Here is a 72,089-nt window from a genome sequence, read left to right on the forward strand (position 1 = left end):
AACCCGAATAACCATCCAAGAAACAATAGAAATTCTTACCGACCAACCTTTCCAACATTTGATCCATGAAAGGTAGTGGGAAGTGATCTTTCCTTGTAGCTTGATTTAGCCTCATATAGTCAATGCACATCCTCCATCCGGTTACTGTTCTAGTTAGAATCAACTCATTTTTATCATTTTTGACAACTGTCATACCACCCTTCTTTGGAAGTACTTGCACCAGACTCACCCATTCACTATCGGAGATAGGATAAATCCTTCCGGCCTCCAAGAGTTTGACAACTTCTTTTCTCACAACTTCTTTCATCTATGGATTTAAGCGCCTTTGAGGTTGTGCAACGGGTTTGAAATTTTCTTCCATCATGATCTTATGCATACAATAGGCCGGACTAATACCCTTTAAATCGGATAATACCCACCCTATTGCACCTTCATTCTTTTTCAGCACTTGTATCAATTTATGCTCCTCTTTTGTGGACAAGACATTACTAATGATCACTGGTTTAGTACAATCATCACCAAGGAACACATATTTCAAGTGTGTCGGTAGCATTTTCAACTCTAGCTTTGACTCTTCCACTTTCTTTTTCACATCCAAGTCCTCATTTTTCTCCTCATGAGAAGCAATCTCTCCACAAGATTCCAATTCATGCAAAATTTCTTCAATTTCTTTTTCTTCATTTTCGGTTAAAACATTATAAGCTCCGATAAGAGATCTCTATAATGGATTAGAAAAATGAACTTGGTTTGCAACCTCCACGATTTCCTCCTTGGTGGCATCGATTCGGAAAGAATCATGCTTGTCATTAGGATGCTTCATGGCTTCAAAAAGATTGAAAGTTACCTCTTCATCTTGCACTCTTACTTTCATGAGTCCATCATCAATGTCAATCATCATTCGGGCTGTTTTCATGAATTGTCTTCCAAGAATTAGAGAAACATCGCGATCCTCATCCATGTCCACTATCACAAAATCTACCGGAAACAAGAATTTGTCCACCTTCACTAGCATATCTTGAGCAACTCCATATGATGAAGTGGTAGACTTATCGGCTAGTTGTAAAGTCATCCTTGTAGATTTAATCTCAAAATTCCCCAATCTTTTAACAATGGATAAGGGAATTAAATTGATGCTAGATCCCAAGTCTATCAAACCATTGCTAATGTAAGTGCCTCTAATGGTTACTGGTAAAACAACTCGGCCCGGATCGGATTCCTTCCTTGGGAGAGTCTTTTGGATTATGGCGCTACAACGTGCATCAAGCAAGATTGTCTCGTCTTCCACACATCTCCTCTTCTTTGTGAGAATATCCTTCATGAACTTTGCATACCTTGGCATTTTCTCTAATACGTGTGTATACAGAATATTTATTTGAAGTTGCTTAAATATATCCATAAACCGTTCATAGTGTCTAGCATTATCCTTCTTTGATGGTGCATGCGGGTAAGGTAGATGTTGAGCTGGAATGGCACTCACTCCTTTGTCTCCTTTCTTCTTTTTTCTTGGCTCTGTTTCTTTCTTCTCACCCACTTCAACCTGCTGTTCTGCTGAGCTATTCTGTTCCTGCTCATTTCGCGGCGCCAAAGGAGATCGCGGCGCGAACTGAACAGTTTCTGCCTCTTTTTTCTTTTCACACTCCACGTCCTCATTTTCAGGTACAACATTCATATCATTCTCTATTGTAATCTCCTCACTTATTCCACTTGTCAACTTTTTACTGCTTCTAGTAACAACTGCTTTACAATGCTCCTTTGGATTGGTTTGAGTGTTGGCGGAGAACGAAGAACCCGCGTGTTGTTCCGACAATTGCTTCGCAAGTTGGCCTACTTGATTCTCCAAATTTTTGATAGCTGCCTCATTGCTCTTCTGGTTTGCCATGGAGGCTTGCGTGAATTGTGTGAGAGTATCTTCTAGATTTGAATTTCCGCCTTGCGATTGTTGTCCTTGAGAATTTGGATTTTGATATGGACTTTGTTGCTGAAAATTTTGGTTGTTGAATCTTGATGGTTGGTAGCCTTGGTTGTTCCTTTGATATGAGTTGTTGTGGGGTGGAGGTTGCCTTTGATAACCTTGATTTTGGTTTTTCACATAACTCACTTCTTCCAATGGAGGACAATAACCGGTTGGATGATCTCCTTGACATAGTTCACAACATGCTACTTGATGTCTAGCTTGAGATCCTTAAATTTCCTTCATTTGTTGTGAAAGTTTGGACATTTGTTGAGTCAGAAACTCCAATTGTTGATAAAGTAGCTTGTTTTGGGCAAGAATAGCATCATTGGTATTTAATTCAAGAACTCCCGGTTTCCTTTGTGAAGGACTAAGATCATGTTGATTTTGACGATCATTGAGTGCCATCCGGTCAATAACAACTTTCGCCTCTTCCGCATTCTTTGCATTAAGAGAACCACCCGCGATAGCATCCAAAAGTGTCTTGTGAGTCGATTGGAGCCCATTTAGAAAAATGTGGATTTGAGTGAGTTCATCAAAACCATGGCCTTTGCATTTTCTCAACATTGACTTGAATCTTTCCCAAGCCTCATTTAGAGACTCATTGCTCCCTTGAGTGAATACCGCAATAGCCGTTTTGGCTTCCATGAATCGAGATTGAGGAAAATATCTTTCTAGAAACTTTTCTTCTAACAAATTCCAATCCGTCATCACTCTTGGTGCTTGATCAAGATACCACTCTTTTGCTTTCCCCACTAAGGAATGTGGGAACATTCTCTTGAATAATGCTTCTTCACCTGCTTCCTTTATTCCCGTAGAACCCACAATCTCATAGAATTTGATGAGATAGGTATACGGATCTTCATGGTCCATTCCGGTGAATGGATTTACATAAAGGAGTTGGAGGATTCCGGTCTTCATTTCCGTGTTCCTTCCACCACGAGCAAATTGGGCATTTCGCCTTGGACTATTAGCGGACATTTCGGTAGGAGTTTCATCCGCCATGTTTCCTTCACAAGTTTCTACACCCACTTCTTTGATTTGAACAAGTGAAGAAGTAGATACTTCTTCTCTCCGGTTCCTCTCTTCGGCTAGTTTCCTTCTTCTTCGTGTTTTTCTATTGAGCTTTCGAAGTATTCTTTCAATTTCTGGATCGAATTGAAATTGCTCCTCGGTAGCCTTTCCTCGCATGCACTAGAATCTACAAAACTAACAAACCAAGTGACACACAAGAGTGATAGTAGTAAAAATAAAAAACTTAGAACAATGAATTATTGCAATGCTTGTAATATCGAACACCAATCCCCGGCAACGACGCCAATTTGTTGAAAAGTATTTTTCCGGCAAATATTTTTATATCGTATCCACAGAGATTGGTTGATATTACCGTCGTTCTATAATTCCAATTGTTATAAGTTTGAAATGTAACCAAGTTGTTTTGATCGAATAGTTACCTTTTGAGTAAAATACACTAAGACAATGAAAATAGTTTTAATCAAATATAAAAGGCTTGGCAAGATTGGAGTTCACTACCAAAATTTCTTATGTTTACTTAATGACAACTATATAGACTTAAAATTATTGATGATATTCAAGTATCCTCTCAATAACATTTATTTCTAAATGAGATTGTGATAATCACTATATTAATCGTTAAATGATTTCTCTACCTAACTATTAATATAGCAATCTTTAATGTTTGATACAAAAGAAGAGTAGTGGATAAATCTATCTCTACAACTTATTCACTACTTGAAAGCATATTTTAAGTCAAGACTTGAATAATCTTTCTCAACAATAACTCAAATCTGAATATTCAACATAGGGCAAAAATATCAATCTTTACATCAATAATCTTTTGTCATATACAAGAGTCACTAGGAATACATAAACAATAAGGAATAGCTACTACCTCCAATCTTGACAAAGTGGGGTTTAGCTCCTCATCATCATATTTGATAGCAAAATGAAATACAAAAGTAAGCTTTGTTTTTCTTCTCCAACTTGTGAATGATAATCCTTCCTTTTCTCCCATTATGTGTTTAAAGAGTTCATCCTTTCCTTAAATGTCTCATTTTGGTCTAAAACTGAAAAGTACTCTAAAAATGATCTAAAACTATCACACTTAAGTTGGGTGCAAAACATACAAAGTGGCCCAAACCAAATAACAAGCTTGCTGTTTTCGCAAGGTTCGTGATCGGTCACCATTTCCATTGAATTCCCACCTTTTATCCAGCATATTTTCATCACTTTGGTAAGATTTGTGGTTGTTTTTAGTTTTTTTAAAGTCATTTAACATGTTTCATTAGTTTATTATTGCATTGCATTTTGTTACATGTTTGTGGCAAAAAGTATCTTTTATGCTTCGATTTGGTAGTGTTAGTGTTGCAGGTTGTTACATAGGTTCAAAAGGACTAATAGCTGAGTGTTGGATGCTCCGGAAGGCCAAAATATGAAGATGTAGAAGGTCAACACGGGCTCCCGTGTACATCAACACGGCCCGTGTTGTTTTCCAGGAAGGAGCACTCAAAGAGGGGAGTCAGAGGGTTAACACGGGCACCCGTGTACATCAACACGGCCCATGTTGATGCCTCTGTAGCTTGCTTTAAAAACAAAACTTTTGGAGAGCAATACTGGCACCCGTGTGAATCCACACGGCCCATGTTGATAGGCGCGGCTGAGAAATTTTACTTTATGTTATGTGGATCTGCCCTGTTCATTAAGGGTATTTTAGACTTCTTGCTGGGAGAAAAAACCATCTGAGGCTATTAGAAGACTTTGGAGAGAATGAGAAGAGGGACTTTTTGGCGGACGAGAGAAAAACATTGCACTGGAGAATATAGCTACTACGGAGGATTTGAAGACGACGAGATTCAAGGGCATCAACCATTGAAGATCAAAATCTCCTCATTCTTTGTAATGTTTAATTTCCACACTATGATTTCTTTGAATACTATGAGAGGCTAAACCCCCCAATGCTAGGGGGGTGGTCCTGATTTGATCTTATGTTATGTATTCGAACCATGAATTTTCTTATTACTATGTTACGTATTTCAATTCAATTGTGTGATGTTATTATGCTTTTGTATCGGATAAATACAATTAGATCTATGACTATCAATAATAGGATTGTGATTATTAGGGTTTTCACACAATTGAGTTTATAATTGCATCACCTAGGACTAGGAACTTTTGTAAATCACCATAAACCTTGATATTGTTTATGATTAAAACCAATGATTAGTTGAATGGACATTTGAGTAAGAATTGGTAGTTTAATAGTTTCTTCATTAAGGACTTAAGGAAGAACATTTTGAGGTTAGGTAATTGAATGTTTCATGTGTATTGAGGAAATCTTGACTTGAATTCATAACTAGTTAAATCAACCACTCACCCTAGCATGTTTCATCTTAATCAATTATTCTTTACTATCTTTTTGTGTTTGTTGTTATAAATTCCCAAAACCAACCAAACCATTGTGTTTTTGTTCAAATAGAATCAGAAGTAAAATAAGTATTTCCTACGCAATCCCTGAGATCGATACTTGGGAATAAAACTCCTTATTACTACATCGGTAAAAATAGTACACTTGCTATTTTTCCGATCAAGTTTTTGGCGCCGTTGCCGGGGATTGCCAAAATACCTATTTTAATTTTTATTCTATTGAATTTTGTTGCTCATCAACCAAAATTTTATCTGTGACAATCTTGTTATTCAATTCTAATATTTGTCTAACTTGTTTATGCGAGGTAAGGCCTCAGTGGATTTTTCTTTTGACGTAGAACCAGAAAGAACTCTTCACGCTAGACTGAGACAAGCTAAGCGAGAAAAACTGGAAATAGCAGCAAAAATGGAGGAGGAAGTTGTTTCAGTGCATTCAGAGAATTCAGATTCAGACGCAGAAACAATTCCTGAGGTCATGGCTGCAGATCCACCACCACCAGAGAGACTTTTCGGTGACTATGGTGGAAACAACACTCCGGGTGGTCGTATGACAATTGTAAACCAACTGGTAAATGTAGAACAATTTCAGCTGCATCCCAGCACAATTAATCAACTCGAAAGGCGGTCCTTTTTTGGAAGAGTGAATGGAGATGCCAACAAGCATCTCCAAAGGTTTTTAACTATGAGCACAACACTTAAAATTCCTAGACATAACAAAGAAGCAATAAGGCTTTGTATGTTCCCATTCACTTTAGCAGATGAAGCCGAAAAGTGGTTATATTCCTTACCTGCTGGTAGTATCACTACATGGGAGGAGATGGAAACAACATTCTTGCACAAATATTTTCCTGCATCAGTGTCACTGAGAAAAAGATACGAGATCCTAAATTTCAAGCAGAAGGAGGGTGAGTCACTAGGAGATGCCTATAAAAGATTCAAGAGAATTCTAGTGGCTTGTCCTACTCACAACATGGATGAAATTGAGCAGATGCAAATGTTTGTTAATGGTCTTCGAATTCAAACGAGACAAATCCTTGACTCAGCAGCTGATGGCTCAGCTAACTTTGCAACAACCACCGGTATGAAGAAGATAATTGAAGAAATTGCCTCAAATGAGCATCTGGATTTGTATGATAGGGTGTCAAGCAAATCTGCAGTAATTGATTTGAAGCTTGAAACAAACAAACAGGTAAAAATTAAAGAAGCAGTTGCTGCAGAGGTGGAGAAAAGGTTGAAGGCACTAACCATAGGTGCTCAGAAAGTGGCTCAAGTGCAACAGGCACCAAACGATGTGTGTGACATTTGTAATGGACCACACAATACTGTTCATTGCTTTGCAACATCACAGCAGATAGAAGATATCAAGTTTTTAAAGCAAAACAATCCATACTCCAACACATACAATCCGGGGTGGAAGAATCATCCCAACTTTGCATGGAGAGATCAGAAAGGGAATGTGAAACAATAAGTACAAGGCCAATATCAAAACCAATATCAGCAACATCAACAACAAGTCCCAAAGAAGGCAGATTGGGAGATTGCAATTGAAAAGATGGCAACTCACAACATCCAGTTCCAAGAGGAGACTCAAAATAATCAGAAGAACACTACATCATCCATAAAAAATCTTGAAATTCAGATGGGTCAAATAGCTCAATAGTTAGCTTCCAGTTCCCAGGTACCTGGCACGATTCCTAGTGGAACAGTTGTGAATCCACATGATCAAAGTCACATCAAAGCAGTGGTCACAAGAAAAGGAAAAGCTAATGAAAAACAAGTTGACGAACAAGTCGAAGAAGATGGGTTGGTGGAAGTTAATTTAGAGATTAGAGAAGAGCCAAAACAAGCTGAAGAAGTGGTGGTGAAACCGGCAAGCCAGCAAGAGAAACAAAAACCAAAGATCATTCTTCCTTTCCATACGAGAACAAAGAAGAAAGATCTCAATGAATTTTTTTTGAGAAGTTCTTAGAGTTATTCAAGAAGCTCGAGATCAACATACCTTTTGCTGAAGCTTTAGAACAAATGCCGATATATGCCAAATTCATGAAAGACATCATATCGAAGAAGAGGTCGATTGAGACCGAGCCGGTTATGCTAACTGAAACTTGTAGTGCTATTTTGCAGGGCGTAAAAATTCTGGTGAAGAAAAAAGATAGAGGTGTTGTCACTATTCCTTGCACCATTGGAGATAGATCATTCAAGAAGGAACTAATCGATTTGGGAGCAAGTGTTAGTCTAATGCCCCTTTCGATTTACAAAAAACTGGAGTTAGGAGAAGTGCAAGACACTCGCATGACACTGCAGTTTGCTAATCATTCAATGAAGAGACCCTATGGTATAACAACAGATGTTCTGGTGAAGATTGATAAGTTTGTTTTCCCGGTGGATTTTGTGGTACTCGAGATGCCGGAAGACGAGGAAATCCCTCTCATTTTGGGAAGACCTTTTCTTGAAACTGGAAGATGCATGATAGATATCGAGGAAGGAACTATGACCCTCAAAGTCTATGATGAAAAGCTAAAAATTGATGTGAGAAATACTATGAAATTCAAGGATGACGAAGGTGCAAGTAAAAATATTGAAGTTCTGGATACAGTGTTTGCTCAATCTATGCAGATCACAACACCCAAGCTTCCCTTAGAAAGAGTTTTAAGCTTATCTATCATTGAGGATACTGAAGGAATAGATGAGAAAGAATCTGAAGTGGTGTCTATGTTGAAGGCACAACCTCCTTTGATTCATTCTCGACCACAACGGTGGGAAGAGCTTCGACCTAAAGTATCTCTAGAAGAAAAGCAAGATATAAAAAAGGGGATTGAGTTGAAACAATTACCAGAACAACTCAAATATGTCTTTTTAGACAATGAAGAGAAATGTCCAGCAATCATCAATTCAGGTTTGAGAGAGATTCAAGAAGAAGAGCTAATCAAAGTACTCAAGAAATACAAGGGTGCTATTGGTTGAGTGATGGAAGATTTGAAAGGAATCAGCCCAACACTGTGTATGCACAACATATTGATGGAGGATGATCAGAAACCAGTTGTTCAACCTCAACGGAGACTTAACCCAAATTTGAAAGAAGTCGTTCGCAAGGAGGTTGTTAAACTTTTAGATGCGGGATTGATTTACCCAATATCTGATAGTTCATGGGTGAGTCCAGTTCATGTGGTACCGAAGAAGGGAGGAACAACTGTGATAAAAAATGAGAAAAATGAGTTGATCCTGTCATACCCCAAAATTTGCCCGTTAATCTTGCAAGACATTTTTCAAGGCACTCCAACTCATTTTTCAAGACATTGATCTTCAAGGAACAAAGATCCAGCACACAGGTGGCCAAATCCAGAAAATGACTTAAACTGGCTTGCTCGCTAGGCGAGCAAAATCCTTCGCCTAGCGAACTCTTCGCTGCACCACTCGCCTAGCGAAACTTGCGAATACCAGAAATTTTGGGCTTCATTCTGAGCCCATTAGGTCACAAAAACTATTATAAATACCAAGACCTCATTCAGAAAAAGGACACAGAGGGAGAGAAACACAAACCCACACAGACAACAAACCCTAGAGGCTAACCAAGAGAATTCAGAGCAACCCTAAAGGAAACCCTGAAGGAAACTCATCTGCACAAAGGTTACCTCCGCCCAACTCAATCCGGTACCAACCCTAAGAGTGATCTGCCAATTCAACGTCGCAATTCAATTACAAACAGGTTTGCACTATCACTACCGTTTTATGCTCCCAATTTACATGTGACATAATGATCGAATTTATAAATATATCTTAGGTTTTGCATGTGGATCTAAGTATGCATGGATGTCTTGAATGTTTAACCATGTAATTTTTGTAAGGGATGCCATAGGGTTTGGAGCTTGCTGAAATCATACTGTTATTAAAATCAAAACCCGCAGCCGTTCGCTAGCACATCGCTAAGAGAACATGTAGCGAGTGTTCGCCAAGCCTTCGCTAGGCGAGGCAGTAGCGAACATGACAGTCGCTGATTTTTTTTCTGTTCCGTTCTGTGTTTATCTGACATGTCCTATCATAGCTGTGTATTATTTGCCTGACATTATTACTGCTGCGATTCCTTTGTTCGGTGCAACTATTTACCGCACCCCATTTGGTATTCTGACCTGTTTGCTGAATTTTGTGAGGGCTCACATACTCCCGGAGAAGGTAGCTTACTAGGTATTCCACTTTATTTGTGGGATACCCTTGTGGAGATTCATCCTAATTACCTAACTGATTATAAATTGTTGCCTTTGAATATATGATCTTGGCCCTCTCAATGTTGCCTTACGGTGTTATGGTCATGTCCCGTGAATGTGGGGATACACTTAGCCAAGACCCTTCGGTTAAATCATCATGTCCCTATAAGATAAATCATAGTCCCTCGGATGTTGCCTGCGAATATATGGTTTTGTCCCTCGATGGCCCGTAGTTATAGCCTACGGTTAAATGATGGTCGTCCCTTCGAATGCTAAGGTATCCTTACAAATGTTGCCTTCAATGACCAATCGATGACCCTACGATGTCCCTTACATCCAAAGGACAAGACTACTTACTTCTCAATAGTAAGGACAGTTTTACCTTCATAAGGATAAAATACCCATAAAGACCTTGGATAGGTATAACTCTTAAATGCTTGCTCACAACTTAAAACACTTTTCACACCTCACACTTGTCAAAACATCTATTAGAAAATCACCACTTGGTATACATTCGTACTAGAATCATTGCCAAGTTATATTTTTCTAAACAACTTTCAAAATTAAACGAGATAAATACTTTGTATACATTCATACAAGAATCATTACAAAGTTAAACTCTCTTTTTCAAAACATTTTCTAAACAGTTCTCAAACACTTTCTTGGACAAGAAAAACATAAGTGATTAAGCAATTAAGAGCCCATGGATAACCATGGATACAAAGGGTGCTAACACCTTCCCTTTGTATAATGTACCTCCCGAACCCAAAATCTAATCAAGGTTTTTCCTGTTCTTTTCCGCCTTTCCTTATTGGATAAAAGAAAAGTCGGTGGCGACTCTTGCTATCCGCGACACTTGCTTTCCAAAGCAAAAACACACCAAGTCAGTTCACCGTATGACAGAACTTGCGACTCTGCTGGGGACAAACTTAAAAAGAGAGGTTGCCTTAAAAAAAAAAAGATCGCTTATTTGAATTGTCTGATTTACTTTTAAGGGATTGCTTGGGTATTTTATGTTTGAGTGAAAGATCCTACACCCGGATCTAGTGTACCTTAGGTAAGTAGCAAGAGATCATCGCGACTATCCGGCGTATACTGGAATGGTTAAAATGATGGCTACGGTTAATGTGACACTTTGGATGTCCTGATGTTCATCATGTTTACTTGAGGAAAAATTTGGCGTCCGCGTGGTGTCATCAAAGCGTTAACCAGACCTTTAGAACCCTAATTGACTCATCCTAGCCATTAGAAAGTAGTGAGATAACTGACTTCGGTTCCGACTGGGGTTGGTTGAGACTCGATACTACACTCTTTGAGATTGGACTTTAGGGAAGCTTTGGTCAACCACTTGGTGTTGCACTGAAGTGGACTTAAGGAAAGGTCAATGATTTGAGATCCTTCTAGAACCCGGTTATTATTCTAGGACAGGTTGAACCCACCAAACATCAGTGGGGAGGGTACTTACCTATGGAACTCATGCAAGCCTTAAAACCTAGGAATTATTGCAGTGTGACTTGTTTATGTCTGTTGCCTACATAACTTACATAACATCATAACATCATGACATCATGACATCATAACATCATGACATCATGGCATTTTACTAACCATTTCAAGGACTTAGGGATTTAACTTTGCTCTGTTAAACAGGCTATGGCTTCCAGGAAGACCATCCGGATCAATCTTGTAGCGATCTCTCCTCAACTCAAGGATTTAGTGTCAGAACTGCCCGATCATGCTCAGTTCATCAAGAAACATGGTTCTCTCCTCAATTTAGTTACCACCGGTTTCAAAGAAGATATAATGAGAGTTCTATTCCAGTTCTTCGATCCTAAACATCATTGTTTCACCTTCCCAGATTATCAGTTGGTACCCACATTAGAAGAATTTTCCAGGCTGCTTGGGATACCTATCCTTGATCAAACACCTTTCAGTGGTTTAGAAAAGATTCCGAAATCTGAAGAAGTTGTCGCGGCTTTACACATGACAAAGTCCGACATTGAAACTAATTGGGTAACAAGAAGTGGAGTTAAGGGTTTACTTGCCAAATTCCTGATAAATAAGGCCCGAGAATTCCTAAAAGTTATGAATATCCATGCTTTCGAAGATGTTCTAGCACTACTAATCTATGGTTTGGTGCTATTTCCTAATCCGGATCAATTCATAGACATGAATGCCGTTAAGATATTTCTCACTCATAACCTTGTGCCCACCTTGCTTGGAGACATTTTGCATTCCCTTCACACTCGTACTATGAAAAGGCAAGGGACTCTCATGTGCTGCGTACCTTTATTATCTAGGTGGTTTATTTCGCACCTTCCTCAATCAGTCTTGAAGAATGAGCAAAATTTGAAATGGTCTCAAAGGATAATGTCGCTCTCCCATTCAGACATCCATTGGTGTCCTCAACCCAAAGGAAATGTTATCATCATTGACCGTTGTGGAGAATTCTCTAACGTACCACTCCTGGGGATAAGAGGAGGTATTACTTATAACCCAGCTTTAGCCCTACGCCAGTTTGGTTATGCTCGAAGAGATGGTCCACATGAAATAATTATTCAAGGCACTGTGTTTGACTATGACAACGACTCTCAAGGTCTCCGTCAAAGGTTTGTACGAGCTTGGGGCATGGTGAAAAGAAGTACTTTAGGATAGAAGAACTCTATTCCTATGGAACCTTATCTCAGATAGGTACGCGCCAGAGCTCGTGAGCTTACCATGCCATATCTTGCAATCGGACCTCTGATTGTTGAACCAAAAGTTGAATGAGGTACCCCTCAGATCATTCCTTATCCAGATATGCCTACCAATGTTGAAGAATTGAAGAAATCCTGGATCCAGTTGAGAGAGGAAAGGGATACTTTTGAAACTCAGTTCGGTGTAGACAGGAAGAAAGTATTAGAGCTCACCAGCCAGCTTAATGAGGAACGAAGACTCAACGCATATCTCCGCCCAAAAAGAAGCCGTCCCTGGGAGACTTGATCTTTCATTGTATTTATTTTATTTATTTTTTGTAATAAACATTGATTAAAGAAAATATTAATAAAAGTTCCCCTCTTTTGGTGGTTTACGCAAAGTTAAATTCCAAAAGTCCTTGAAAACATTTCATGCATTGCATAGCATAACATAACATTGCATAACAGGTACTCTAAAAGATCAATGTTCTCACGGTCTTCCTTCTAAATAGAACAGATGGCTCTCGAACAAACTGTCAAAGATCTCCAGGAGATGATCTTGAACTTATCCAAGGGGCAGGATGAGCTGAAGGCTCTCTTGCTCGAGAAGAAGAAAGACAAGAAAGATGTGAGTTACATCAACCCGGGAAGAAGGCTTAAAGGACAGGCCGCAGGAGTCAAGATTAGAATTCCGAAAGATCAAGAAGAGGAGACAGAAAATGATTCGGAAGAGGAAAATGCTGACCCCTTCAACCCTGAGGACGACGACGAAGATTATGAAAATGAACAGTACTCCCCAAAAGATGATAAGTATAAGTTGCTGGAAGAACGCATGCTAGCTATGGAGGGTCAGAAGGCGCCCGGTCTGGATTTCGAAGGCTTAGGTCTGGTCTCTGATATGGTCATTCCCCGCAAATTCAAGGTCCCCGCTTTCAATAAGTATGATGGTGCGTCTTGTCCTCAGATGCATCTGAGAGCTTATGTGAGAAAGATTCAGCCGTATACCACTGATAGGAAGCTATGGATCCATTTCTTCCAAGAGAGTCTGTCTGGCACACAGTTAGAGTGGTATTATCAGCTCGAGAGCTCTAACATCCGCACCTGGACTGATTTAGCGACAACTTTCTACAAGCACTACCAGTATAATTATGAATTGGCGCCTACTCGGCTACAATTGCAGAATATGACTATGGGCTCTAAAGAAAGCTTCAAAGAATATGCTCAAAAATGGAGAGACTTGGCTGGCAGAGTCAAACCCCCTATGACTGATCGAGAATTAGTGGACATGTTCATGGGTACATTGACTGACCCATTCTACAGCCATCTATTGGGAAGTTCCTCATCGGGTTTCACTGAACTTATATTAACAGGTGAACGTGTCGAAAGTGGCATTCGAAGTGGAAAGATACAGGTGGCTACCTCTGCAAGCACCAAAAAGTCCTATCAGGGGAGGAACGAATCAAATGCTGTGTACGGTCAAAGGGGTCATAACAAGAAAAATCGTGACCATACTGTTGGAGCAGTTACGATTGCAGCACCGCCATCTCAAAACTTCCAACGCAGACAAGACAGGCCCAGAAGACAGTTTACGATGATCAATATCACTTTAGCACAGGCACTGCAAGGTATGCTAAAGGCAAGTTTAATCACCCTCAGAGATCCTCCCGCAAATCCCAACACTACTTCTCCTCGTTATAATCCCAATGCCAGGTGTGCATATCACTCCGATAGCCCCGGGCATGATACAAACGATTGTTGGTTGTTGAAGAATAAGATTCAGGATATGATCAACGCTGGAGAAATTGAATTTGATCCTCCGGAGACTCCTAATGTCATCACGGCTCCTATGCCTAACCATGACAAGACTGTTAACGCTGTGGATGACAATTCTCACATTTCTAATGTAGCTGACTTAGCATCTCCTCTCCTGATCATCAAGAAGGATTTATCACAAGCTGGTTTATTTCCAGGTTGTGCTGAAAATTGCGATCTCTGTATACTCCGACCCAATGATTGCTTGAAGTTGAGGAAGGGTATTCAAAGGCTGATGGATGATCGTACAATTCTCTTTGAAAAGATTCCTAAGGTGGAAAACTCTATTGAAGAAATATCTGTGATTGCCAGATCCAGAGTTCCAGTGAAGATTATCGCTACTAGAGTGCCTGTGAAGATTACTGCTGAGCCCAAGGTAGCTCCCCTAATTATTACTGCACCTGGCCCTGTACCGTATTCCTCAAGCAAAGCCATTCCGTGGAATTATGGAGGTGATGTTTACATCCACGGCATAAAGCAAGATGATAATTCTGCTGATCCTAATGACGTTGACATTGTGGGGACTAGTAAAATTACTCGAAGCGGAAGGATCTTTTCTCCAGAAATCTCACCTCCTGTCCCTGAAACTCGAGGAAAGGAACCGGAAATCAATCCTTCTCAGTCAAGGACACCCGTCGAAGTTACTGCCGAAGATGTTGCCAAACAGGAAATGGAAGAAATGCTGAAAATCATCCGCAAGAGTGATTTTGATGTGGTAGAACAGTTGGGGCATACTCCGTCTAAAATTTCGATGTTATCCTTGTTGTTATCTTCTGAATCTCATGCCAATGCATTGATAAAATTCCTGAAGACCACTCATGTACCTCATGAGACATCTGTCGATCAGTTCGAAAACTATGTTGCTAACCTGACTGTTGACAATGGCCTAGGCTTTTCCGATGCTGACCTGACACCAGCAGGAAAGAATCATAACAAAGCTCTGCACATCTCCATTGAGTGTAAGGGGATTACCTTGGCTCATGTGTTGATCGATAATGGCTCTTCTTTGAATGTGCTACCGAAAGCTGTACTCAATAAGCTTGACTGTAAAAGCATTGAACTGAAGCCTAGTGACGTTGTGGTGCGTGCTTACGATGGTGCGAAGAGTGTTGTCCATGGTGAAGTGGTTCTCCCTATCAAGATAGGACCTCAAGTCTTCAACACTACCTTTCACGTAATGAACATTCATCCTGCCTATTCCTGCTTGCTGGGACGCCCTTGGATTCATGGGGCTAGTGCTGTAGCTTCGTCTCTCCATCAAAAGCTGAGGTATCCAATAGAGGGTAAGATCGTCACTGTGTGTGGGGAAGAAGAGTATACTGTCAGTAGTGTGCATACCTTCAGATACGTCGAGATGGATGGTGAATTCTTTGAGACTCCTTCTCAGTCATTCGAAGTAGTTCCTCCGACCAGTCCTGTCCTTAAGCCAACTTCTCGTGTGCCCAAGGTTATTCGTGCTCCTCCTACTATGATTTCTCTGAAAGATGCTCAAGCCGTGGTTGAAGATGGTGGTCGTACTGGCTGGGGTCAACTGATCAATGTACCGTACAAGTCTGATAGATTTGGCCTGGGGTTTCGCTCTGAAAAGATGGTCAAAGATCAGATTAATGCTGTAGAAGATGCTGATAGCGATTGCGACCTGGATAGCTGGATTTTCCCAACAATTGGTGATGGACTCAATAATTGGAAGGCTGAAGACACTATCCCGATTTCCTTTAGTCAGGAGTAATTGTTATTGTCTATTTTAGTGTTGCAAATTTTTTAATTTTTACGATTGAACTTCTTAAAGCATTGTGTCTATGCCCGGGGCACAATAGCTAATTTGTTAAGGGTTTTGTCATTTTCATAAGCATATTCACATTCAATGAATCAATGGACTTTTTGCATTCAAATATTGTGCTCTTTATCTTTCCTGTCATCTTTTAAACAAGCTATGCTTTCTTACACACACTCACGTAACGAATTGCAGATCCATATCCACTCTGGATCTTGTTGATAATAATTCTGCTACTGTTCATTATGACTTTGAAAATCCGATCTACCGAGCCGAGGATGGAAGTGAGGAAGATTGTGAAGTACCTGGAGAGCTTGCCAGACTGTTACTGCAAGAGGAAAAGACTATACAGCCGCATGAGGAATCAATTGAAACTATAAATCTGGGTACTGAAGTAGACAAGAAAGAGGTCAAAATAGGAGCAGGCTTGGGAAACTGTGTCAAAGAAAGATTGATTCAGATGTTACATGACTATGTAGAGATTTTTGCTTGGTCTTACGAAGACATGCCAGGACTGGATACTGATATAGTAGTGCATCGTTTGCCAATGAAGGAAGATTGTCGTCCTGTTAAGCAAAAGGTTCGTCGCATGCGTCCTGAAATGTCTGAGAAAATCAAAGCCGAGGTTATGAAACAATTCGATGCAGGTTTTCTGGCTGTTACTTCTTATCCTCAATGGGTTGCTAATGTGGTACCAGTGCCAAAGAAGGATGGTAAGGTGCGAATATGTGTAGATTACAGAGACTTGAATAAAGCGAGTCCCAAAGATGACTTCCCACTTCCGCACATTGATGTTCTGGTGGATAACACCGCTCAACACAAGGTATTCTCATTCATGGATGGATTCTCAGGTTATAACCAGATTAAGATGGCGCCTGAAGACATGGAGAAAACTACGTTTGTGACGCAATGGGGCATTTTCTGTTACAAAGTAATGCCATTCGGTCTAAAGAATGCAGGGGCAACATACCAGCGTGCTATGGTGGTTTTGTTCCATGATATGATCCATCATGAAATAGAGGTATATGTGGATGACATGATAGCCAGATCTCATACTGAAGAAGAACACCTCGATCATTTATACAAACTGTTTGAGAGGTTGAAGAAATACAAGTTGAGATTGAACCCGAACAAATGCACCTTTGGAGTAAGATCCGGTAAACTCTTGGGCTTTATTGTCAGTGGTAAAGGAATTGAGGTTGACCCGGCTAAGGTGAGAGCTATTCAAGAAATGCCAGTTCCCCGTACAGATAAAGAAGTCAGAGGTTTCTTGGGACGTTTGAATTACATTGCCCGATTTATCTCCCATTTGACTGCTACCTGCAAACCCATCTTCAAATTACTGAGAAAGAATCAAGAGATGATATGGAATGATGAATGTCAAGAAGCTTTTGACAAAATCAAGAAGTATCTCCAAGAACCTCCGATTTTGATGCCCCCAGTTGAAGGAAGACCTCTAATCATGTATTTGACCGTGTTAGAAAATTCAATGGGGTGTGTGTTGGGGCAACATGACGAGTCTGGTCGAAAAGAGCATGCCATATACTACCTTAGCAAAAAGTTTACCGACTGTGAAACAAGATACTCACTGCTCGAGAAAACTTGCTGTGCTTTGGCTTGGGCTGCTCGCCGACTAAGACAGTATATGTTGAATCATACCACTTTATTGATTTCTAAGATGGATCCTATCAAATATATATTTGAGAAACCTGCCCTCTCCGGAAGAATAGCAAGGTGGCAGATGATTTTAACAGAGTATGATATCTAATACACTACTCAGAAAGCAATCAAAGGAAGCGTGTTAGCTGATCATTTGGCTCATCAAGCAGTTGATGATTACCAATCTATGAATTTTGAGTTCCCAGATGAGGATGTCATGCTTGTTACTGATTATGAAGAACCTGGACCGGATGAAGGACCCGAACTGGGATCCCGATGGACTATGGTTTTTGACGGATCTTCTAATGCATTAGGCAATGGTGTTGGCGTTGTAATCATTTCCCCCGAGGGTTGCCATACGCCTTTCATTGCTAGACTATGTTTTGATTGTACCAATAATATGGCTGAGTATGAAGCATGTATTTTGGGACTCAGAGCTGCTATAGACCTAAGAATCAAGTTTTTGAGTGTGTACGGAGACTCAGCCTTAGTAATCAGTCAGATCAAAGGAGAATGGGACACTAAACATCCGAATCTCATCCCTTATCGAGAGCGGGTGTTGACATTAATCCCATACTTTGAAGAGATTACATTCGAACATATTCCACGAGAAGAAAATCAGTTGGCAGACGCATTAGCTACCATGTCATATATGTTCAGAGTCAGATGGGACAATGAAGCTCCCATGATCACCATTGCACGATTAGATGAACCAGCATATTGTTATGAACTGAATACTGATGAAGTAGAAGAGAAACCTTGGTTCCACGAAGTGAAAAGATATCTAGAAACCCAGGAATACCCTGAAGGGGCATCTATCAATGACAGAAAATTTCTGAGGAAGTTCTCCGCTAAATTCTTTTTGAGTAATGGAGTATTATACAAACGTAATCATGACTCGACTTTGCTTCACTGTGTGGATAAAAGGGAAGCAGAAAAGATTATGGAAGACATGCATGATGGTATTTTTGGGACTCATTCTAGTGGACATACGATGGCCAAGAAGATTCTGAGATCAGGATATTATTGGTCTACCATGGAAGCTGATTGCCACCATCACTCCAGAACTTGTCACAAGTGCCAGATCTATGCGGATAAAGTACATGTGCCTCCTGCTCCATTAAACGTGTTGACAACCCCTTGGCCCTTTGCAATATGGGGCATTGATATGATTGGAGAGATTAAACTTACTGCTTCTAATGGACATCGTTTCATTCTTGTTGCTATTGATTACTTTACAAAGTGGGTAGAGGCGGCCTCATTTGCTTCTGTCACCAAGAATGTGGTGGCACGGTTCATCAAGAATAGTCTCATTTGTCGGTATGACATCCCCGAAAGAGTTATCACTGATAATGGTACTAATTTGAACAACAAGATGATTACTGAACTCTGCACGCAGTTCAAAATAAAACACCATAACTCTTTTCCGTACCGGCCAAAGATGAATGGCACCGTGGAAGCTGCTAATAAGAATATTAAGAAGATCATACAAAAAATGACAGTAACATACAAAGACTGGCATGAGATGTTACCATTTGCTCTTCATGGTTATCGCACTTTAGTACGAACCTCGACAGGGGCAACTCCTTTCTCTTTAGTCTACGGAATGGAAGCCGTCTTACCGGTGGAAGTTCAGATTCCCTCTCTAAGAATCATGAAAGAGGCAGGTTTAGACGAGGATGAATGGATTCAAACTCGACTCGATCGGATAAATTTGATTGATGAAAAGAGACTTGCGGCTGTTTGTCATAGGCAGATATATCAGAAGCGCATGACCCAGGCATTTAACAAAAAGGTCAAGAGACAGGTGTATCAAATGGGCGACTTGGTGGTCAAGCGTATCACTCTACCACAAGGTGATCCCAGAGGCAAATGGACTCCCACATACGAAGGGCCATTTGTAGTTAAGAAGGTATTCTCTGGTGGAGCCATGATGCTTGCTACAATGGATGGCGAAGACTTCCCACATCCCGTGAACGCGGATATAGTTAAAAAATACTACGCATAAAAGAGACCCGCTAGGTCGACGTATCTAGGCAAAAGTAAGGGCATCCCGGCGAACCAAAAGGGTTCGAGCAAAAATTAGGGATAAACATATAAAAAGGTACACCCGGCAAGTCGAAAACCTGAAAAGGCGGCTTGGGCAAAAAAGGGTATCCTGGTGGACTGAAAACCTGAAAAGGCGGTCCAGGCAAAAATCAGGGATTAAAGCGTATGACTATGTCCCGTTCTCAGTCAGCTTCACCCAAGTCAAAGGGACTGAACAAGCCAATCACTTCTATCCGACAGCAGGAGATGAGAGGCTTGAAGACATAATGACAGTAGTGGAATTAAAATCAATAGGACTTTTTCTTCATAGCTTTTCTTTGTTTTCTTGACAACTTCCTCTTACTAGGATTTCTGTCTCCCTGTACACAAATTGCCTGTTTATAGGCCCTCTGTCAAAATCGATACAATTTTATTTCCAAAAAGATGCTTTTGTTTTACTTTCTCTGTTTTGTTTGCATCCATTGATTTGATTCGCATGAGTATATGCGTTTGAACATGATCGATGTTTACCGAAATACATGCATAAAATAGCAATAGCAGTTACTGAAAGACTTTAGGGTCGAGGATAAGGTCTAACCATGCTTTCCAACAAGTCCGGTTACAAATCCTTTCCCCAGCAAAAACCAGTTATTCCCCAGAAGAAATGGGCATCACCAGACAGACTGGTCATCTCTTCTATCCCCAGCCAGACTCTGTTGAATATTTCTACCATCAGACAGAAATCAAGTATCCCCAGCTAAGAAAGGGTCATCAATACAAATATCTCCAACCAGAATATGGGGATTTATTTTCCCCTGGCAAAGTTTTTCAGACGCATAATTCATTCATGCATCATTTCACATCATATACATGCATGCAATGTTCGCATTTATTTTCACAAGCATAAAACATCTCATGCATCATGACATGGCATGAGGCTAACTTTTTTTCAGGTTAATTATCCTCCCGATACAGTCAAAATAAAGGTTCATTCAGACGGACACCCTCATCAGTTACATTTAAGATTCAGAGGCATCTTCCAGATATAATCCATATGAATATTCATTCTGACAAGCATTCTGATATCCTCCTAATGATGGCATCTTTAAGCCCATCCCAGACGTTTATTGCAAATACAGCATATACCAATATTATCAGATGTAGCCTAACGTACGGCTCATTCTGATTCAGCCCAACATATGATTCCTTCAACTATTTCAATACGGTCTAGCGTACGACCCATTTGGAAGTTCATTTCCTCAGATACTACCTAGCGTACGGTACATTCCGAGGTGTAGTCTAGCGTACGACTACTTTTTGCCAGATACAACCTAACGGACGGCTCATTCTGCAACTCAGATACGATCTAACGTACGATCCATTCTGATCTTCATTCCTCAGATACTACCTAGCGTACGGTACATTCCGAGGTGTAGTCTAGCGTACAACTACTTTTTGTCAGATACTGTCTAACGTACGGCTCATTCTGCAACTCAGATACGATCTAACGTACGATCCATTCTGACATTTATTTCTCCAGATACAGCCTAACGGACGGCTCATTCTGCAACTCAGATACGATCTAGCGTACGATCCATTCTGATTCTTATTTCGTCAGATACAGCCTAATGGGCGGCTTATTCTGCAACTCAGATACGATCTAGCGTATGATCCACTCTGATCTTTCATCCCCAGTGAAGTCGTCAGCCTAATGGACGACTCATCCTGCTACTCAGATACGATCTAGCGTACGATCCATTCTGATCTTTACCTCTCCAGATGCAGCCTAACGGACGGTTCATTCTGTAATTCAGATACGATCTAGTGTATGATCCATTCTGATCCTTTATCCCCAGCAGCACACGACCCATTCTGATCCTTATCTCATCAGGTTCAACTCGCCCTAACAACACCTAATGGATGACTCATTATACGGTCTAGTGTACGACCCGGTGTGACACCCATGTCTTCAAATTGGTCTGATGTATGACGCACTCTAAAGCTCTCATCATCAAACTTCCTGGATGGCATCTTTAAGCCCATCTCCATCAAGACTAACTTTTAATTAACCAGTGCAAATTTTTGGGCATTCTAAGTGTTCAATAATCTTCTACCTCCAGATCACGAATGACATACATACCATTCTAACTCTCTCGGTTTAAGAATATTGAACAGGGGCAGCTGTCATACCCCAAAATTTGCCCGTTAATCTTGCAAGACATTTTTCAAGGCACTCCAACTCATTTTTCAAGACATTGATCTTAAAGGAACAAAGACCCAGCACACAGGTGGCCAAATCCAGAAAATGACTTAAACTGGCTTGCTCGCTAGGCGAGCAAAATCCTTCGCCTAGCGAACTCTTCGCTGCACCACTCGCCTAGCGAAGCTTGCGAATACTAGAAATTTTGGGCTTCATATTGAGCCCATTAGGTCACAAAAACTATTATAAATACCAAGACCTCATTCAGAAAAAGGACACAGAGGGAGAGAAACACAAACCCATACAGACAGCAAACCCTGGAGGCTAACCAAGAGAATTCAGAGCAACCCTAAAGGAAACCCTGAAGGAAACTCATCTGCACAAAGGTTACCTCCGCCCAACTCAATCGGGTACCAACCCTAAGAGTGATCTGCCAATTCAACGTCGCAATTCAATTGCAAACATGTTTGCACTATCACTACCGCTTTATGCTCCCAATTTACATGTGACATAATGATCGAATTTATAAATATATCTTAGGTTTTGCATGTGGATCTAAGTATGCATGGATGTCTTGAATGTTTAACCATGTAATTTCTGTAAGGGATGCCATAGGGGTTTGGAGCTTGCTGAAATCGTACTGTTATTAAAATCAAAACCCGCAGCCGTTCGCTAGCACATCGCTAAGTGAACATGTAGCGAGTGTTCGCCAAGCCTTCGCTAGGCGAGGCAGTAACGAACATGACAGTCGCTGATTTTTTTCTGTTCCTTTCTGTGTTTATCTGACATGTCCTATCATAGCTGTGTATTATTTGTCTGACATTATTACTACTGCGATTCCTTTGTTCGGTGCAACTATTGACCGCACCCCATTTGGTATTCTGACCTGTTTGCTGAATTTTGTGAGGGCTCACATACTCCCGGAGAAGGTAGCTTGCTAGGTATTCCACTTTATTTGTGGGATACCCTTGTGGAGATTCATCCTAATTACCTAACTGATTATAAATTGTTGCCTTTGAATATATGATCTTGGCCCTCTCAATGTTGCCTTACGGTTTTATGGTCATGTCCCGTGAATGTGGAGATACACTTAGCCAAGACCCTTCGGTTAAATCATCATGTCCCTATAAGATAAATCATAGTCCCTCGGATGTTGCCTGCGAATATATGGTTTTGTCCCTCGATGGCCCGTCGTTGTAGCCTACGGTTAAATGATGATCGTCCCTTCGAATGCTAAGGTATCCTTACAAATGTTGCCTTCAATGACCAATCGATGACCCTACGATGTCCCTTACATCCAAAGGACAAGACTACTTACTTCTCAATAGTAAGGACAGTTTTACCTTCATAAGGATAGGAAATACCCATAAAGACCTTGGGTAGGTATAACTCTTAAATGCTTGCTCACAACTTAAAACACTTTTCACACCTCACACTTGTCAAAACATCTATTAGAAAATCACCACTTGGTATACATTCGTACTAGAATCATTGCCAAGTTATATTTTTCTAAACAGCTTTCAAAATTAAACGAGATAAATACTTTGTATACATTCATACAAGAATCATTACAAAGTTAAACTCTCTTTTTCAAAACATTTTCTAAACAGTTCTCAAACACTTTTTCGGACAAGAAAAACATAAGTGATTAAGCAATTAAGAGCCCATGGATAACCATGGATACAAAGGGTACTAACACCTTCCCTTTGTATAATGTACCTCCCGAACCCAAAATTTAATCAAGGTTTTTCCTGTTCTTTTCCGCCTTTCCTTATTGGATAAAAGAAAAGTCGGTGGCGACTCTTGCTATCCGCGACACTTGCTTTCCAAAGCAAAAACACACAAAGTCAGTTCACCGTATGACAGATCCCCACTCGGACAGTAACAGGTTGGAGAGTCTGCATTGACTATAGGAGACTGAACACCGCAACCAGGAAGGACCACTTTCCCTTACCTTTTATTGATCAGATGTTGGAAAGATTGGCAGGTCATGATTTCTATTGTTTTCTGGATGGGTATTCAGCGTACAACCAAATTACGGTGGCACCTGAAGATCAAGAGAAAACGATGTTCACATGTCCGTATGGAATCTTTGCTTATAAAAGAATGTCGTTTGGATTGTGTAATGCACCAGCAACATTTCAGAGGTGCATGACATCAATATTTGCCGATATGCTTGAGAAACACATGGAGGTATTTATGGATGATTTTTCTGTATTCGGATCTTCTTTTGAAAATTGTCTGTATAATCTGTCACTTGTGCTGGAAAGATGTCAACAAACCAATCTGATCCTGAATTGGGAGAAGTGTTATTTCATGGTGAGAGAAGGGATAATGCTAGGCCATAAAATCTCCCATAAAGGAATTGAAGTTAACAAGGCAAAAGTAGTCGTTGTGAGTCCCCTTTATATTTGGATTTAAACATTGAGGTCAATGTTTAGTTCAGGTGGGGGGGGGGGGGGGGGGGTTTCCTTTCATGTTTTATTTCGTTTTCATTTTGTTCATGTTTTCCTTCATCGTTTTTGCTTCTGTTGTCGTAGTATTTTGTTTTTATTGTTTACCTGTGTGTACAGAGTGATGAGAAATTGTTGGACGAATCCGGGATTGATTGTAGTGGATGAAAGACACTCCCCATACTTATTCTGTTAAGGTACCCCGGAAGTTGATGCAACCATGAGAGAGTAAAAGTCGGACACAATTTGGTGACACTGGACCGAGAGAGCGGTATGGTAGAACCGAATCGGAAAAGAAACCACATGATACTAGGAGGCTTCAGAGCTTGTAAGTTTAACCAACATGGTGAGAATACAAAGGCCAAATACTAAATATCATCATGAGAGTTCAGCCAGGTATGACTTTATCACTCTGACTTTGCGTATGTTCTTTTGACAATTCACAGCATAACAACACATACTGAGGCAAGTTGTTTGTTTAGCCTAGAGCCTTTCTAGCCATCCCTATTTGTATGTTGACCCTTCGTGAACCCCGTTGAGCCTTAGCCTTTTTGTTTGTAATAAACCCCATATTAACCATTAATCATTCATTTATTCCATTAATCGGCATGATTGTTGTAAGTTATAAAATGTGCAAAAAGCTAAGTTTGGGGTGGTAATCTTTAAAGAAAGGGCGAGTGCATAAGAAGAGATATAAAAGTAATGCAAAAAGAAGAGACATGTGTATGTCCTAATAAAAAAAAAGAGAAAGAAAAGAAAAAAAAAAGAGAAATGCACTTGCCGAGACTTAAGACTCTAACACCTGTAAAATGCTCACAGAGAATTGAGTTAAAAAGAGTCAAAAGTGAATAAACCCCCAGAGTTATGAGTTAAGCACGAAAAAAAAGAAGAGAAAATCAAACAACATAAATGCCGAGTTCAAAACCATTTGTTATCCATTTTTGTGTCTATCCTACCGTACCCAAGTCCCGTCACAACCGAAAAGACCTCATAAAGTGTGTGGAATCTGTTGTTGTAGTGAAATTAGAATTTATTCAAATTTAAGAGTTTGGTATTGCATGTTGTGTTGTGAGTGTAAACACCCTAACCATGAGAGATGTTGTGAGTATGTGAAAAAGCTTGCAGGTAACGAGGCCTCTGATGTGGAAATGTGGTGAACAGTTTGAGTCGGGAAAATCGGAAACTTGATTGGAAAGGAAGAACACAAGTTGTGAAGGACAAGGTTGCATTGTGGAAAGTGAATTCGTGGGTGACCTTTGTTTGGACTCAATACATCACTTGAGGACAAACAATTAGACAAGTTTGGGGTTGTGATCGATCACCATTTCCATTGAATTCCCACCTTTTATCCGACATATTTTCATCACTTTGGTAAGATTTGTGGTTGTTTTTAGTTATTTTAAAGTCATTTAACATGTTTCGTTAGTTTATTATTGCATTGCATTTTGTTACATATTTGTGTCAAAAAGTCTCTTTTATGCTTCGATTTGGTAGTGTTAGTGTTACAGGTTGTTGCATAGGTTCAAAAGGACTAATAGATGAGTGTTGGATGCTTCGGAAGGCCAAAATATGAAGATGCAGAAGGTTAACACGGGCTCCCGTGTACATCAACACGACCCGTGTTGTTTGCCAGGAAGGAGCACTCAAAGAGGGGAGTCAGGGGGTTAACGCGGGCACCCGTCTACATCAACACAGCCCGTGTTGATGCCTCTGTAGCTTGCTTTAAAAAACACAACTTTTGAAGAGCAACACGGGCACCCATGTGAATCCACACGGCCCATGTTGATGGGCGCGGCTGAGAAATTTTACTTTATGTTGTGTGGATCTGCCCTGTTCATTAAGGGTATTTTAGACTTCTTGCTGGGAGAAAAAACCATCTGAGGCTATTAGAAGACTTTGGAGAGAAGGAGAAGAGGGACTTTTTGACGGACGAGAGAAAAACATTGCACTGGAGAATATAGCTACTACGGAGGATTTGAAGACGACGAGATTCAAGGGCATCAACCATTGAAGATCAAAATCTCCTAATTCTTTGTAATGTTTAATTTCCACACTATGATTTCTTTGAATACTATGAGAGGCTAAACCCCCCAATGCTAGGGGGGTGGTCCTGATTTGATCTTATGTTATGAATTCGAACCATGGATTTTCTTATTACTATGTTATGTATTTCAATTCAATTGTGTGATGTTATTATGCTTTTGTATCGGACAAATACAATTAGATCTATGACTATCAATAATAGGATTGTGATTGTTAGGATTTTCACACAATTGGGTTTATAATTGCATCACCTAGGACTAGGAACTTTTGTAAATCACCATAAACCTTGATATTGTTTATCATTAAAACAAATGATTAGTTGAATGGACATTTGAGTAAGAATTGGTAGTTTATTAGTTTCTTCATTAAGGACTTAAGGAAGAACATTCAGAGGTTAGGTAATTGAATGTTTCATGTGTATTGAGGAAATCATGACTTGAATTCATAACTAGTTAAATCAACCACTCACCCTAGCATGTTTCATCTTAATCAATTATTCTTTACTATCTTTTTGTGTTTGTTGTTATAAATTCCCAAAACCAACCAAACCATTGTGTTTTTGTTCAAATAGAATCAGAAGTAAAATAAGTATTTCCTACGCAATCCCCTGAGATCGATACTTGGGAATAAAACTCCTTATTACTACATCGATAAAAATAGTACACTTGCTATTTTTTCGATCAGTTCGCGGCGCCAAGCTTGGTCGCGGCGCGGATTGAAGAAATTCCAGCTTCTTTGCCTTGCAAGCTTCCTTTAAACTATTTCTCCCAAACTTTGTTCTTCAAATGCTTCCAAAATGCCATTCAAACTCCTTCCAAATTATGCTTATGCAATCTAATGCTCTCTTGTCCAAAAACTCTACAAAACTAACAACTAAGTGAAATATCTACTCAAAACATAATCAATTAAACTTAATTGCATATTTACTAAGTTGTGAGGATAAAAGTGTGTAATTCAATAAGAAAATGGTAAAAGGGACCAATAAAAATATATGAAAAGTAGTGATAATTGGTCCCTAATAGCGAGTGACGAAATTCTTGACCAACCTCATGCTTGTAGCAAATACGCGCATGAATAAAAAACTATAGGTATTTTTTGGCATTTTTACACATCTCACTATATAGATGGGGCAAAACAGCTGAACCCCAATTATATGTGTTTACCTTATTAATGTTGCGTAACAACGGTAAATACATAATATTTACCGTATTACCATTACTTTATGGGAATAAAAAATTATCAAATAAAATCATAATATAACACCGAGCTTTAATTATTGTTTCGTACTCGGTTGATTCTTCGGTCAATATCATACTCGCATAATATTGTTTGAGATATCTTAAATTTATACCTTGCCCCCTAGTTTGACCGGATGTCTCTCCCTCGGCTTGGTCGTCACACAAAGGGGCACCCAATAATTCATTGTAGATAAAGTTATCCTGGTTAACTCTACCATTCACGGTGTTACCCTCGATCCGTAGACCCAACAACATGTAAACGTCCTCAAGTGTGATGGTACACTCACCGAAAGGAAGGTGAAATGTGTGGGTCTCGGGTCTCCATCTCTCCAACAAAGCAAGAATAAATTTGTATTCAACCGAGTACGAGACTATGTTGAGGATATTTCCAAAATCACATCCTCTAATATATGGTTCTATCAAAGGATCGTAGGGTACATATTCATGTGCACGGCGTCGAAATCGTTTGGGTCCTAATAAAACATAATTAAGAAATAAAATAAGTAGAAGTAATATACAATAAAAACATAAATAAGAAATAAATACGAAAAAAGTAAAAAGAAGTAATAACATACAAATGTCGAAATATTGTCGATTGTTTCTCGATGTTCATCACCCATAGTCAATAGAGACATAATGTTGCAAAGGTTGAGTGTGGTAAAGATGGTGTGTTGCAGAGATTGATTGTTAGTGTTGCAGATGATGAGATGTTGTGATTTGATACCATATTTATAGATGAGTAAGTGTTGAATAGGTTGAATAGATACGCATCATGTGAAGCATTGGATTGGATGCATGTATGTGACAAGAGAGTAGGCGTCTTAGGCTATGGCGCATGCTTGCTTTATGACATGCATGGTCACATGCGCCAAGGCTAGTGATGCATGCATGTTTTTTTTTGTATGCAATGAAGAGACGCCAAAGGCATGGGCGCCTACCTTGCTTTATGCGCCATTGGAGTGGGCGTCTGCCTTGGATTATTAGGGCACAGATTCCTTGTGAGATTCCTTGTGTGCAAGCGCATGCTTTGTGTGCAGATATTCTACCAGGCGCATGCATTATATTATCTTGTCTCTGCATGGATTCTTTGCATTGCATTATCTTGTCTTTGTAGATGAATTGCGTGATCAGTGCATACAATGTTTATCCTATTTAATTGTATGTGAATAACACATCATTGCATTCACAATTAGTAGAAACACTAAAGTTACATTTAGAAAAATATCTTCCTCACCATATTACATGATCAGTGCCCATATCGAAGGTGAAATATTTGAGCATCAATTATTCGGTTTTTGTTTTTGCAACACAGAAGTAACTCGGTTTACAATAAATCGACGATCAAATTTTTTATATCTGAAACAAAGAATAGAAAAGAAATTGCATTGCAGTCTTGTGGGCTAAATCATCTATAAAATTCTGGTGTGGTTTCCAGACAACCAGGTAAAGTTTTATCAAAAGAAGATTCAAGATGATGATGATGTTCATCATATATTTGTCAGTCACAAACAATCTGGGTACAATGATATAGCGTTGTATATATTACCACAACAACAACAAGTGTCTCAGTTCATTGATCAGTCACAAGTGTTTTGTGAAACTGATGACGACGTACAAACTAACATGAATGTGTTAGATGAGAAAGAAGAAGACGACAAGATTTTGGTTGATTCAATGGTGAACGATGAACCTTCATCAGATATATTTTATAATCCTTAAGTGCAAATGCAAGGATCTTTGAAAGAAGGAGACACATTTCGCACAAAAGAAGATTGTGTAAAAGCCATTAAAAAGTTTCACATGGAACTATCAGTTGATTACAGAGTTGATAGAACTAATGCATTAAGGTACAAAAGTTATTGTCGAAATGAGCACTGCTTTTTCAGGTTGTCGGGTTCGTACCGGAAGAGGAGTGATTCTTGGGAGATTGGATCCATGGGTCCAGTTCACACATGCATGCTCACAAACCGAATGCAAGACCATCAGAAACTTAACTCTCAGTTAATATGTGATGAAATTTTGTTTGTTATTAGCGACAATCCGTTGTTAAAGGTAAGTACAATAATCTCGCATATTGTAGCACAATACCACTACACTCCGTCATATAGGAAGGCTTGGATAGCTAGGACAAAGACGGTTGAAAAAGTGTATGAAAATTGGGAGGATTCTTACAAACAGCTTCCAAATATCAATTGGCTCTTAAACAGTATGCTCCAGGGACTATTGTCAAGTTGGAAACGTTGTCGGTGTATACAACAAACGGGACTTGTGCTATTGGAAATGGAATATTCCACCGTATCTTCTGGGCGTATCAACCATGAATCAAAGGTTTTTCTTTCTGTAAATCTATTATACAAATTGATGGTGCATGGTTGTACGGGAAATATAAAGGAACGTTACTGATGGTAGTGGCACAAGATGACAACAACAACATTTTTCCAATCGCCTTTGCCCTTGTTGAAGGGGAGACTGCTGAGGGATGTAGTTCTTTTCTAAGAAATCTCCTATTGCACGTTGCATCTCAACCTAACTTATGTTTGATCTCCGACCGACATCCTTCAATCGTCAGTGCATACAAAAACATTGATAATGGCTGACAGGATTCTCCGTCGACGCATGTCTTCTGCATTAGACATATCACTTAGAATTTTATGCGGGAGATCAAAGAAAAAACACCGCGAAAGAAGGTTGTCAATGCAGGTTACGCATTATCATAACCTTCTCTCAAACACTACTGCAAAGAAATAAGATTGTCAAACGGTAGATGCAGTACGGTGGATCGACAATATTCCATTGGAGAAGTGGACTAGGGTATACGACAACTGTCAACATTGGGGCCACATGACAATAAATCTTGTGGAATCAATAAACTCTGTCTTCAAAGGCATCTGAAACCTACCTATAACCGCTTTGGTGCAGGCAACATATTTCAGGCTAGGGACATTGTTTGAAACCAGACGTTCTAAAAATGGAGTTCAATGTTGCAATCTGGGCAGTTGTTAAGTGATTCTTCAATGAAATTCATTAGACACGAAGCTGTCAAAGCAAATACACACATGGTCACGATATTTGATCGTACTAAAGGTTGGTACAGTGTTGTCGAGTCCATGGATCACAATGAAGGCATGCCGATGGGACAATATAGAGTGGAACTAGATAAAGGTTGATGCGAATGCAGAAAGTTCCAAGCCTTCCGTACGCCCTGCTCCTATGTCATTGCGGCATGTTCAAAGGTTCGAAGGGATCCGTCCTACTTACTATCTGACGTTTACAAAGTCATAAGCCTATTAAATGTTTACAAAATTAGTTTTTCAGTAGTGGCAAAAGAGGATTACTGGCCAGAATATCAAGGGGACATTGTCTGGCACAACGAAGTTATGCGAAGAAAGAAAAAGGGTCGCCCAAATAGCACCCGTATTCGAACCGAAATGGATACAACAAACATTCGATTATGTAGTTCATTCCGTCTGTCAGGTCACAATCGTACTAACTATCCTAGTGTTGTAATGAGCACAACAAGATAAATTTAGATGTATCTCTTTTTCAATATATAAAAAAAATTATTTCATATGATAAGTTTATGAGGAACTACCATCACAAACAAATACAAGACATTCAACACACAAGCAACACATAAACAACAACACAAACAACTAAAACAATTAAAATACCATTACAATAACTAAACGATTACAACCATCAAAACAATTTTGAACATATTATGCATCATCCTATGAACGTCTCTGTTAGTCTTAATATCCACTCATTCATGCACTTCTTTATTTTGGTTGAACGTGGACACAAGCCATTGGATTCTTCTAATCATTTCACCATATCCAATTTCTCCATCTAATCAACGGTTCAACGTCTGATTAAGACATTCAAACGAATCTATATTCCAAAGTCGAATCTTTATCGGAGACGCGACGACGGAAAATATTAAATCAGTATTTCTCTTATGAATGTATTCAGACATGGTTAAAAATAAAAAATTTGAAGGAGATTGAAGTAGAATGAAAGAAAATGTAGTTGTAGGATAAAAGTTGTGTGAAAAAATATGGGTGATGAGCAAGATATATATAAATGAAGTTGTCAAATGCATACGCCATATCTGATGCACATGCATGCGCCAGAAGCATGGGCGCAAGCACATGCATGCGCCAGAAGCATGAGCGCAAGCACACACATGCGCCAACAACTTTGGTGCCTCCATGCAATGCTTTTAAAGCATGCGCCAATGGTGTTGGCACCTCCTCTTCCTGTTAAATGGATGCGCAAGTTGATCGGACGTATCTGTTTAGAAAGGTGGTTATTCCGATATTTTTTTTGAAATATTGGTCATTTGTGGCATATATATGTCAAAAAGTCGTGGAATATATCATCTAAAACTTTAGTTTCTTGAGATTTACAATTGCAGCTCTATCCAGGGTGCTGCAGTGGTTAGTATGGGGAGTTGGTGTGAAGATGTTTGATATTTGAATGATTAAGGAGTCTCAGATTCTTCAGGCCGATATTTTATTCAATGGTCTTGTTTGTAATTTGAAAGATCTTGTATGGCACATCAAAGTGATAGCTTGGAATTGGTTAATCATAGAAATCATTTCAAAATCCAACTGTACTTTTTATGAGTTCTGTTCAACTCCTTTAAGTTGTCTTTCATAAGAATGCAGTTGTTTTGGAATTTTTCTTTTTGGGCCAATTTATCTGAATTCCTTGTGTATAAAAAATTAGTTCATAAAATATATTATGGAAGTCAATTTGAGAGTTCATGAAATATTACTTTTAATAGACAAGTTATAACAATGATAATAATTGAATATGACTCCAATGAAAATAAATTTATAACTAGATCGACTTTATCTAAATAAAAAAGGTTATGCTAAGATATATTCGTGAGTATATGATAAGAAATCATAGAAAATTTAAAGGATTACATGTAATACATCAAAACTGATTTTAGTTTTAAACCAAAAATCCAGAAGTCAGTTTGAGAATGTGTTCATATTCTCAAAATAATATTTCATATATTAAATTGATAAGTTTTTAAAAGTTATACTAAATTCGATTTGTTCAATCATGACTTAGTTATGGTGGGAGAGATTGGATTTTTACAACATATACCAGTAACTCATTGTTAAAATAGCATACCTCATATAAAAATTACATAAACAAAGAGAGAAGCAAATAAAATTTTAAAATAAAATAAAATTTCAACATAACTAAAACACACTTTTAGTGAGAATGTCATGACAACCAAAAGCTAGAACTTCATGCAATCTTCCAACCGTTTTATCACCTGTGATGTGATGCGTTGCATGTATGTCCATGCTCCCAATTATTTCCACACACGTAACAAAAATTACATCCACACCTGAAAACACAAAATGGAGTAAATAATAGTATAGTTTTGTTTTTATACATTTTCTTCATTATAGTATTAGTAAGAGAAATAAGTGTATATAATATAATTCAGAACCTGCAGAGAATGTGTTCACATCCTCTACTCCTTTCAACATAGATGTAACATAAGGGGCATCTCTGCCACTTTTCTCTTTTGACCAACTCCAAAAATAACCTCTCATTTTCAACTTCATCAGTTTTCATCTTCACCTGTTTTTTTTTAACCTATGTTATAGTAATATTTTAAGTCTCACCATTTATAGAGATTTAGTTTTCAGAAGGAAGGAGTAAGTATAACAAAATTTCAGGGGATGTATGTGCATATAGCAATTAATTTTTTAGTATAACGATGCCAGTGCACTAGGGTTGGGAATAGCTATGGCCTGGGCATCAAAGAGTTTTTTGGAATAAATTTTAATTGTACACTTTAATTTTAATTGTCTTGGAGTTTTCTTATTTATTTATTTAGTTGTCACTTTTAAAATTCACTGCAACATTTTTATTGGTTTGTAAGTACATACTTTATTTATTTATTAGTACAACAAACAAAAATAGATATCTCAGTTAATAAATAATTAAGTGTATTATAAAAATAAAAATAAAAATTATGTATAAAAAAAGTAAATTTATTATTTTCTTCATTCTTTTTTAAGCCTTTAGTCTTATAGTAAGTAATTAAGTGTATTATAAAAATATCAATAAAAAATTATGTATTAAAAGTATTAAATTTTTTTCTCCATTCTATTTTAAATTATTTCGTCTTATATAGTAAGTGTTTCATTTGTAAACATAAAAAACAATTAACCAAGGATCTTCTCTATATTTAATGGTTTTTTCTATGCAATAAAGTTTTGAAGAATACTAGTACTGCCAATGGAACGATACAGGTTCCCAAAGACCCATTAGTCAAGTGACCTTCACGGTTCAAACGGCTCATTAGGTTTGTTTTTGTTGTTGTTGTTGTCACAATAATTCAATTAGTACATTTTACTCAAATCAATGATAAGGTGTATATTAGGGGACATATCAAGTGAGAGGAGTATCGTTATGAGAGATGAGATGATAGTACTAGTATATTATTAACCATTGAATTATAATTAAATGGTCATGATTAAAGACTTTTTGTTATCTTCTTTTTTAGTCTGACCTCCCCTTTCTTTTCTATGCTTAAAATGTTTAGGGTTTAATAGAATAGTGACATTTTTTTAGTAGATAAAGAGGGATCCCTTTCACTTTGAATTTCTTGTCAAAATCTCATCCACAAACACTCCAATCTAATCAACAATCAAATCCTCTGGATTAGAGATAATAAAAAGTCTATGGAACCTATCATGCAAGGTAGTGGGTCCGACCCACAAATCCCTTCTAGAAGGAGGTTTGAAGGTCTGATTCCACTTTATTTCTAAGATGAGTCACAAACTGATCATAAGCATTCTCAACTTTAGAACGTAGGAGAGAAACTCATTTCTACCAGGATGAGAAAGAATGGAAACCAACAAACTTACCTCATAAAAGTGAGAAAATTTCTTGGCATCCTATCTTGTAGATAAGATGTCACGCTAGAGGCCAAAAGCATCTGAAACGACCTTCATCTCCATTTAGTCAAAATAGCTAAATTAATCATGCAGAGATCCAGGATTTTCAGATCCCTCGTGTGTTTAGGCTTGCAAACATCATCCCACTTGAAACAAGCACTCTTAGACTCACCTTTGGCCCTGGGGAACTTTATTTGGATTCTTAGGAAATTTAAGAAGAATATATGAATATCATTAAGGACTGAGTAAGATCACCTAACTCCCATGCTAACATATTGTTGTCTCCATGAGCTTAACTGGCTAGAAATCAAACTAACTACAGGTTCCTGTATAGATATGTTGAGAGGGTTTTCCCCCACTAATAACCCTTTGTATTTGATGAGAATATAATTTTGTTTACAATGGATAAAATCACCCGATAAGTCCATAAAGACAATGATCCACACCAACTCCAATGAGATCACTATTCACAAAATTAACTCGAAGATCCAAAACAAGCTAAAAACCCTAAAGAATAGCCTTTATTGAGGAAAGACTATCTAATAAAATCTCTACCAAGATAATCATGTCATTTAGATACAAAAGATAGGGGACACTAAGATCCGATGAACCAACTCTAAAACCATAAAAGAGACCAAGACCACAACTTTGGAAAATAATCCACTCATGTCTTCTGTCACAAGCAAGAAAAGGAAAAGAGTTAAATGGTCGCCTTAATTCAAACCCATTTGGATGTTGATTTCTTGGGTCAGAAAACATTGATCAAAATTGCAAGATTTTCATAGAAATACAATCGCACATCCAATATCTCTGCCCAACATTAAACCCAAACCTGATAATCATATAATTAAGAAAAGTCAAACTAATTGAATCATGTACTTTTCAAAGTCCACCATAAAAATGAGACAAGAATTTTTGGTTTTCTTATCAAGTTTCGCCAACCCATTCACAACCACCACCCGATCCACTAGAAATCTACCTTTAATAAAGGTTGATTGGTTATTGAAAATGAGATTGTCCCTAACATCACCAGGTCTAGCTAACAACACTTTGATAACTAGCTTATAGATAGATCTTGTTATAGCTTGAATGCAAGTGTATTTTTATCGTCTCCACAAGGACTAGTTGTGTTTTAAAGATTGTTCAATAGTTTCTATGACTTTAAGAATGGTTTATCAGATGTTCGATTGTTTGTGAATACGAAAAGTAAATTAACATAATGTAAAATAAATTTGGGTGTTTAATAATTGAGAAAACTTGTTGGGGTTAGATTTTATCCACCTATTCTTATGTAATCTACTTGGTCACTAATATGCAATTCTAATCAACTACTAATATTACCACATGTTGCTTTAATCATAGCTCGTGTACGAGTTTAAAACATGAGATCACCCGTATTACCTAATAGACGATCTCCCATCCTATTAACCAAAACAATAGCAGTAAGCTTCAATAGTTCATATGGCTAGTGAACCTAAATCTATGTATAAACTATAGCATAACCAATAGATGAAAATATTGGAACTAGTAATGACCATTGAGAACAAAAAATTAATCAATGTTAAAGCTTAAGAAGAAATACATAGAATGCCACGACCGAGAGCAATACATAAGCATCAGGACAACTACATCTAGCCCCAACAAAAGAAAATTTATCTATGCTTACTCATATTAGCTTTACAATTAATCCCTAGAAGAAAGATGTTGAAAAGAATTTAAGACTCTTTTCATTTAATTTATTAAAATGTCTAATAATTTTGGTAGAGTTGGTTAATATAATAAGCTGAAAAAGTAATATCTTTTGTGTAAATTTGATTCAATTAAATTTACAAAAGATTTGGTGTGTAATTGTTCATGGGAACTGTTATGGTCGGTCAAAAGGAAGACACGGTTTGGCCAAAAATTTGCATACATGTGATGGTAAATATGTGGTAATTATTAATTTTATCCATGCGGGTAATGGTTGATGTCAAAGACGTCCATTATTTGACTGAACTTATTACTAATGTTTGATCATTGCATGATAATACTGTTTACAGTTAATTTTTGCAATCAAAGATTGAGAACTAATGGTGTGTTTCGTATCTTGTTTGAGTCTTTTAATTTATAAGTAAATATGATTGTCTATATAATAATTTATTGACATATCAGTAATAATGTTGTATGAGTGTAAATCTTTCAAGTGTTTATTTGATTGCACTCACACATATAAGGTAAACATGCGACGATGGTAAGAATCTATTTTATCAATATTAATTGTCAGGGTTTGATTATTGTAATAAAATATCACTAAATATGTTAGATTTTGATTTTCAAAAGTTCTAACTTTTAGGAATAAAATATGAACATTACGTTTTTGGATCTAAACCTTACATAATGATGGTGAAACTCAAATTCTCTCACAATTTAGTATATTTAAAGTGAGACTCAAGTTTAAAAGCGAGTACACTCCAAATTACACAATTCTATGATCTTAAAGTTTTATAATCTAGAGACATTAGAGGTGTTATTTAAGATGAGATAAATTTTGTCATATTATCTTTGCTTAAATTCTAGTGCTTCTAAATCAATAAAGCGAAAGACAAACTCTCATTGGAGTGATGCCTTTTCATTAAGATTATTAAGCAAAGAAAATATCAAAAACACATTATGAAAACGCTATAGTTTCGTCAATTAGACGACTTTGTTAAAAATTTAGCATATGATATTCTTTTTGCACAATTAATCCTATAACTATTAAAGTTAGAAATTATTCTTTAATAGAATAATTTCATAAAGTATGCAATAAAGAAAAGATTGATGCAAGAGAAAATAAAATAGTGCTCATTTGATAAATAACTCAAAGGATAAGGGAAAATAAAGAATAAGGAAAAAATATGATTTGAACTGATAAATGTTCAATAGTGTTGAACGATACATCAATTTAAAAAGGACAAATTTAATGAAGATTCATATTTTTATTTATTTTTAATTATTTTAAATTGTCATTATAAACTTAAATTTATATTTAAAAGACAATTTGGTGAATGAATAAAATTTTGTTTTAGTATTATAACTTCTTTTTTTAATGATGGATTCAATTTGTCTTTTAAATTCAAATATTATTATAGTTAATTCAGTCATGATTTGTGACAATATAGAATTTTTGAAAAATTTGAGAAATATAAACTTTAGTCCCAAGTTAAAGAATATTTTGAGACAAATATTGTATTGTGTCTTGAGAATATTAAATTTGGGGGAGAGATATGGTCAAATAAAAAAATGACTGGGAAATAATTGGTTCTAACTCAATTCATATAGTTGTTATTTATATAGCACTCTCTCAATTAAATTAAGAAATTAATTCTTGAAGATCAAACTAAACATCCTCAAGAACTAGAACATCAAGTGTCATAAAGAATTGACTGAAGAGAGAAATTATATTCGATATGATTGAAAGACTCTATTATGATAATTCTAACATTTGTTACTTGTTATAATTTTGAAGTTTCATAAGATGGATATCAAGTTAGTGTTTCTTAATGGCGATATTAAGAAATAAAATATGGTGCAACGGGAGAAAATTTTGTATAATTATATACAAAGTTTATGATTTGAGAACAGATGAAATCCATTAATGACTTAATGAAATTGTCTCAATAGTGATACCACAATATTTCATAAGATAATTGTCTCGTTTGATTTTGAGATGTCTATTATGAAAAATTATTGAGTTTTACAAGTTCACTGAGAGTAAGTTTATTTTCGTTGTTTAATGTGTCGATTTTATTTAATTATAAATAATATATGATTATTATGTGAAACTAAGAAATATCTAACAAAAATTTAGCGATGAAAGATTTTGGGCACATCTCTTTTGTATCAGGTATTTAGATACTTAGAGATTATTCTCAAGGTATCATCCGGTTATCAATATCAATATATATATATATATATATATATATATATATATATATATATATATATATATATATATATATATATATATATATATATATATATATATATATATATATATATATATATATATATATATATATATATATATATATATATATATAAAAAGTTGAAAATAAAATTGGCATGAAAGATAATAAACTATGGTATGTCTCATCCAGAATACTTAGAGATTATTCTCAAGGTATCATCCGATTATCACAAAAGATATATATATATATATATATATATATATATATATATATATATATATATATATATATATATATATATATATATATATATATATATATATATATATATATATATATATATATATATATATATATATATATATAAATTTGAAAATAAAATTGGCATGAAAGATAATAAACCATGGTCTGTCTCATCTGGAACAAGCATATACATAATGAGATTTGACAGATACGTAAATTTAAAAGTTGAATTGTAGAAATGAGACAACCATAAGAATTGTTATAGAGAATAAAAGAACTCGTGTTCACATATTAGAAGTCGGATAATTTGGAGATCATTAGGATGTTCGACTCTGATCTTTTTGGATGTCAATATATAATTGACACCCTAAATGACTATAAGTGTTTATGTCACTTGGTTGCATATATTAAAAAAAATTGAAAGACAACTTAAGCTATATTGTGAAATAAGTCAGTCGAATAATGTTTCAACAACAGTTTTATAAAGTTTATTGACTTATAAGTTGTTGTTGTTGAAGGATAGAACATATGAATAGAAAGTTTATGCTAGTTGACTTACTAATCAAAGATTTGACAACTAAGGTCTTTAATATGGTTGTTGTCACTAAAGATGTCTTAGATTAGTGGGAGTTTATCTTATTTTATGTTCTATTTTTGTGTTTGATACATAAACAAATTATGTTATGATTTTCTGCAGAAATAAAGTTTATGATGTTATTATTGTGACAAACAGTTCCGTATCATTTGTGCAAATATTAAATTTACAAACTTCAGTTTGATCTCAATAAAAAACTCAGTTGGAACCGTTGGAAATATACATGATTCATAGATCACATTACATGAAAGTTTATGTCACTCATCTGTATTGATCTATGTCATCAAGTACACTGATGTGTGGTCGTCGGGGTTCTGTCACGTTATACGTCAGTAACAATAGTCGCGGTGATCTCATTATTAATGTATGAGGTGGATCAGATTGCAAAGTTGACATTTTAAGATAAATAGCATTCAGATCCGCGCCTAAAAAGTTATGATTTAATTATTAAAATTATATTCCTTAAGTGGGGGATTGTTGGAATATTTTATAATTTAAATAATATTTAATTATTATATTTCAATAATTATTATGTGGGTATATATATTTTAATTATATTAGTTATTTATCAAAATTAAGAGTCTTAGTTGATTAAGTGGTTAAATAAATTTAAAAGGCTAATTAGATTTCTATTTAGTAATTAATTAATTAGATAGAAGCTCAAATACGAGTGGATGTCAAGATGACCCACAAGTCAAAAAATATTCGTCACTTGTCTCTATATTTTTTACATTTCAGGATTATCGTTATCAGTTCCTACAAAGCTTTCTTCTTAGATCCGTCAAGGTATTCCTATATTCCTTAATAAATCAATGTGTCGTAGATCATAAGGATATATGTATGCATGCTTATATGTTTGTTTTGTTTTCGCCTTAAATTATTATTATAGATTTAATATTCGTATTTAAGCATGCCTTATATAAATTAATTATTAAATTAATTCTAACAAAGAATTGGGCAGTTGAAGAACTATATGCATTAAACCAAATTCTAACCGTTAAAGAGCGAAAATGCGGATAATGGACTAGAGAAATCTCGTCTAACATTGATAAGTGTAATTTGTTTTCTAATATAAATTAATATCTAATATTATAATTTTCTAATCCAATTTGAAAGGTTATATATTCGACAAGGGTTAGAAAAATACTCAAATCAGATACGATATAATAAACTCATCTTCTATGACATGTTGACTGAATGTAATGAAGCTGCAATTTAGAAGGTATATCATTAAATAAAACAAAACAAAAACATACATTGACAACAAACCTTAAACAACATAAAACATACAACTTTTATTAACAAAAACAAAATCATCAATACCATACCTTAAACAGCATATAACATACAACTTATTTTAACAACATCATACTACATTTATCAACATCAACATACCTTAACTATTAGAAGTAATTCATATTTATTAGTTTTACTATTTTCTTAGCCCCTAAGTTTGTTAGAGGGTATTTTAGTATTTTATTATATTCTAGTAACCCTAGTTTTAGCTTATAAATAGGGTGACAATCATTGTAACTTTTATCATGTTTTGTAGCCGTCATTCTCTTAATAGAATATTCATCTTTCAGTCTACCTTTGCACCAACAATTGGTATCTAGAGCTCCGGTTCGGATTCATAGGGAAACACGGGAAACACGAGTGAACGTGAGGTCTTGTGTGTGTTTGATTTTGATTCTTAGATTCGTGTTGAATCTTGAACAAAATCTGATCAGAATTTTAATTCTGTGGGTTGGGAAACACTGTGTGAGAAATCTGAGTGTATTGTGCGAGGTAGAAAGATGAACGGAAACGGCAACATGAACACCAAACTTCCAGTATTTGACGGTAAAAACTGGAATCGTTGGATGATCCAAATGCGTGTACTGTTCGGTGCTTAAGATGTTCTAGATCTTGTCACTGATGGTTATGTTCCGGTAGCAGCAGATGCGACGGATGAACAGAAAAACGCGCAGAAGGAAGTAAGGAAGAAGGATCAGAAGGCATTGTTCTTCATTCATCAATGTGTTGATGTAAATGTGTTTGAGAAGATTGCAGATTCAACGACAGCAAAGGCTGCGTGGGACACACTGGTTAGATGTTATGGTGGTGACGCATCAGTGAAGAAGGTGAAGCTTCAGTCCTTGAGAAAGCAATATGAAAATCTCAACATGAAGAATAATGAGAAAGTTTCTGAATACATCTCCAGAGTGATTCTGATCACTAATGAGATGAAAGCGTGTGGAGAAACTCTTTCTGAAGAAACAATCATGGAGAAGGTATTGAGATCCCTTACCTCTCAATTTGATTACATTGTGGTAGCAATAGAACATTCCAAGGATCTGAGCACAATGAGAATTGAAGAGCTGCAGAGCAGTCTAGAAGCGCAAGAGTTGCGTTTGACTGAAAGAACTTCTGAAAGGGAAGTAGAGCAGCAGGCTCTGAAAGCAACTTCTGATAGGAGGTATCAGAAGCAGTCAGAAGCCAGGAGAAGATCTGATGGTGGTCAGAAGTCAGAAAGCTCAACCTCTGATAGACAAAAGAATGCTCAGAAGGGAAAAGAGAAGTATGACAAGAAGAAAATCCAATGTTACTGCTGTAAGAAGTTTGGTCATTTTGCTAGAGACTGTTGGTCAAACAAGGAGAGAAAATCAGAAGAAGCAAATATAGCCAGAAGTTCTGATGACGAATCTGTGCTATTGATGGCCTCTGAATCTGATGATATGGATCTGATAGACTGGTGGTATATGGACACTGGCTGTTCAAATCATCTTACTGGAAACAAGAAATGGCTGGTTGACTTTGACTCTGAAAAGAGGACAAAGATCAGATGTGCTGATGACAAATATCTTAATGCAGAAGGTATGGGAAATGTCAGAGTGATTCTGAACAATGGGAAAACAACATTGATTCAGAACGTGTGGTATGTACCTGGCATCAGAAGCAATCTGATGAGTGTGGGACAATTAATTGAGAAAGGTTTCTCAGTTACCATGAAGGACAATCTTCTGAAGCTGTATGACTGCAATCAGAAGTTGATTATGGAGTCAGAACAGGGAAGGAATAGAACATTCAAGGTGAATGTCAGAACTGCAGACTCAGAATGTCTTAGTGCAACAAGTGCTGAGAAGGAGAGTGAGCTGTGGCACAGAAGATTTGGTCACTTGAATTTCAGAAGCTTAAAACATCTGAATTCAAAGAAGTTGGTACATGGAATTCCTGCAATTAAGAAGCCTGAAAAGTCATGCAAAGTTTGCATGGAAGGAAAACAACCACGATTGCCATTTGCGTCAGAAACTGCTCCAAGAGCAAAACATGCCTTGGGAGTTGTACATTCTGATGTGTGTGGTCCATTTCCAGTAGCATCGATTGGAGGGAATAAATACTTTGTGTTATTTGTTGATGAATTCACAAGAATGACATGGGTATCCCTTATTAAGTTTAAACACGAGGTGTTTGATGAATTCAAGAAGTTCAGAGTGAAGGCTGAGAATCAGAGTGGTCAGAAGTTGAAGATTCTTAGAACTGACGGTGGAGGTGAGTATAACTCCAAAGAGTTCCAGAAGTTCTGTGAGGAGAATGGAATTGAGCATGAGGTTACTGCTCCTTATACCCCTCAACACAATGGTCTTGCTGAAAGAAGAAACCGCACTTTGCTTGATATGGTGAGAAGCATGCTAAAGGAGAAGAAGCTTCCTCAAAAGCTCTGGGGAGAAGCTGTTGCCACCGCAACGTATGTACTCAACCGATGTCCTACGAAGAAGTTGAAGGAAATAGTTCCAATACAGAAGTGGACTGGAGATAAGCAAAGTGTTAGTCATCTGAAGGTGTTTGGTTCTGTTTGCTATAAACATGTTCCAGAAGCCAGAAGACAGAAGCTGGATGATAGAAGCAAAGTGATGATTCTGATAGGGTACCACAGTACAGGTGCATACAAGCTCTATTGTCCAGAAACCAACAAAATTGAATTCAGCAGAGATGTGATTGTGAAGGAATCAGAAGTTTGGAATTGGGATAAGTCTCAATCTGATTCTGATGTTAGAACTTCTGAAGAAAGGTTAGAGTTAAGAATTTCTGAAGTTGGAGTAAACTCTGACGTTGATTCTGATTCTGATAGTGATTCTGACTCTGGAGAAGACTCAGAAGATGAAGGTGACTCTGATGATCCAGACTCTGATGATCCAGACTCTGATGACCCAGACTCTGATGGTAATCCAGATTCTGGTGGCAATTCAGACTCTGGAAATATGCCAGCCCCTGAAGATGGTCAAAGCTCTGGAGGAAGTCAACCATCTGAAGCTAGAAACTCTGAAGCTCAAGACTCTGAACAAGTTCAGAGACCACAAAGAATCAGAAACATCCCCAGAAGATATGCAGAATTTGACATGCTGCAAGACACTGAAGTAGACTCTGAAGGAGAAGTTATTCAGTGTGCCATGTTAGTAGACTCTGAACCCATAAGTACAGAAGAGGCTCTTAAGCAGAAGCTCTGGTTGAAGGCCATAAAAGAAGAACTTGATGTTATAGAGAGAAACAAGACTTGGAAGCTGACAGAACTTCCAAAAGACAAGAAAGCCATCAGCGTCAGATGGGTTTTCAAACAGAAGTTAAAGCCAGATGGTTCAATTGGCAAACATAAAGCAAGGTTGGTAGCCAGAGGATTTCTACAGAAACCTGGGCTGGATTACTCTGAAGTGTTTGCACCTGTAGCAAGACATGAAACAATCAGAATGGTGATTGCAATAGCTGCTAACAGGAATTGGCCTCTGATGCATTTAGATGTAAAATCTGCATTTCTGAACGGTCCATTAGAAGAAGAAGTTTACGTGTCACAACCTCCTGGATTTGTGAAAAAGAATCAGGAAGGGATGGTGTACAGATTATACAAAGCTCTATATGGATTGAAACAAGCGCCCAGAGCTTGGAATCTGAAGATTGATTCATTTTTCAAGAGGCAAGGCTTTCAGAAATGTGAGATGGAGTACGGTGTCTATGTTCAGCATACTTCTGAAGGAAATATGACTCTGGTATGTTTATATGTTGATGATATACTGCTGACTGGAAGTTCTGAACAGGAAATAGCCAAGTTCAAGAAAGTTCTGATGAATGAATTCGAAATGACTGATCTAGGCAAAATGACATACTTTCTAGGGATGGAATTCAGATACTCTGAGAAAGGTATTATTTTGCATCAGCTCAAGTATGAATTAGAACTTCTGAAGAGATTTGAACTGGAGAATTGTAAGATTGCTGTCACACCTTCTGATACAAATCAGAAACTGGATTCTGACTCTGATGGAAAGGATGTGGATGCTACAACCTTCAAACAGTTGGTTGGTTCTCTGAGGTATTTGTGCAATACCAGACCTGATATTTGCTATTCAGTTGGGATGGTTAGTAGGTTCATGAGTAAACCTAAGTGGTCCCATTACCAAGCTGCTGTCAGGATTCTGAGGTATATCAAGGGAACTCTGAAGTATGGAGTATTATTTCCTTCTGGAAGAAAGGATGAGTCAGAACTTCTGAGTTATTCAGATTCTGATTGGTGTGGAGACAGAGTTGACAGAAGAAGTACGTCTGGGTACTTATTCAAATTTCTGGGAGGTCCCATTTCTTGGTGTTCCAAGAAGCAACCTGTTGTGGCATTGTCAACTTGTGAAGCTGAATACATTGCAGGTGCTGTTACTGCATGCCAAGCTGTGTGGATTCTGAATCTATTGCAGGATCTGAAGATTAAAGTAAACAAACCTCTGAAGCTGATGATTGACAACAAGTCTGCAATCAATCTTGCCAGAAACCCAGTGTTGCATGGGAGAAGCAAGCACATTGAGACCAAGTATCATTTTCTGAGACATCAAGTTCAGAGGGGAGTGTTAGAAGTTGTACACTGCAACACTCAGAAACAGTTGGCAGATGTTCTGACGAAAGCTATCAAGACTGATCAATTCCTCAGATTAAGGGATGGAATTGGTGTTACAAGTTTTGATGGAATATGAATTAAGGGATGGTATTAGAAGTAATTCATATTTATTAGTTTTACTATTTTCTTAGCCCCTAAGTTTGTTAGAGGGTATTTTAGTATTTTATTATATTCTAGTAACCCTAGTTTTAGCTTATAAATAGGGTGACAATCATTGTAACTTTTATCATGTTTTGTAGCCGTCATTCTCTTAATAGAATATTCATCTTTCAGTCTACCTTTGCACCAACATTAACAACATACAACTTTCATTAACAAAAATAAAATCATCAACAATAGACCTTAAACAACATATAACATACAACTTTTATTACCAACAAAATACAACTTTTATCCACAACAAAATACAATATACAACATACCTTAAACAAAATACAACAAACAACAAACATTACCAACAACATATAACTTTTATCAATAACATCACACCTTAAACAACATAAAATATATATCAACAAACAAAATCATCAACGACATACCTTAAACAACATATAACATACAACTTTTATTACCAACAACACACAACTTTTATCAACAATAACATACATTAAAACAAACATACAATATATAAGCAAAAACAAAATCATCAACAACATACAACTTTTATCAACAACAACATACCTTAAACTAAATACAACATATCAACAAAAACAAAATCAACAACAACATAAAATGTGGAACGTCTCGTATACCTGAAATATGACGAGGAAGTGAAAGAAATGAGTTTTGTGTAACACATTTTCTTGATCCATAAGAGATGAAGAAGATATGTTGGAATTTTGTGAATAAGTGATATGCAACCGTTCATGGAGTTAGGATGATGCGTGAGAGAGTGTTAAGGTTTCGTTTTGAGAGAGACGACTATGTTCTGTCCTGAAAATATATGTTAAAATTTTCACCACGATTGATATAAACAATCGTGATAACATATATGTACATTTCACAATAATTGCTATAATAGACCGCGGTGAAATGTATTTTAGTTTTAATATAAATATTATGATTATAAGTGACACGTCTATTTTGTAACCCAAAAAAAATAAAAATTGTTGATGTTGGGATTTAAAACCAGTATGCCTTAACATATCACTACAGTTAATAATATGAACGGTAGTGAAATATCTTTTAATGAAAGAAAAAAATTGTTGGAGCCTGAATAAGAAGTCTTACTTCTGTTAGCTTAATGATCGATATAATAACTTGTTATGTTAAGTGCTTTTTTGTAGTAGTGATATAATGCATTTTTTAAAATTTTAAAAGATATCAATCGAATCATCTCATATAAATATTTATTGAGATATTTTTGGAACATAATATAAGTTTTTAAAAATATTTTGGTATGTTTTATCAATATTAATGAATTTGTAGAGTTTTTTTCATTGAATCTTAATGATTTATAACTCAAATTTGTTTTTAAAATGAAGCATGGATAAGCTAAGGAATATATGACAATTTTTTTTACAAAAACATTGATAATTATAAATATAAAAAATAGTAGTTGTATATATTTTTTATAATAATTAAGTAATAGATCTATATAGTATTATAATTAACAATTGTAATATATGTCAAAAGAAAAAAAAACAAAACTTGTAAATTAGATTTCCTTGAATTATTAATTTAAGCTTTTTTATAAGACTTAATTTTGTTCATTAAAAAAATTAGAGATTAATGATTAAGATGGAGGCTCAAGTACATACAAACTCTAAATTCTATTATAATATATTAAAATTGAGCCTCACACTATTTTATTAACAATTCATTTACTTAATAGTCACATCACTAAAAATCTGATGTGACATTCTTCTGAGCACAATATTTTAAAACTTCTTTTATTTATTTATGAAAAGTGTGTAACGTTTCATTTATAAATTCTTTTAATTAAAACAATTTTATTTTCATATTCCATGACTTATCCCATTATATCCCTCTAACTAAAAATTAGGGGTGGCAAAACGAGCTCGACCAGTTGGGCATGCCCGTTTTGCCCGCACTTTAGTGCGGGGTGGACCAATGATTTAGGCATTTACCTTCTAATGTGTTCGTCCCGCCATGTCCCGTTTTCTTCGCGGGCTTTTGCGGGCACAAGCATATACATGAATTTTTGCATTTTTAGACTTAAAAAGTGCAGTGCCCGTGGGCTTTCCCCACCCCCCTCACTTTTTTACGGGGCAGACATAAGTTTTAGACCCGCATCCTCAACTATGATCGTCCCACCCGCCCCATTTTTTGCGGGCTTTTGCGGGGCAGACATGCCCGTTTGCCGCCCCTACTAAAAATCATGTACACTCATTGATTTATTTCTTTTGCTTCTCCATTACATTTATAATATTATATACTTATACAACAAATTGTACATTCACATCATATATCACAACTCAAACTAATAAATTTTAATTATATTTTATATTAGGCACTCTAATTTCTTTTAAAAAAATTAAATTAATTAATTTTCAAATAATTTGATAAACACTAAGAGAGTTGAGTCAATTCTTACAAAAACTAAATTAAGCAATTTTCAAATAATTCGATAAACATTATGAGAAATAATTTAATTCTTATAAAATTAAAATAATTTGTTGTCTCTTAATAAAAATAATAACATTGTTATTATTTAAATCACTCACAAAAAAGAGATAATGAATTTTGTAACAACAATTATAAAGATATAATTTATTTTATTTTTCGTACACTAATCATAATTTTTATTTTTTCTCGTATCTATCTTTTTTTCTTATCTATCAATATTTCTAAAAAAAAAATTATATAATATTTTACTCCGTAAAAAATTATGTATATAATAGATTTTAAAAAAACCATTCACATGTGTCAGTTTTAAAATCATAATAACAAAAACAAAAACTATATTACAATATTTAAAACGAAGTAGTCAAGCAATACTTCTAAATAGGCAAATAAATACTTTAATATTCTTTTTAAAATATAATTCTTATATATAAACGTGGTTATATGTTACAAAATTTAACTTCAAATATTAAATCTCATTACAATGCTAAAAAACCTATCAAACATATCTTTCAAATTTACCTATCTATTATAATATATTAAAACTGAGTCTCACACTATTTTATTGACAATTCATTCACTTATTCGCAACATCACTAAAAATCTGATATGACATTCTTCTAATCACAATATTTCAAAACTTCTTTTATTTATTTATGAAAAATGTGTGATGTTTCATTTATGAATTCTTTTAATTAAAAGACATCTATTTTCATATTCCATGACTTATCCTATTATATTCCTTTAATTAAAAATCATGTATATTCATCTATTATAATATATTAAAATAGAGTCTCGCACTTTTTTTATTTACAACTCATTCACTTACTCGTCACATCACTCAAAATATGATGTGACATTCTTCCAATCACAATATTTCAAAATTTCTTTTATTTATTTACAAAAAACGTGTGATGTTTCATTTATGAATTCTTTTAATTAAATAACATCTATTTTCATATTCCATGACTTATCCCATTATATTCCTCTAATTAAAATCATGTATATTTATTTATTATTTTTGCTTCTTCACTCCATATATAATATTATATACTTATAGAAAATTGTACATTCACATCATACATCACAACTCAAACTATTAAATTTTCATTATATTTTCTATTGTGCACTCTAATTTATTTTTAAAAAATTAAAATAATTAATTTTAAATAATTTGATAACCAGTAAGAGAGCTAAGTCAATTCTTACAAAAGTTAAATTTATTAATTTTCGAATAATTCGATCAAAAACAATGAGAACTAATTTAATTCTTATAAAAATAAAAATAATTTGTTGTCTCTTCCAAAAAAAAATTAACATTATTACTATTCAAATCACTAAAAAAATGAGATTATCAATTTTGTAACAATAATTATAAAGATATAATTTATTTTATTTTTCTTATACTAATCATAATTTTTATTTTTTTCTTATCTATCTTTTTTTTTGTCTCTATCAATATTTCTCAAAAAAATAGATTATATAATATTTTACTCCATAAAATATTATGCATAAAATAGTTTATATTTATTATTTTTGTTTTTCACTCCATATATAATATTATATACTTATACAAAGTTGTACATTCACATCATACATCACAACTCAAACTATTAAATTTTCATTATATTTTCTATTGTGCATTCTAATTTATTTTTTAAAAATTAATTTAATTAATTTAGAAATATTTTGATAAATACTAAGAGAGTTTAGTCAATTTTTATAAAAATTAAATTAATTAATTTTCAAATAATCCGATCAAAACCTATGAGAACTAATTTAATTCCTATAAAAAAAATTAATTTGTTCTCTCTTACAAAAAATGATAACATTATTTCTATTCAAATCACTCAAAAAAAAGAGATTATCAATTTTGTAACAATAATTATAAAGATATAATTTATTTTATTTTTCTTATACTAATCATAATTTTTATTTTTTTTGTATCTATCTTTTTTTGTCTCTATCAATATTTCTCAAAAAAGAAATACATTATATAATATTTTACTCCGTAAATTATTATGTATAAAGTAGTTTAAAATAAATTAGTCAAGAAATACTTTTAAATAGGCAAACAAATACTTCATTAATTTTTTAAAATATAATTCTTATTTATAAACATGATTATATGTTACAAAATTTAACTTCAAATAATAAATCTCATTAGAATGCTAAAAAAACTATTAAATAATTCTTTAAAATTTAACTTATAATTGTCAAATAGACCAACAAATATTCCAAATTATTTCTAATGTATTATTTTTAAATTATAATTACATATACATATTACAAATTAAATCAAAAAATTTCAACTATAATTTATAATTCATTAAATAACAATGTCATATAATGTATTATTAAATTGAAATAATTGAAATTGAAAAGATAATTCAATTGAATTAAAGCAACCGTAAATATTAAAAATTAATAATAAAATAAAATCTAAATTATATAATATTATTTAAAAAACTCATCTCGGAAGAGTTTCATTCCAATTCTCTTATATTTTGGATACTTTTCAATATTTTTTCTCTATATTTCTTTTATTAGCGTCACACCTCGTCTCTAATTCACCTCCTTCTCTCTCCTATGTCAATAACTCACATTTTGCAGGATATTGATTCTCTCCTTCTCTCTCCTTCCTGTGATAAGAGAAGACAAATCAATTGCAACGTCTGTATTTTTATTGAGTACAATTTTGGTCTTTATACATATTCAGAAACTTTTGATATTTTAGGAAACATAATTGTAAATACTATTAACTTGTCTACTGTCTCTTGACCTTCCAAATCTCTCCATTTAACTTATTAATAAAACCTATTAATTCTAACATTAAAGTTTATTCAACAAAACTCCTCTGTAAACTTAAATGTTTCTTCTATTCATCATCCCTATCAATTTCTTGCCTCTGTCGAAGATTTCTTTTGATAATGATTTTGTGAAAATGTCTGCTGCTTGGTCCTTACTTGCTACATGCTTCAATTCGACATTTCCTTCCTTCACGTGTTCTCGAATGAAGTGGAAACGAACGTCAATGTGTTTGCTCCTTTCATTGTTTACTGGATTCTTTGCTAACTCAATTGCTGACCTGTTGTCAACTTGTATTATTGTTGCATCTTTCTGTTCTAGCTCCATTTTACTCATCAATCTTCTGAGCCATATTGCATGACAAATCCACCAGGATGCTGCTACATATTCTGCTTCACATGTCGAAAGTGTTACTATTTGTTGCTTTTTAGAAAGCCAAGTAAATGCAGTATTTCCCATGAAAAACACATATCCAGAAGTGCTTTTTCGATCATCTATGTCTCCGCACCAATCACTGTCAGAGTAACCAACCAACTTGTATTTCTCTGAATTCGAGTAAAACATCCCAAGTGACACTGTTCCTTGGATGTACCTCAGAATTCGCTTCAATGCCTTCCAATGTGTGTAAACTGGCTCCTCCATGAATCGACTTACAATGCCTACACTTAATGAGATATCTGGTCTTGTACATGTGAGATAGCGAAGACTTCCTACCAAACTTCGATATTTTCCTGCTTCAACATGTTCTCCTCCATCAAATTTCGACAATTTTGTTCCTGGTTCCATTGGCGTCGAAGCCGGATTACAGCTTTCCATCTTATATTTTTTCAAGATTTCTTTTGCATATTTTTCTTGTGAGATGAAGATTCCTGTTTCTTCTTGTCGAACTTCCAGACCAAGAAAGAATCTCATCAGACCTAAATCTGTCATCTCGAATTCACATGTCATTGTGCTTTTGAATTCTTCTATCATCTGATCATTACTGCCCAGAAAAATAAGATCATCAACATAGAGAGCAACAAGTAATACATTCCTTCCATTTTTCTTCACATAGAGGGCATGTTCGTACGGGCATTGCTCGAACCCGTTCTCCTTGAAATATGTGTCGATACGTGTGTTCCATGCCCGCGGTGCTTGCTTCAGCCCATATAGCGCTTTCTTCAATTTCAGTACCTTCTTCTCTTCTCCAGCTTTCATGTACCCGAGTGGTTGTTCGATATAGACTTCTTCTTCTAGTACACCATTCAGAAAAGCTGTTTTGACATCCATTTGAAATATTGGCCATTTGAATTGAGCAACTTGAGATATGAGTAATCGAATTGTCTCCATTCTTGCAACAGGTGCAAATACTTCGTCATAATCAACTCCTGCTTTCTGTCTGTATCCCTTCGCAACAAGTCTCGCTTTGTATCGTTCTATTTCTCCTTGAGCGTTCATCTTTTTCTTGAATACCCACTTTACACCAATGGGTTGACTACCTTTTGGCAATTCAACTAGCTCCCAAGTGTTGTTGTGGATAATCGCCCTCATCTCTTCGTCCATGGCACTTTTCCACTTCTTGTCTCGTACTGCTTCTTCAAAACTGATGTTTTCAGCATCTGCCAAAAGACATACAAGGTGCACTTCACTTGTCAAATCATACAGATCTTGCAAACTTCGCATTCTGGGTTGTGTAGGTTCATCTTCACTGTCAGAATCTCCAAGTTTTGTCGAAATGTTTGGTGGTACAGCGACATATGATTCTTCAACTTCGACAACAGCTTCTGTCGAACTGTTCCAGTCCCACTTACTTGCTTCGTTTATTCGAACGTCTCTACTCACTATCACCTTCTTTCTTATGGGATCAAATAGCTTGTACCCTTTTGTTTTCTCATCATACCCAATGAGTATGTATTTCTGACTTTTGTCTTCAAGTTTCGTTCTTCGTTGATCTGGTACGTGTGCATAAGCCACACTTCCAAATACTTTGAGATGAGAAACTGTTGGCTTCTGTCCGCTCCACGCTTCTTGTGGTGTTTTATCTTCTAACTTCGAATGTGGACATCGATTCTGAACATAAATGGTACATTTTACAGCTTCTGCCCAAAATTCCTTTGACATGTTCTTGCTTTTAAGCATTGAACGAACCATGTCAAGGATTGTTCGATTCTTCCTTTCAGCCACCCCATTTTGTTGAGGTGAGTATGTTGCAGTTAGAAATCTCCTTATACCCTGCTCTTCACAATACTTCATAAAGACTGTCGAAGTATACTCACCACCTCTATCTGATCGAACTGCTTTAATGTGTCTGTCGGTTTCCTTCTCCACCATTACTCTGAACCTTTTGAACACCTCGAATGCTTCATACTTTTCTTTCAAGAAATAAACACATGTCTTCCGTGAGTAATCGTCGATAAAGGAAATAAAGTACCTTTTGCTACTGAAGGATTCTGGCGTGATTGGCCCACATATGTCGGTGTGAATCAAATCAAGGATATGCTTAGCTTGATATTCTGCCTTCTTTTGAAATGAAGTTCTTGTTTGTTTGCTCAGCATACATTCTTCACAGAACTTTCCTTCATAATCCATATCTGGTAGTCCATGCACCATGTTCCTTTTCGCCAACCTTTTTAAACCAGCATGATGTAGATGACCAAAGCGTAGATGCCATAGTGACGCTTTGTCTTTGACATTTACTTGTAAACATTTTTCTCGAACGTTTATCAGATTCAGTTTGTACATTCGATTTCTCTCCATTTCGACACGAGCAATCAGATGTCCCAGCTTGTCCTTCAAATGCAGTATTCGTTCCTTCATAAGTATCGAATAACCTTTTTCTGTAAGTTGTCCCAAACTCAAGATGTTGGTTTTAAGATTTGGTACATAATAAACATCTTGAATTGATCCAATCAACCCATCCTTTTGCAAGTAACAGATCGTTCCCTTGCCTTCGACCTTCACTTTTGATGCATCTCCGAAAGACACATTTCCATCTTCAATCTTTCTCATTTCTTTAAACAAGTGTTTGTGACCACACATATGGTTACTTGCTCCTGAGTCAAGATACCAAACATTGTCATTTGTGTTGATCTCATTTTGAGCCATCAAGAGAAAACCTTCATTTGCTTCAGCTTCCAAAGTTAGGTTGGTTGTTTCTTCTACCTTCTTTTCGATTTGACAATCTTTTGCAAGATGTCCCACTTTATCACAGTTATAGCATTTGAATGAGTTACAATCCTTCGCATAATGACCATACTTCCCACACTTGTAGCATTCAAAGTTGGAATGGTTCGACCTACCACCTCTTTGACCACGTCCTCTGCCACGCCAATTTTGCTGGATCGACTGTCCTCTCTCGAAGTTGCTGCCTCTACCACTTCGACCATTGTCACGTCCTCCACGACCACGTCCTCTTCCTCGAAAGTTTTGAGAAAAAAGTATCTTTTCGTCTTTGATTTGCTCCTTGGTTTGATTTGCGTCCTCTACTCCTTCTTCCTTCTTTTTCATCTTTCGTTGTTCGCGTGCTTCGAGGGAACCGGCGAGCTCTTCGACTGCAAGCGTCGAAAGGTCCTTCGACTCTTCTATTGCACACACAATATTCTCAAATTTATCTGTTAAAGATCTCAAAATCTTTTCGACAACTCGTGCATCAGTTACTGTTTCGCCATTTCTGGTGAGTTGGTTCACCACCTTTTGTACACGCGTGATGTAGTCAAATACATTTTCTGACTCCTTCATCTGCATCCTCTCCAATTCGCCACGAAGAGTTTGAAGTCGAACTTGCTTTACTCGATCTGCTCCTTTGAACACTTTCTCTAGCGTGTCCCACGCCTCTTTCGGCGTAGTCGAACTGGCAATCTTTTCGAAGCCTGATTCATCAACAACCCTAAACAGCATGTATAGTGCCGTTTTATCCTTCGATCGCGTCTCTTTCAACGCCTTGTTTTGAGCTGCCGTATATCCCTCAACATCTGTTGGTTCTTCAAACCCATCTTTGGTTACCTCCCACGCGTCTAGAGATCCGAGAAGAGCTTTCATTTGGATACTCCAGTTTTCGTAATTTAACTTCGTTAGCCGTGACAACGGCAATTGATTCATCATGTTTGCCATTAGCTCTGATGCCAATTTGTGATAAGAGAAGACAAATCAATTGCAACGTCTGTATTTTTATTGAGTACAATTTTGGTCTTTATACATATTCAGAAACTTTTGATATTCTAGGAAACATAATTGTAAATACTATTAACTTGTCTACTGTCTCTTGACCTTCCAAATCTCTCCATTTAACTTATTAATAAAACCTATTAATTCTAACATTAAAGTTTATTCAACGCGTCTCTAATTCACCCCCTTCTCTCTCTATGTCAATAACTCACATTTTGCAGGATATTGATTCTCTCCTTCTCTCTCCTTCCATCCAGCTTTAATCCAAGACCATTCATTTGTTCTATTTATCTATCTCTTATAAACCATTGTTTTTGTGTATAGATGCATCATGCATTAAATTACAAAAGGATGAATGGTTGAACCATAAAAGCTGGAGAGAATTCAAATCCGGTTTTGTAGCATAACTCGTATGTTTGCTGGATAATTTGCTTGCAGCATCATACATTTATCCGGATGGTTTTCAAGAATTTAAGTGTTACTATAACTATATTATAGTGTATCATTTAGCATGGTTGTTTTCTTTCTTCCTTTTCTTTTTCAGTGTAATTGGTAGTTCTTTCTATTTTTATAAATTTATTGGGTTCATTTTATTACTTTTAAACTAGTCTCATTGCTAATTTTACATGGAATTTTTATAATGATGGATGAATAATGAAGAAATAACATTATCTATTGAAGGATGCAGAGAACTTTACGGAAACAAGATTTAGTGTATAATTTCTTTTTTTATGGTCGATCAATTTAGTGTATATATTTCCTTTACGTAATATAAATGTTTTGCAACTTCCTTCGTATTCACCACGCGATACTCCTAACACGAATTTCATCTGTTATTAGCATGGTAAACACAAACAAATTACAATGAGTTTAAACATCAAAGAGGTTTTCATTTTCACCACAAAAATGTGCCTAAAAAGCATAACCAATCAATAGCCAGTAGAATACTTAAATTTCTTGCTTCATCAACATCATGGAACAAATGCATATCTACCTAACACAACCTAGCAAATGATATGTTTAAAGAATTTACATATGTATTCTAAAAGACCTGCAAATGGAAACATAAAACAGCTCGAGGTCGCATATCTCAGAATTTATCATTCTACCATTCAAAATCATATTTAATTCTATATGCAAAGAGTTTGTTAATTACTGCGAATATTTGCATACATGTCCATGAATCCAATCCTTACCACACATGTAGCAGAAGTTACAACCACACCTGAAAACAATGCACTTATTATAATGTCATTATAATTAATTATAATGATTTAATCAAAATTAAAACTAGTTAAAATGATTAAGATATACAACCTGCATGATATGTGCTCGCATTCACCCTTTCTCTGAACATGCATATAACATTTGGGACATTTCTGCCATTTTTCTCTTTTAGCCAATTCCGAAAATTTCTCATCCAATTGTTTTTCATCTTGACCCTTTTTCGACTTTCGTAACAACTTCTTCCCCGTCATTCACCATCATAACAGAACAATTCTTATAAGGACAGTAAATCTTTTGCTTCAAAGAAATCGAAGACTCATAAATTGCAAATTCCCATTCTTCAATGACTTGTGTAGGTAAAATAGATTGAAACAGTTCTGGTTTGAGTTCCAAGGAACATTCTGGATCCGGACAGTTGAGTTTCAGCACTTTTTCTTTTCTTTGAAGTTTGACATGCTTGGATATGCATTTAGTACAAAAGGGGTGGTTGCATGAAGGGTTTGTGAACATTTCATAGACTTTTACAGAATCAAAACATATACCACAGCTGAATCTTGTTGAGGATTGACCTTGATAACTAGTTGCTGCTTCCTTTGTTTCCTTCTTTTCATTATCTATGTCTGCTGCAACAGATTTTCTCTTGAGTGTATTTTGAATTCTATTTGCATGATTTTTTGTTGAACCATAAGTACGAGACCGAATCATGATGAAGTTGTTAGCTTTACATATGACGAGGAAGGATGGAAGAATGTAATTCATTAATAATGAGATTGGAGAGACTCCCATCAGGTATGAGAGATTATTAATTGCCGTCTAGGTTTTGTGTGGTGTATTAATAGTCTATTAGGGTTACTCTTAAATAACAAACTGCTAGGGCTCCTTTCATTTCATATAAGCCACAAAAGTCCAATCAAATAATTAATAATTAACAACATTTTTTAAATAAAGCCTCGTATATAAATATATAAAGATAAAGCAAAATATTAATAAAAAGGAAGTTGCTAAAAAGCCAACTCAAAAAAAAAACCTAAAAAAAAAGGGTATTTTTAGTCTATTTTGAACAAAATTCTTCCTAATGTTTAAGGGGATGGATTTAAAAATGACAAAATTTGCTAAAAAGTCTGCGGCACATGTATTCCATTCTTTATAGATGTGTGAAATGAAGATATGTTTATGTGCAAAATGAGTTAGATAAGTGTTCCATTTGTTTCTAATTTGTCAAGGAACCAAGGAAAGCTTTTGAAAAACTTGAACCACAATTTTTGAATGCGTCTCAATCCAAAGTTTGTGCCACCCCTTTTTCCAAACAATCTCCAATCCAAAGTTTGTGCCACCCCTTTTTCCAAACAATCTCCATTGCCTTAAGAACTGCAGCAAATTCTGTAAGATAGGAGGAAAGTCAAATAACCTGCTCAGCAAAAGCAAGAAGAAAGTTTTCATGCTTGTTTTGAAAAATGCCGCCACAACAGGCTGTAAGACGGTTATGATTATAGGCTTCATCACAGTTGCACTTAATCCAGTTAAGAGGAGGAGGTTGACAAATGATTTATGTAATTCTTGGAGCCAAATAAGACTTTATATTGATGTTGAAAGCCTTGATTATTTGGGATTCATCCATGGAGAAGGGGGTTGTCACATCAATGCGTTTGAAACTATTATGAAAAGTCAAGATTCTTACCAAGATAATAACAATTTAAGTATTAACAAATAACACATATCTGTCTTGAACAAACCTAAACTCCAACAAAAAATTCTTAAATCATAACAACTATTTGCATGCTTTAGTTATGACAACGAAATGGACCTCTGTAGTATCCAATGCTACACACTTGAAATCTGGACTATCAAGCCATAACTCCCCTTACAAATTAATCATGTAGTCTGAAGTGGACTTTCTGGAATCAATGCCTCCAACCATATTGGAGTCAGAGTACCCTTATACAGTAGGATTGTCTCCTCCAAAGAAAAGCCTCACACTAGTACCTCGAAAACACCTTAAAATTCATTTTACATCATTCCAATGCTCCTTACTTAGATTTGACAAAAACCTACTGACTATACCCACAACAAGTGTTATATCTGGTCTTGTACACACAATTGCATACATCAAACTACCCATAACAGACACATAAGGGACATGTTTCATATCAAACGTTTCATCTTCACTTGAAGGAATTTGATTGGAACTTGAAATGAGTAGCAAGTGGAATATTTAACGCCTTATGTCGTACCTCGAAAAATACAATCATTCGCAAAGTGCATCGCACGCTCGCGAAAAATATGTTCAAACAGAGCCGCCACCGAAATTTATTTATTTTAATGAAGGAATATGAAAATATTGATAAAACCTTTGAAAAGAAGATGATCGTCGCAAACATATTTTGGTTCGGGAGTCAATTACACAAGGGGAATGTATTAGCACCCCTCACGTCTGTTGTACTCAACAGAAATCTTTTGAGTTAAACTTGCGATTGAATGTAAGCTTATGTTAATTGTTTTATTCAAATGAGAAAAATGTAAAAGGAAAATAAAAAGGGGTCGCAAAAAGGGTTTTATTAGGGTGTTTGACGAGATTGCGGGTCTCGCTCCTACTTATCCTCAAGTACAATGAAGAACTCAAAGCTTTGTAGTTCAGGGCAAGACAATAAGATATTTTTGGTGTTTTTTATTATAGTGATTGACGAGACATTGAATCTCGCTCCCACGTATCTCCGGGTGTGATAAAGAACTCAAAGCTATATAGTTCTGGGTAGAAAATGAGTGTTGGTTAATTGATTTTAGTGAACAAAAGTTTAGGTCGCATTCTAGCGGTTAAACATTGGCTTGTTTTCTCGTGGATGAGAGACTTAGAGTTTGTTTATTTTGCGGTATGAGGGATCTTGTTTGATCGTGTTCTAGCAGTTTAAACATTTTAGTTGTATGCTCGCGCATGAGAGGGTTAAGCGCTTGTTTATGTATACATTAGAAAGGGCTAAATAGTGTCTGTTTATGAAAAGATTTCGATTGCACGGGGGCGAGAAAAGATAAGTTTGATTGGTTGATTTGTTTTAATGAACAAGTTCTTAGATCGCATACTAACGGTTAAACGTTGGCTTGCATACTCACGGTGGAGACTTAAGCGCTAGTTTTTATACGCATTAGAAACGATTAAACAATATTTTTTTGAAAAAGAGGTTGTTGATCGCACGAAGGCAAGAAATTAAGATTGATATGTTGAGTGTTTTGTAAGCAAATGAGGAATACTAGGTGAGAACGAGACGTGAGCCTTGGGACCAATTACCCGGGGGTTACTGGAATGCTAGACTCCACCGACCATTTTTCATTCAATTTATTTATGAAATTTGTTTGATGGACAACGAACATTCAACAAGAACGAAATGTATGCCTTGAAATTGATTGTTCAAAGGTTCTATCGGAATGTTAGACTCCAACAGTCCCTCTTTTTGTCCAATTTTATGTTAAGTGTTTTAGAAGCGAAAGTATGAACAAACGACACTCACAGCACGTGTGCCTCAGGACTGATCATTCGAGGATTCAGAGAATGTGACTTCAAGGATCCTCTTCTTTCATGTTTGTTAAGTAAAGAGTTCAGCGTTGCGCTTACTCGGGGAAAAAATTGGATTGCATCGAATCGATTTAATCGAGTTTGAAAAGGTTACTTGACGTTGGACCAAGAGTTTTATTTATGAATGAGATTGAATGCGTTTGGTTTGAAAATGATTGTGAAATTGTGATAGTGGAATAAGTCGATCAATATTTAATTAACATAATCAATTGACTAAAATTTGATTGAATCATTTAATTAAACTAATCAAAATTATTTGATTAAAAATTAATGTAATTAAATAATAAAATTAACTAAAATTTATTAACAAATATATCTAATTAAACAAAATTTAAATTTTTTAAATTAATTTAATTAAAGAAATAAGCGACAATATCAAGTGCAAAATGATCAAAGCGAGTTAACCACAATGTGCTCAAAGCCGGTTTGTACATAGAGACAATGGAATCGAAGTGTCGTACGTAAGGACTAAAACACGGAAAAATGTCATATTGATGTATCAAAAGAAAAACCGAAGGCATAACAGCATAAACTTGTCGAATCCGCGGATTAAATTCTGATTTAAGGTAATAGAAACAAAAAGAGAATGATAACAACCAACTACAACAAGACAGTACAACAACCACAATGGAAAAACAATAAATATTCACATATTTACATATCTGCAACTGAAACGGAATCAGAACAGTTACACAATCAAAACATACAATGCAATATAACCAACTCGAAACCGAATAACAACAGTTCTCTGATAATAAATCCAGCAAGATACGACATTAAAGTTTGTCACAATGTAATCAAAACAATGACAGCCGCAACATAATTAAATCAAAACCATAGCAACATAATGAACACGATACAATAAGAAGGCAGTACAATCGAGTTCAAACCGAAAGAAAATCAGAGCAGCAAACAACAACATAAAATATATACGCATTAAAGAACTTGATATTGTTATCGAAATGCAAATTGTTACTGGTATAGAATGCAAGTTGTTGCGGCTTGAGTTTGTTGGAATCGGAGCTCGACTTAGAGTGTGTTGTTCCTCCTTCACTATTTGAGATTCTCAAAGAAACATTTTATGCTACATCAACACCAACATAGAGAGTTTACACCTTGATCTTTAGCTGACAAATCCAGAATATTTATCATGGACCTCATGACCTTCAAGTGCTAACTTATCACTAGAATCCAATTCAGTTTCCTCAATTTAAGTGTCAAACCAGAGTGGTGCTTTTGTCCCTCATATACACAGTAGTGTGCAATCTAAAACCACTTTCCATAAGTAGCAAAACCTTCTCGCTCCTGTCGGATTCAAACACTCCACTGTTGTTCGTACATCTTGGAAGCGAGATCGTTGAAGGTTAGAAAAGGAACAATGGTGTGTGTTTGAGTATTGATGGTGGGTTATGTAGAAGAATAGCGATCCAAAATGCAACGAAAATTAAAAATTTCTCCTTTAGTGATCCTTACGAATGTGCATGATCAGTGATAGAATCGTTACCTCTTCTGGAGTTTGAAACCTTTGATGCAGATCTAAGGAGTGATCACGAACGTTGAATGGTGACAACGCCTCTACTCAGTCCACACGAACGGATTCTTTCAATCTCAGTGCTAGCTGCTACGAATGAAGGCTTTGAGTGTGTGTGTGTGTGTGTGTGTGTGTGTGTGTGTGTGTGTGTGTGTGTGTGTGTGTGTGTGTGTGTGTGTGTGTGAGAGAGAGAGAGAGAGAGAGAGAGAGAGAGAGAGAGAGAAACGAAATTTCATATGTACAAATGCTTCTGCACAAGGGTTCTATTTATAGAACCACTTGTGTGGGCTGTAAGCTAAAAAGCCCACTTAAGTATATGTGGCCCATATCTTACGATATACCAAAATCACTTAAGCACCTGGTACCTTACCATATTTCGTATTATACTTAAGTGCACCGTACCTTACGATGTTCTACAATTCACTTAAGTGCACCGTATCTTACGGTGTTCCTTATTTCCTTTATCTCTCATCAATCTGTCATTTTGTGTGTGACCCTGTAGGTTCTCGCGACATTGGTAATTATATTAAATCACGTATTTACATAATAAACAGTGAGCGGTATCTAGCAACACATCACTGCTACCCAAGACACGAAAATGTCATGTGATCTGACAAATCCTTTTGTGATAATACTTATGTGTACAATTACCCTTTTGCCCTTATGTCTATATTGAACACAAGGCGTAGACCGTGTCATCCTTGTCCAGTTCAATATTGGGCCCTTAGATATTTATCCTGTTATGCAGGATGGGAAAATTCCATCTAGGTCACTCATGTCCCTCAACATGCTTCGTTGAGTACCCATCAACTGTTTTTATGGTCATCCAGTTACGGATAACGTTTGATCAGCAATAAGGCACTCGACTCTATCCATAGCGGTTTCAGGTCGAAGGGTGGTATACCCCACTATCGTCATGAGAATAACTTATGCATAACATTCTATATAGTCTTCTCATAGTGGGTCAATCCAGTATAAATATTACTCTTAATATTCATACCTATGTTTAAGACTTGATAACTCCTTATCCATGATCCATGAGATGTGATCATCAGTCTATATATATAATAGTCTTAATGCTTTAATGTTATCCCACTTTACAACAAAGCTCGACTACAGATACTTTAAGAATAATGTCCTAATGTTTAATGGGATCTCATAATTAAGTCACATTTGATACATTAAACGGACTAGTTATTCTAGGGACTTTATTAAACAAACATAATAAAGAAAAAGATTTTTATTATTAATAAATAATTCGATACAAGTACCAAAAGTATTGGCCTCTAGGGCTTACACCAGCAAGTCATTCATTTGGGAGAAAGAGGAAGATATTAATGCAGATCGGAGGGAGTATTCCACGACGGTTTCGTGAGGGAGGTGGAGCTAGGCGTCAGTAACACGAAGGGTGGTTGAGAGATGGTTCTAGTGAGGTTATGGATAAGGTGTGGTGATGATGAACGACATCAGTTCGTTGAAGGTGGGTGGGGGAGAAAATGAACAACAAAGGTTAAAGGGATGGAGTGATGTTTTTTATTGTAGCGGTTCGAAGTTGGTGGTTCTGTTTGTGGGGTTTCGAGAGAGCCGCAATGGAGGAAGGTGAATGTTGGTGTTGTTGTTGATGAGAGGAAAGAGTGGAGTGATGTTGCATACAATGGTAAGGGGATGATTTTTAGAAATATTTGGCAGCTCTTTCCCTTGAGAGCAGAGAGAAAACGAAAAAATATATAAAAGAGAGTTTTTTTTTAAATGAGAGTGGAAAAGATGAGGGTGTAGGTGAGAGGGAGTATTAAAATGCTAGTTAATCCTTTCCCTTTTCTTCTTCAAGCACGTTATTTTCTACAAAATAGAGAGAGAAAGACACATGTGGCTTTTTAATTGGAAAGGATGGAGATATTTTCATCAACAATTAATGAAGGAGAGGTCTTGTTTGCTTGTGGCATGTTTTTATTGTGAGTGGAAATTTTTTAATTTGATGGTCAAGATTAAATCAAAGAAATACAATTGCTAAGCAATTTTAAAAATGTTTAGAATGCCCTTTCTAGAAGTTTTATGAAATTAGAATGAAATTAAATCAATTAATCCAAATAAAAATCATAAATTTTAAAATAAACACAATAAAAATAATAAAATATGGAAAATTATATTTAATTATTTCGAACAAATTGACAAAAGAATAAAAATAAAATGGACTAAAATGGATAAAAATTGGATGCAAAAGTGTTCGAAAAATTAAAATGAATGTATTAAAATGATCAGCGTGAAATAAACTTCTCAAAAACATACATGTTTTGATCAATTTTAAAATAAAAGATGATCAATTAAAGAGGTTCATGCTGATCAAAATGCGAATGAAAAAATATTCGAAAAAATAAAACGAGCACGTCAGGTTAAAATATGCGGACCGTAGATTAATAAAATTAACGTTTGCAAGCTCGATTTTAAAGTTTTTCGCTCGCTTAATTTACGTGCATTTGAGAAATGGTTCAACCGATTTGTATGTAGATCCGAAAAGTTAATCTGGTCAACATTTTAGACATTATGCATGATGAAATGCATGTTATGCTATGCAGGTGATGCAAAGTAAAGTAAAGTCGAATGTATGTAAATTTTAAAAATGACCCGACAAATTTGGAGTATGATACCTTAGAACTTTTCATTTAGAATCTTTACAGAACTCTTTCAAAATAATATTTTTGTGACATCCAAATTTCTCCTCCTTTCCATCATCAAAGATTCTAATGTCAAGAATCTGTATAACCACTATCATGTCTTTCATGGCTAATGACTCCACTAAAAAAAATGTGCATGATTGTAGTGTTTATTTACGTGAGGTTCTTAAAAACCCCTCAAAGTAAATTAAAAAGGAAATATCAAGGTAGGTAATTTATGGAGGTTTGAGAAATCTCGCAGCTTGATGCAATTTCTCTTTTTTTTTAATACAATTGTGCAGATTAAACTTATCTTGCTTTTGTAATGAGATTGTATATTGAATTTTAAACTTTAGAATTACAACTTTTTTTTCTCATGTAAGTTTTTTTTTTGAATATTTTCTTTCCTACTTGTTTATATAAGTGATTCATTAGGTGAGAAAACTGAGATCAGAGTCTAAAATAGCAGTTGCGATAACAACTATAGTCGCATCATAATCTTTATATTGTCGAGAATCACAATTACATGTGACCGAAGCGATCTAAGTCACAATCGTGTTGTGATTTTAAAGTCACAACTTAGATTGTTGTGTTTATCCAAGTTCTGATAATAGTGTATTGGAATTAATACTATTTTTTTTTCAGAAACAATACAGGAGTATACTCTTATAATTTAGAATTCTTTGAAGAGAAAATTGAAATCATATTTGCTACAAATTACTTAGGTAGTTATTTTCATTCATTCCTGTAAGGTTGAAAACCAATGTGTTACACTCTGCTGCTCATAATGTAAGACAGAAAATGCGCTCTTGGAGTGAGTGTAAAATCCTAGAGAAAAAGAAAAGGAAATTTGAGATAGAAGAAATATTCTTATCATTAAACCATTGGTTCAGGAGTACATTATTATAAAGTTATTACATCATAACAAACTTGCTGAAATGAGGGAGAAAATAACTGAATAAGGAAATAATGTAATTGTATATATCTTCCGGTCCTTTTCACCCAATATTCATTAATACTCCCTCCGTCTTATCTCATTTACATTTTTTTTTTGTCTTAAAATAGTTGTCCTTTTACAATATCAATACAGCATTTATTTATTTTTTTTCCACTATCATACCCCTATTTATTAACTTTCAATTTATCCAACCATTTTTTTAACTACAATTAATAGAGGTATTCTAGTAAATGATATTAATTTATCATTAAAACCAACACATTCAATTATTTCCTTAAGAATCGTGAATTGTTCAAATAAGACATTTTTTATGAGATAGAGGGAGTAACATTTATAGTCTTGCATCCATGCTGGCTGTGCCCTTCTGCCGAAATAACCTTGTCCTTAAGGTGAAATTCAGAAAAGTTGGCTTTAAAGGAAGTGAGTGTTGGGGTAGTTTTTCACTAGGGAGCGTTGAATATTGTGAAACTTCTTTTAAAGCAACACATTTGTGAGAGACACACCACATATTCACCCAAAATATTAAGGTGACAAGTAGGTGGATTCTCTCAGTTATAAATGCTCAAGTCTCTATATTTCTAACCAATGTGGGACTATTATCCACACTACTCACACTTGATACATTCTCAACACTCCCCCTCAAGTGTGAGTCCACAATATTCCCCCTCAAGTGAAAGTTCTTCTTACTTCCACAAACTCTTATACCGCACGGAACGTTTCTTATTCACCACACTGGCGTCGTTGATACTCTTCAACGGAATGTTTCTTATTCACCATATTGACGTTGTTGACACTCTTCAACGGAATGTTTCTTATTCACCACAGTGACGCCGTTGACTTTCGATACAAGTAAGTCTGTCTCTTTCTCGAACCAAAGGCTCATGATACCATTTGTTGGGGGAGTTTTTCACTAGGGAGAATTGAACATTGTAAAACTTCTTTTAGAGTAACACCTTTATGAGAGACACACCACATATTCACCTAAAACCTTAAGGTGATAGGTGGATGGATTTTCCCACTTACAAATGTTCAAGTCTCCATATTTCCAACTAATATGAGACTATTATCCACACTACTCACACTTGATACATTCTCAACAGTGAGATCCTCCCATGAAATCTCCTCCGCTGGAGAACCTTTCCACTATACCAAAATCTGAGGAGTGGAACGACCTTGATTCAACATTGTTCGCTCCTCAAGGATAGTTACAGGTTGTTCAACTGGATGATTGTTAAAGATGTCCAGGGGCAAGTATTGAGGTGGCAGAGAGTTTGTGGCACGGAAAGGTTTAAGGACAAAAACATGGAAAACAAAATGAATACGACTCTCCGGAGGTAACTGTAATTTGTAAGCAACCAAGCCAATATTTTCCAGAACCGGATAATAACGATAATATTTCTTGGATAACTTGTGGTACCTTTGATGCAAAGTAGTTTGACGATACATTCAAAGAAGAACAAGAACCAGATCACCAACAACAAAAGTGAGCTCACGATGGTGAGCATTGGCACGTTGAGCAAACAATAAATTTTCCTTCAACACTTCGTAATAATTCAGTGCAAATTTGTAGAGCGTCGTCTAAAACATAAATAGATGTAAATCCTCTAGTATACACCAAAATAGTAGTAAGCTTACGACCATAAAGAGCCTTAAAAGGAAACATTTTCAAGCTGTTGTGGTAACTTGTATTGTAATGGAATTTTGTCCAAGGTAAAAATGAGACCCGGGTGGTTGGTTTTTGTTGAATGTTTAGACTATTAGCTTTTATCTAGGGGGTGAATAGATCTCGAGTTAAAAACTAATTTTAAAAATTACTGGAACTGAAGCAAGTTAAAATATTTCGGATCAAAAACGTCTAATCGGACCCGCTATCAAAAAGCTCAGATATGCGTAGTAGTGACAAAGTATGATAATGAATAGTCAATTGATCGACCACTTCCAATGATAATTCACACAAAGATCAATTGAATTAAAACCCAATTATAACCTAAAGAATTGTGATCAACTCAGCAACACCAATTTCAAAACGTAATAAAAAATTATTATCCAAACAAATTGATCAAACGATCGATAAAATCGACAATTTGGAAACCGAAAATAAAAAAGAGATAGAGATAGAGAGAGTACACAAGGATTTATTTAGGCATTTCCCCAACCGACCTCTCTATGGGTACGTCTGCCCTCAATTCGAATTCGAATTGAGATAGTGTAATATATCTTACTTTGCAAATGCATGTATACAATAGAGATGTAGCACTCCAACCCTACAAACCCTAAGTTTGATTTTGATTCTAACACCTTCACTTTCCTTGATCATAGCTTAATCAAGTAACCAACAATACCGCTTAGATTCACCGTATCATGCTACTTAGTTGCAAGAAACTCATTGTTCTTCAAAGCTTTCACTTGATTGAATCCAAAACACACACTTGTTGAAACCCAAGATTTTTTACCAATGTGATCCACCGTCTCACGCTACTCTTTTGCAAGAATCTCCCGTTCTTCAAAGACTTCACTCGATCGGATCAGGATTGCGTAATCTTGTCCAAAACCTTCAAACCCTAAAAGATCTTGAAAGAAAACCCTAACTCGGTTTTCTAATTTGAAACCCTTAAAGTTCTCAACCCAATTTACAGTACAATCAACCTAAATTGGACGCTATCAACCCTAATTTATATGGAACTCAATCAAAAAATAATTATGAGTAGTTTGATTGTATGTATGTATAGAAAGAGGTTGAAGATGATGAGAATGCTTTGAAATCCTGGTTTTGTATAGGTTTTACTCTCTAGAAACCTTACTAGAAAAAGATGCATGTATGAAGTGTTCATATGCATGCATGTTTGTAGGCAAAAAGAATGAAAAACATTTGAAAAGATTGTGAATTTTGGGAAAATTTAATTGTATAGGCCGACCTGTGAAAGCCATGCGTCGACCTGTTCGACGCATAGCCCGGCCTGTGAAGGTCATGCGTCGACCTGTAAAGGTCATGTGCTGCCTATATGCCGACCTGTAGAGGCGGCATATCTAACAGAGCCCACAAACTTTAATAATGCAGTAAATGAGTCGACCTATGAAGCAGATGTGTCGACACATAGACAAAAAATTTCTTCTTTGTGTCGACCTGAAATATGCATGTGTCAACCTATACGTTGATTTTTCACACAAAAAAATGTTTTTGATGCCTTTTTTATGCATGAAACCTTTTCAAACTTGTTTTCAAATGCTTTTATGTTTTCTAATGCTAAGATGCACATTGAGAATCAGAGGATACCGTCCAATATACATTAACTCTAAAGTATCCTGGTTTTAACGTCATGTAAAATGCATCTAATGAAAAGTTCCACTCACATACACCCCCTTTGTGATGATGAAAAAACTTGAGATGATGTGTTTCATGTTTTCAATGAAGGGATCCCCCTGAATGTATGCATCCCAACTTCATATTGCTTCTCCCTCTTTGACAACATAAAAAAGAAGCAAAGAAATCCATGAGAAGTATCTTAAATCACACATAAACCAATATAACACACAGAGGTGGCTTACAAAGATAAGAACGTCAATACCACAACACTCACTTAGAATGATGTACATATTGAAAAGGAATGCCTAAACATAAATAAAAGCATACAAAGCAACAATATAACTTGGTTGCCACAACATATGCCAAATAAAATAACACAAATATGAAAGATGAAAGATATAATGTAATAAAAAAATCTTGAGTTGCTACAAAAGCGACACGATTACATGACATATGTCTTTGGTGCTCCCGAAATGCTGCACACGCATGTGCTCTAGCAAGGCGACATATAAATTTACCAATACTCAAATCAAAAACATATGTTATCATAACAATGACACAGAACAAGAATTTTTCTAACATTATAATATGTTCAACCATATTTCATGCCGGAATAGATCACAAGTCAATGCACCAAGAGCATATTTCAAGCATGAAGAAAGAATAACACAAAGTCACGGTAAGCATTTAAATTGACATACATTTTGGAAATGAGCATTCATGTACTATTTCAAACATCACGAATAGCAATCATTTGGAACATAAACAATATGCAAAAATAAAAGCTTACTTACAAAGGGGAAAAAGAAAATGGAACAATATTACCCTGGTAATGAATTGATGAATGATTCACTATTATGTAATTGAACTTCCAAGGAAAGTTAGAGCAAAAGTATATAAAGTGCGTGCAACAAATTATATTTAGACAAGATTTGAGATATCAAGTATCCCCAATTCCATTCGAATGTTGAAAAACAGTTCTATCGCAAGAGGTTTTGTAAAGATATCCGCAAGTTAATTTTTGCTATCAACATGTTCAAATACAACGTCTCTTTTCTCAACATGGTAACGTAAGAAGTGGTGATGTCTCTAATCAATCTGTCTTATATGATTTGAGTGATTTAATTTTCAATTTATTACTCTTGATATCATATTATTTTACTTGAAGTTATTGTATTGTATAGGAATAAAATATTTTTAGTTGTCTCTCAATATATAGAAATAAAATATTTTTTCAATGAGATTTATTTCTCATTCATGGTGTCCTTTGCTTCTATTAAACAATAGTCATTTGTATTATACGTTTGTTTTGTTCTATTAATCTTTTTATAAAATTCATTCATAATAACTTACGTTTTGTAAGTTTTATCTTTAATATCATATATTTAACTGATAATTTAACAAACAATAAATATTTATCTTTAACATTCAAGAACTAATAAAGAATGCATGGGTTAGTTACTGGTTATAATTTAAATTTGTTTAAGGAGATTCTTACTTAATTTTTCAATATTTACCCACTACTTAAGAATAAAGAAAACATGTTATCAAAAAATAAAAGAATTAATAAAACATATAAATAAAATATAAATAACCAAATGATAATTTCATTCCACATTTCCACTTGCGTTTCTCTAAAATACTTCGATCAAACAATTGTAACATTAAAACATAGTATCACCATTATCATATAAGAATTTAAAACCACTTCTAAGAAAAACAATTTAAAAAGTGAACAAAAATTTCCAACACTGATGCGGTCTTTTAGCTAGAACACTAGAATGACATGTTACCAAAATTTCCATCTTTATGATCACCTACTAACAGCAACTTCCTGCATATTGGTCGCGTGATACCCTTAACCAGAATGCAATCTGTTACAAACACCTTAAACATAGATAGATTACAATCAGTTTAAACATTAAGATGTAGCAAACTGTTCTTTATAAGGCCAAAACAGAATCATTGTGAAAAACCTGCATATTCACATATCAATATAACAATAGATATGTTTAGTTCTGACATAAACTTTATCCAATTTAACAATGTTTCTAGTTTCTCTAGGAACTATACAGATCGAAATAAATTAGTTAAAATGATTAAGGATGAAGAAAAGAAGGGAATAAGATATACAACCTGCATGATAGGTGCTCACATCTGTTGGATCTGATGTGTTAGTGTACTAGTTACAATTTAGAATTTCTGTCAGTGATTTAAATTAACCTAGTGCTTTTAGGAGGTGCTGAGCACGTTCTATTTTAGTGGGTTAGTAGGAGTTTGTTTCAGTCTTTTCTCTCTACGTTCTGTTTCTATTTTTCTGCAGTTATTTTTACTATTTCAGTTTTCATTTTGTAGGCTATTTAAACCATGTTTCAGTATTAAATAAAACAGTGTGATTTTACAAAAGCATACCTTAGTGTTTCTGTTTTAACATTTGGTATCAGAGCTCTCGCAAGGGGGCCTGATTGAGTGATTAAACAATGAGAGTGAAAACATTAGTGAGAGAAATGGCAGCTGAATCAGGAAATTTCACTGCCCCATGTGTTCCCAAATTTGATGGGGATTATGATCATTGGAGTTTGGTCATGGAGAACTTGATGCGTTCAAAAGAATACTGGTGTGTAATTCAAGATGGTTGCCAAGCACCTGACAAAAATGAAGTGGTGACGGTAGCCCGGCAAAAGGAAGTGGATGAAGCAGAACTCAAAGACCTGAAAGCAAAAAACTATTTGTTTCAGGCCATTGACAAGTCCATTTTGAAGACCATCATGCAGAAGGAGACTGCAAAACAATTGTGGGAGTCAATGAAAACCAAGTACCAGGGAAGTGCACGAGTGAAGCGTGCCCAACTGCAGGTGTTTCGAAGGACTTTCGAAACGTTGGAGATGAAGATGGGAGAATCGATAACTGATTACTTCGGAAGAGTAATGGTTATTGCAAATGATATGAGAAATTGTGGAGAAGATATGGGAGATGTTAAAATCGTCAAAAAGATACTTCGATCATTAACAGAGAATTTCAACTTTGTTGTGTGTTCGATTGAAGTATCTAAGGACATCGACCAACTTACGGTTGATGAGCTACAAAGCTTGTTACTGGTACACGAGCAGAAGGTGTGCCATAAGAAAAGTGAAGAGCAGGTTCTAAAGGTAGAGCATGACTCTTACTTTGGGCGTGGTAGAGGAAGGAACAACTATCCAAGAGGAGGCAGTAACAACTCAAGAGGGGGAGGAAGAACCAGGCCAGGTTACGACAAGACTACTATTGAATGCTTCAGGTGTCACAAGATGGGACACTTCCAATATGAGTGTCCGAGTATGAGAAGGGAAGCAAACTATGTTGAATTTGATGATAGTGAAGAGTTATTGTTGATGACACTAGCAGAAGTTGAAGGTGATGGACACAAGGGAGTTTGGTTTCTTGATTCTGGTTGTTCAAACCACATGACAGGTAACAAAGGTTGGTTTTGTGAAATAAATGAGAGCTTCAGGCACACTATAAATTGGGAAATAACTCAAAGTTGGTTGTTATGGGAAAAGGAAATATCATATTTGAAGTTGAGGGCATAACTCAATTGATATCTGATGTTTTCTTTGTTCCAGAATTATCCAGCAACCTTTTAAGCATTGGGCAACTACAAGAGAAGGGAGTAGACATTCGTATTAAAGGAGGGATGTGTGTCATACCCCAAAATTTGCCCATCAATAGTTCAAGGCATTTTTCAGGGGCATTCCGACTCATTTTATGGCACTGATCTTAAAGGGACAAAGGCCCAGCTCACGAATGGCCCAATCCAGAAAATGGCAAACTGGCCTGTTCGCTACACGCTCGCCTAGCGAACGTTACGTTCGCTACACGCTCGTCTAGAGAACGTTCGCTACACGCTCGCCTAGCGAAGCAAACGTTCGCTACCAGCTCGCCTAGCGAGGCTGACAGACAACAAAAAATTTCGGGCTTCGTTCTGAGCCCATTAGGTCATGAAAAAGGGCATTATAAATACCAGCACTTCAGTAACGAAAAAGGGAACGAAAAAGGGAACGGAAAGGAGGAAAAACAGAGGGAGACAGACGAAAACCCTGGCACAAAAACCCTGGAGACTACTTTAGAAACCCTGAAGGCCGCTCCTCCGCTCCGAAGCTACCACTGCCCAACTCAATCCGGCTCGCCAATTCAAGGTTGCAATTCGATTGCAAACAGGTTTGCATTACTATTATCGCTTTA

The 72,089-nt window shown here is 35.8% G+C and overlaps 1 protein-coding gene and 1 pseudogene across 1 annotated transcript; both read right to left on the reverse strand.

Moving 5' to 3' along the window:
* Positions 1-50,273: 50,273 nt before the first annotated feature.
* Positions 50,274-51,305, reverse strand: LOC127080640 (secreted RxLR effector protein 161-like). Its single transcript, XM_051020952.1, has 2 exons — positions 50,648-51,305; positions 50,274-50,356 (listed from the first exon to the last, which is right to left on the reverse strand). The coding sequence occupies exons 1-2, from the start codon at positions 51,303-51,305 to the stop codon at positions 50,274-50,276; spliced, it is 741 nt and encodes a 246-aa protein (XP_050876909.1).
* Positions 51,306-55,784: 4,479 nt separating this feature from the next.
* LOC127080642 (E3 ubiquitin-protein ligase RSL1-like) lies at positions 55,785-56,618 on the reverse strand (annotated as a pseudogene).
* Positions 56,619-72,089: the final 15,471 nt, after the last annotated feature.

The sequence above is a fragment of the Lathyrus oleraceus genome, chromosome 5 (genome assembly GCF_024323335.1).
Source record: "Lathyrus oleraceus cultivar Zhongwan6 chromosome 5, CAAS_Psat_ZW6_1.0, whole genome shotgun sequence".
NCBI lineage: Eukaryota > Viridiplantae > Streptophyta > Magnoliopsida > Fabales > Fabaceae > Lathyrus > Lathyrus oleraceus.

Excerpts from the sequence above, each read along its gene's own strand:
- LOC127080640 (XM_051020952.1), bottom strand. The coding sequence starts at position 51,305 with ATGGAAAGCTGTAATCCGGCTTCGACGCCAATGGAACCAGGAACAAAA. Across the intron at positions 50,357-50,647 it reads CGAATTGAAGCATGTAGCAA|ACGTTGCAATTGATTTGTCT; the intron begins GTAAGGACCAAG and ends ATAAAAATACAG.